This window comes from Primulina tabacum, chromosome 9 (genome assembly GCF_025594145.1).
Source record: "Primulina tabacum isolate GXHZ01 chromosome 9, ASM2559414v2, whole genome shotgun sequence".
Classification (NCBI taxonomy): domain Eukaryota; kingdom Viridiplantae; phylum Streptophyta; class Magnoliopsida; order Lamiales; family Gesneriaceae; genus Primulina; species Primulina tabacum.
Window position 1 is genome coordinate 27,023,697 of NC_134558.1, and position 72,089 is coordinate 27,095,785.

A 72,089-nucleotide genomic window follows, 5' to 3' on the forward strand; every position below is an offset into this window, starting at 1 on the left:
TAGATGTTGAGACGATTGGTCGATAGAATAACAAAACTATATATATATATATATATATATATATATATATATAAACACGCGTGATGAAACCAGCCATTCAATTATAGCTATCATGGAGGAAGTGACCCTATCGAGGGTGGCCGTATGCCTCATTTCTTTGATTTCGTGTCTATTCTCTTTCGAAGAATAGTATTCATATTGGCCCACGTTGCCTTAGTAACATTACAAAAATTACACTAAAAACTTCCCTATGAAATTATGAACATGATATTATATATGCATGTACGTACGCCTCCCTTCATAATTGAACATACTATTGTCAACATTACTTTATTTTCATAATTTAATGTTTTATATTATTTTTTAATCCACAAAAACAAGTGTCGTGTTAAAATACATAAAAATTACTGTGAGACAGATCAATGACATGACTTTATGAAAAATATTAATTTTTATTCCAAATTAATATTTTCATTACATGTATATATCGGGTCGACTCGTCTCACATATTTATATCCGTGAGACCGTCCTAAAAGAGACCTATTCGTGCAACACAAATACTCCTATAAAACTGTCATATTAATCTTGTGAGATGAGTCTCCTACCCGACTCGATCAATGACAAATATTACTTTTTATGGAAAAATATTATTTTTCACTCAAAATATAGACTCTATCGATCCGTGTAACGGATAAAAACACTAACCAACGCTAACTCTACCTACAAATGAGAACAATTAGGCTACAAGGCATCTCAATAAGATTTCATTTCAATAATATGTAAATGATAACGTTTCATTTAAAGTATAAATAGAAATGTGTAGCTCCGTTTTACATGTGACTGAAAACACGACCGACGAAATTTCAATAAGTGGAATATTTGACAAGTGAATGATATTCGGGCCCACCAATCAATCCTCGTCTTTTATTATACACCAATCAATCCTCGTCGTTTATGCGCATAAATTAATTTCTTTTATATATTTTAAATAATAATATTTGTAATTTTTTATAAAATTTTAGAGATTATATTAAATTTAATTTAACAATTTAAAGATGATTTTATAGGATGTTTTGATAAAATAATCAAATGAATTACTTTTTGTTATCTATAAAATTATAGTTTTATAAAATATTTTTTATTATATATATATATAATTGTTATATGCAATCCATTATTTATTACTTTTTACATTTCATCAACACAAAGTGGAGTGTAAATTAAAATTCTCATATACATATATATTATGAGTGTCGTTTTTGCATTTTATATATATATTATGAGTGTCGTTTTTGCTTATTTTTATTGTGTCATTTTAAGTCAAATTCATACATATTTTGTGAGCTATGTGAGCCGGTGAATCAGTAGGAGGGACAATCAAGGCAGTAGAAGAGACAATTTCGGTTGGAGCAGTAGTATCAGCAGGGGACCGTTCAGCAGAATTTCATTCAAAGGCAGTAGATTGGTCAGGAGCTGCACTTTCTTCTGGTTGATTAGCTTCAGTGGTTACCATTTGCGCATCAGCTGGAAATGATTCAGATGGAATGTTCAACAGTACTTCCATTTCTGCTTGATGTTTTGCAGAAAATATCTCCAAATTTGGCAGTAGTGAAGCAGCATCTGATCCTTCCGTCTGTTGTTCTGCTGGATGAGCTTCTGTATGAACCACATCATTAGCTTGAGTAGGTTCTGGAGCAGTAGAGACAGTAACACAAGATGGATTGAATTACTTCATCAACTGAAGCCAATTCCCGAACAGAAATAAGAGAATATGATTGAGTAGGTGATGCAGGAGTACTAGAGACTTTAGCTTCTGGAGAAGCCCTAGTCCTTTCCTCAACTGTCTTAGTCTGAGTAAAGTCTGGAATGAAGCCAACTGAGTACTATACAGGTTCTTCAAATGTTTGTTCTTGAGCAAGAAGTTGCTCATTCATCATTCTCAATCGGTCAGTCAAAATATGGATCACATTCTGATCCTGAGAAGCAGTGGGAATCATAGCATCAAAATTAGACTGAAGAGTCTTTAAAAATGATTCCAGCTTCTGTCGTTTCAGCTGCTCAAGAATGAAACTTCGTCCTCTCATTGTTTCAATCAGATTTTCAGTTTTGGCAAGATCAAACACCTTCTCTTCATTCTTTACAATTTTAGGAAATGCACCTGGTGTTCTGAAGAATGTGATTGGATGAAAAACTCGAACCTTATGCCAATCATCAAAGAAGGTCATTCCTTCATTGGCAGATTTCTCAATCTCCACTAAATGAAGATCAATGCTAGTTAAAACGGATGATTTAGCACCGTGAAATTGTGATTCTGCAACGAGTTTCCCTTTGCCTTTAACTGAAGATGAGGCAGACATCACGAGTCTAAAAGCATAAGATCCTGCAGTAGATTCACGAATAACGACTTCATAAGAGGGTCTGAAAGTCGGAGCAGTAGACGAGGTGGTGGCAAAAGAAGTGGCTGCTGGCTTAGTGACAGGAACAGATTCTTGCAAAGAAGAGGCGGCTTCTGGAAACACTTGTCTCAAGGGGACAGTGTCTAAATCAGCAATGGCTGTTGTTTTCTTGATGCGGAGCACCGTGCAAGCCTTCTTCTTGCTAGGGGTGGCAGGGATAGATGCTTGGGTAGGAGCAGCAGACTCCTCAGATACTGTTTTATCAGAATCAGTGGAGATAATCACTCTTCTTCTCTAGATCTTCTTCTGAGGTCCTTGAGCCTTAGATTGAGCATCTCCCACCTCCTTGTTCAAAGCAATGAACTCAGCCACAGATGACTTTGGCCTTAGAGCAAGTACATTTTCAGCATCGGCCATTGTTACGTAAAAAACGTCATGTTCAGTAGTGAAAGGAAAACCAGCATCCTTAAGCATTTTGCTGATCTGAATAGAAAAACCAGAACTCTTCCTCAGAACCATATCCTTCAAGATTCTAAACAAGAATCCACTCCAATCCACCTGAAATCTAGAAGTGATGGCCAATATCACTTGTACCTTCTCCTTAGTCAATCTGTCAAAAGTACCAGCTTTGACCAATAGTGCTTTTGCCACAATATCAGCAAGCACTTGATATTCCATCTTCAGAAGCTTTTTTGAAGCAAGAGGGAGAGAGTTCCTCTCCAGAAGCTGAGAAAGTGACGAGGGCAGCCGACATCTCCTCCTTAGAAATATCAGAAAAGTCAGAGATACCTGAGCATAGGAGAAAGAAGGTCGATCCCAATAGGGCAGAATCAATGAAAATAGATAGACCTCCCTGGGAATAGATGATTTTCCCTTCGTCAACTGTTTCTTTGGCATAGAATTCCAAGAGAGCAGTCTTGTAGATAACAGTTAGTGCTTCCAAAAACCTTCTGAGACCAGATTTCTCGATGGCTTTAAACATGCTGACAAGATTTTCGTCCTTGATTGTTAGGACTGAAGCAAAATTAACTTGATAAGCTTTTAGAGTGTAAGCTCCTGCCAATTCTGCAAACAAAAAAAATTTGGAGTAGATTCTGCAGTAGAGTGTGAATGCGAGAGAAAGCAGTAGCTAGTACGCAAAAGATCTGAAAGCATAAAGGTGAAATGACTGAGAAAAGACGGTTAAATTCAAGAATGTACAGCCGTCAGTGAAACATAAAGACACGTGTCAATATGTTTATGGCTGAATTTGAAAATTTGAGCAGAGAGTGTTAGATACGCCAAAATTTTAAAATGTACTAAAATAGGCGGGCTGCCCAAAGCGGTTACTAAAAATATCAGAAGAGAGTTTGTCGTCCTATGATAATATCTACTGGAAGTTATGAATTACTGAAATTTTTTCAGCATCTTGATAAAAACCAGTAGACACATTGTTTTATCGAAAAGACAAACCTTCTTCTGCTTCTGATAAAGCACGGAAAAGGAAAAGACAGAATAAAATAATATTCACCCTCGATTAATGCAACTAATAAATGCAATCGATACGATATCTGAGGGAAAGATAGATGACTCTTGATATTCGTGCATGATGTGACCAGTTGGATGTCTCTTTAGCTTCCCAATACTCTATATAAGTACATGCAAGCTCACAAACTAAGTTATGTATACGAATAACAAATCATAACAAATCGATGATGCAAAAATTCTCTCGGAGTCTTCTCCGGAGTCTGATTTAGCAGAAGAGTTGCAAGGACAATTTCCAGCTTCTCGTAAGATGATGTCTGAAGACATCCTTTTTCAAGATATGAAGACTTGGAAGAAATTCCTTGACCTGTAATATGAACAATCAGTTAGATTGTTCTAAATTAGAAGGACTAAGCTGCTGAATAATCCCTTTCACAAACCATGACCATGAAAAGGGAGGGGATTCCAGCAGAGCTTAGTTAGGTTCCTGCTGAAGTACTCAGTACTTCTGAAGTACTTCAAACTGCTGATATCAACAAATGTAATAGATAGGGCAATGTAATGCATCTGGTTTTATGAATGAAATATTCTATTTTGTCATCTCTTTTTATCTACTGCTTGTTACTTAATGCAAAAAAATAAATAAAAAGAAAGGATGAGAAAAACTTAGTCTGAATAAGTTAAGGCCAGATGACTCTTTGTCTTCCTCATATCCCTTCAAGTATTGTCTATAAATAAAGATCACTTCTGCTCGTAATGACATTTGTACTCCAATGGATTATGAAAGCAGCACACATGTTCCTCATCCTTCATGGACGCCTCAACGTTTGCAGGAATTAAAACGAGGTGCAGAAGACTTCATCTTTGCGGAGGTTATGTCCATTTGGACTACTGCTCATGACCTCCAATTAATCAACACCGGAGAATTTCCTGCTTCTGCTAGGCAGAGGTCACTTGCAAGGAGGTTCAAGAGGCTTGCTCGGGTTGATCACATATCCGAGCTAGTTAAGGAAGATGTGTTGTTACACATGATGGTGTCGAGGGAGTGGGAGTTGCTTGATATAGTTGCTAATTCCGAAAACTTTCGGAATATTAGGAGTCAGACTTGAATAACTAGTTGATGTTGGGGCAAGATGCTGTAGAAAGTAGTTTGAATCAAGTTGTATGGCGTCGATTTTATTTTCAATAAAATATCAGTAGTTGCCCCAAATTGTCTCTTTTCCTTATAAATACACTGATATTAGATAAGTAACAAGTAACTGATAATAATTAACAAACTGATAATAATTAACAAACTGATATCAACAATAGACTCAAGTTAAATCAATTAAACCAAGAACATTTCGAAAATAAAAAAACTTATTCTCAGGTAGAGGCTTTGTAAAGATGTCTGGTGCTTGTTGATCAGTAGAAACGTATTCCAGACGAATGTCCTTCTTCTGTACATGATCTCTAATGAAATGATGTCTGATATCTATGTGCTTTGTTCTGGAATGAAGTACTAGATTTTGCGTGATTGCTATAGCACTGGTATTGTCACAGAAGATAGATGATTCAGAAGCTTGAACTTTATAGTCTTTAAGTTGTTGTTGTATCCACAGTATTTGAGAGCGACAGCTTCCAGCAGCAAATTATTCTGCTTCTATCATAGACGTAGCTATGGAAGTCTGCTTTTTACTAAACCAGGAGATTATCCTATCACCAAGAAATTGATAAAAACCACTTGTGCTTTTTCTGTCCAATTTGCAACCTGCATAATCAGCATCTGAATATCCAATAAGATTGAAAGATGAATCATTAGGATACCATAAGCCGACATTTTGAGTGCCCTTCAAATATTTCAGTATGCGCTTAGCAGCAATGTAATGTGACTGCTTAGGGTTAGATTGAAATCTTGCACAAATACAGACAACAAACATAATATCAGGTCTACTAGCAGTAAGATATAACAGTGAACCAATAAGACCATGATACTGAGTTACCTCGACTGAAATTCCATTTTCATCCTTGTCAAGTTTAGTAGATGAGCTCATAGGAGTAGAAGCAGTAGAGCATGTTTCCATGCCAAACGTTTTCAGTAATTCCTTAGTATACTTAATCCGATTTAAGAAGATTCCAGTATCAAGTTACTTGATCTGCAGTCTTAGGAAGAATGTTAATTCTCCCATCATGCTCATTTCAAATTGTTCCTGCATTAATTTGGAAAACTTTGCACACAATTTGGGGTTAGTTGACCCGAAGATAATGTCATCAACATAAATCTGTACTAACAGAATGTGCTTATTCTTAACTAAAGTGAACAAAGTTTTGTCTACTGTGCCGATTGTAAAATCATGATTGACAAGAAATTGTGAGAACGTGTCATACCAAGCTCGAGGTGCCTGTTTTAAACCATACAGGGCTTTGTGTAATTTAAATACATGATTCGGTAAGAAATGATCGATAAAACCTGGAGGTTGTTCAACGTAGACCTCTTCTTGCAGTAGACCATTTAGGAAGGCGCTTTTCACGTCCATCTGATAAACTTTGATATTTTTGAAAGCAGCAAAGGCTAAAAATATTCTGATCGCTTCAAGCCTTGCTACTGGTGCATAGGTTTCATCATAGTCTATTCCTTCTTCTTGTCTAAGACTTTGAGCTACCAGTCTTGCTTTATTTCTGACCACAGTTTCTTCTTCATTTAGTTTGTTTCTAAACACCCACCGTGTTCCAATAACAGCTTGATGAGATGGTCTAGGTACAAGAAACCAAACTTCATTTCTTTTAAATTGATTCAGCTCTTCTTGCATAGCTTCGATCCAACTGGGATCCAGAAAAGCTTCTTCAATTTTCATTGGTTCATCTTGAGAGATAAAAGCAGCATGCATATATCATTAATCATTTGCCTTCTGGTTCTTAATGGAGCTGCTGGATTACCAATAACCAAAGATGGAGGATGGGATTTTCTCCAGACAAAGGAGTTTAAAGAAATTTCTTCTTGGTTTGATGGATTCGAATCAGGCTCAGCTAAAGCAGTAGAAGGTTCTGGAATGTTCACTTCTGGTTCTGGTAAATACTGTGTCTGAACAATTGGTTCTACCAGAGGAATGTCTGGTTTTGGATTTTGAGCATCTTTAACACTAGGTTCTGCATCATCTTCACTATCCAGTTCCAGATGAATCCTGTCTAACTTGTTACTTAGATTTGACACGTTATAAATTCCAAGAGCACTGCTATCTTCATCGAAAACAACATGAATAGATTCTTCAACATTTAGATTTCTATTATTGAAAATTCTGAAAGCTTTGATTACTGCTGAATATCCAAGAAAGAGTCCAGCATCTGATTTTGAATCAAATGCAGACAAATAATTTTTACCGTTATTGTGAACAAAAAATCTGCAACCAAATACATGCAAATAAGATAGATTAGGCTTACTCCCTTTTCATATCTCATACGGAGTCTGATTATGCCTTTTGTTGATCGTTGTTTTGTTCTGTGTGTAGCATGTTGTGTTGATTGCTTCTGCCCAAAAGCACTGAGAGATGTCTGCATCTGCTAGCATTGTTCTAACAGCTTCTTTAAGAGTTCTGTTTCTCCTCTCAGCTACTCCATTTTGTTGAGGCGTTCTGGCAGCTAAATATTCATGATGAATGCCCTGTTCATCCAAATATAATTCAAGAATCTTGTTAGTAAACTCAGTTCCCCAATCACTTCTGATTTTAATGACAAAATTTATTTTTCATTTTGAATCCTTTTCAGAAGCTTGTTCAGTAGACTACTGGTTTGATCTTTTCCAGCAAGAAATATTACCCAAGTAAATCTAGAATAATCATCAACAATAACAAGTGTATACTTCATTCCCCCTAAGCTCATGATAGGGATTGGACCAAATAAGTCCATATGTAATAATTCCAAATAACTTGAAGTTGATTTACTACCTTTATTCTTGAAGCTAAATCTGACTTGCTTACCGAGTTGACATACAGAACAGACATGATTCTTAACGAAGTTTATATCAGGCAAACCATCAACTATGTTCTGCTTCTTGAGATTATTGATTGACTTGAAATTCAGATGATTCAATCTCTTGTGCCATAGCCAATGTTTATCACTAAGAGAGGTAACTAAACATATAGGAACATTAATATGATCTTTATTCCATGAAACTTTGTATGTGTTGCCTTCTCTTTTTCCAGTTAATACAGTAGACTCATCAGCATTTTTAACTGTGCATGTGTGCTTCTGAAAAGCCACAGAGTAACCATTATCACACAGTTGTCTAATGCTAATGAAGTTGTAACAAAGATTTTCAACTAATAGTACATCATTGATAGTAATGTTACCATGAATAATCTTACCCTTACCCACGGTTTTACTTTTTGAGTTGTCCCCAAATGTTATCTTTGGTCTAGTACGACTCAGTACTTCTGATAGTAGATTCTTCTGTCCAGTCATGTGTCTGGAACATCCACTGTCCAGACACCATGTGGAGCTGCTGATTTTGGCTTTCCTCTTCTGTTCCTGCAAACATAAATTTTAGTATCTGGTACGCAATCTATTTGGGTCCAATCCTTATCAGTCCTTTAGGAACCCACATTTGTACAATTCTAGGTGACCTTTTACTTCGGGTATCCAAAGAGGTGTGTGCAACAGAAGGTCTACCATTTCTAACAGAGTGCATCTTATAATGTTGTTCTTCCCATCTGTTTTTGTTGTCTGGTCTGTATCTCTTCTGAACAAGTCTAGAATTATAGTACTGGTAGTTTTTAACCTTCATAGAGGGTTGTCCTCTTGAGTTGAATCCTCTGTTGGATCCAGAACTCTGGTGAACTCTTCCCTTAGGTTCAACATAACCCAGACCATAATGTTTCCTTCTGTTTGTCTGATTTACAGTCCTTTCAACTCGAACAGTTGGTACTACAGGTTTGTATACCAGATTGGATTTGACAAAGTGAATGAATTTCCCTTTGCCTTTATCCAGTTCTGGCTTAGCACTCGTTTCAGAAGTGCTTTCATTATTGCTGAATCCGAGACCACTCCTGTCACCGGATTGCTTCTGCAATTCTTGCATCTTCTCTAAACAAACAGAAGACTTGTTCCATGCATTTACCAAAATAGATAGCTTATGGTTTTCAGACCTCATTGTTTGGTAGTCTGCATTCACTCTTTCAATCTCAGTTCTTAACTTACTCATCTCAACTTTTAAATCATTGCAGCTGTTCTCTTGCAAGCAAGTTAACTTACTGACTTGATCCTTTAATTCTTGATTTTCAATCTTAACTTCTTCGAATGATTGAGAAAGTCTCGAGTACTCTTCCACCATGTCATGCAGTGCTTTAATCAAACCAGTTCGTGTAAATTCGTCAGAGTCAAAGTCTAATACCTCTCCAGATGTTGAGGTTGGTTCAATATCTGCCATGAGACATTTGATCTCTTCTGCATCACTTTCGCTAGAATGACTTTCTGAGTCAGAAGACTCAGAACTAGAATCTGCCCATTTAGATTTGCTTTCCTCAGCAATCATCGCTTTGCGGTCTCTTCTGAATTTCTTGTCATTCCTCTTGTATTCTTTTTTCTTCTGATCATCCTTCTTTGGCTTTGGACAATCAGCAATAAAGTGACCGATCTTTGCACAGTTAAAACACGCCATGTCACCAAGTGGTGAATCCTTCTTGAAGTTCCGGTTAGGGCTTTGGTAAGCTCGGTGATTCTTCTTCATGCATCTGGAGAATTTCTTCACAAATAGAGACATAGCATCATTGCTGATCTTTTCAGCAGTTTTTTCAGAAGTGCTCTCAATGGTGGTAGCAGTTAATGCTTGTGGAACAACTACAGCAGCAGTAGTAGTAGCAGCAAGAACCTTGGTAGGTAGATTTGATGAGGGCTCTTCTCCGCTTCTCACTTCTAGTTCGAACTCATAAGCTTTTAAGTCAGCAAACAAGTCATGTATCTCCAGCTTGTTTAGATCTTTAGAGACTCTCATAGCCATTGTTTTAACGTTCCATTCCCTGGGTAAAGCTCTCATCACTTTGAGTGTTATTTCTCTGTTGTCATATTCTTTCCCAAGAGCTGCTAGTTCATTAACCAAGCTGCTGAAACGTTCATCAAATTCATTCAGAGTTTCTCCAGCTTTCATTTTGAGATTCTCAAATTTCTGCATTGCTACAGACAGTTTATTCTCCTTTGTCTGCTCATTTCCTTCGCAGATTTAGATAAGTTTTTCCCAAATCTCTTTGGCAGTAGAACACATTTTGATCTTGCTGAAGGTATTTTTGTCGAGGGTTTTGTAAAGAATGTCCTTCGCAACATTATCAAGATTGGCTTTCTTTTTATCTTCATCAGTCCATTCACTTCTGTGCTTCTCAACCATCTGGGGTGCTCCCTCAGTAACAGCAATAGCAGTGTTAGATTTTAAGATCTTCAAAGGACCATCTGTTATGACAAACCACATGTCATCGTCTTGAGCTGCAAGATGAGCTTTCATCCGGATCTTCCAGTCATCAAAGTATTCTTTTGAGAACATGGGAACCTTGCTGAAGTTTGCCATATCTATTGTAAATATAGAACAAGAAAAATCTGCTCTGATACCACTTGTTGGGGATCGATATAGAGTTTAGAGGGGGGTGAATAAACTCTTTCCTTTGTTGATTGATTTTGCAAAGGGGGCTATTATCCTGTAAGAGATTATAGCTTATCTTGTTCAAGAGTAAGTCCAGCAGATCACAATAATAAGTGCGGAAACAATCCGATAGAGTACGGTGAAACACAATAAAACTGTAGGCAGTTGAACAGTGGTTGTTTATGGAAGTTCGAAAATGAAATCTTCTACGTCTCCCCTTCTTCTATTTCTAGAAGGTATCACTAAAAGACTTTGGATTTTACAGTACAACACTTGTACACACCCACTTCAGCAGAACTTATCATTTGCCTACTGAAACTCTTAGTTTCTTAACATAATGAAACAAATATAACAAAGTTCTGGAAAAGACTCTTTTCCAGATTACAAACTCTTCTCAAATATATAGTAACGTGAATAGCTTGTAGAGAGAATAAGAAATAGTCAGCACAATATTATCTCAAAGGATCAGATAACTACTATGAAGCGTGTGCTGCTTTTCTGTATATTGAGCTTGAAGATGATAAGTAGTTCTGAGTGCTCAAATCGACGTTCGTATAATAGAGAATGTGATCGTTGTTGGGTAACCTATAAATGTCGTTGATCTTGTGTATTTATAGAGGTCTTGAATCCAACGTCTATAAACAAAACGGCTTCTTTGACTTCTGATAGAATCAGCTTTATTACCGAAAAAGGTTCCTGCAAAAAGTTTCAGAACAATCAGTCTTGTTTCATACCACAATTGGTAAAACGTATTAAATGACTTTGTTCAGTATTAATGATGCATTTAATACTCATACTTGGTAAAGTAACGGTAACATTTAATATATGTTCGATAGGTTGTGATTTAGTAAAAGTCAAGTTCTTCTTCTGTTTATCTAAGCTGATAAGTACTCGAAGAGTACTGCTTTGTTAAGGCGATATGAGAACTTCTGCTTTTGTACTATCTTTTGGTTTTACTAACGCGATCTACTGGTTTTGACTATCATCACCACAATTAAATTAAGTATATCATAATTATTGAAAATAATGATAGGGCTAGCTGGACCTAAATTCCCTTCAAATTCACTTCCTATTTGATTTTAAATTTTCATTTTATTTAACTTTTGACTCATTTAGTTAATTGAATTCAATGAGGTCACAAATCAATTCGAAGTATCGTTTGCTAAAGAATATATAAGTGAAAATAATATTTGTATAATACATTCTCGATGGAACGATATCCGTATTTTTATACACTATACAATAACTTTCATCGTGCACTTGCGATCATATTGATCTTGAAATTTTAATTATTTTTATTGGAGATTATTAGTGCAAGAAAACATCGAAAAAATTTTTGACACTGTTCGTGAGGACTGTTAATTCAAGATTTTATTTTCTGTTATTTTATTTAGAATTATTTTATTTTCTTGATATGATACCCCTTCGTTTATTACATATATCTCTTCCAGTGCATGACAAGATCACTTGACTTGGAACTTCAGTAGTTTGACCTTGAGATCTAAAGAACTTTTCACAAAAGAAGACACTAACAATCAAAGACATAATGGACAGGAACGAGCGCCAGGAGGAACATAATGAAGAGTGATGAGTCGAGGAACTAAGGATGTGAGGCCCGGGGCCGAAGAGGGCGGGGGTGATCGCCGGTGCCATGAGGTTGCACGGACAATGAGCGGCTCCTGGCAAGCTTCTAAGTGGAGGTAACATGAATGAACCGATCCCACACCGGAATGAGAGGGATTCCGAGACTGTTCAATGTAATGGACTGTACAGTTGAAGAGGGCTTAAAAGATTTGATTGTTACTACTCATATCACGAAGGTGCATCTTCATTTCGGTAGCTCGTCACATAAGAACTCTACAGTTAAGCGTACTTGACTTGGGGCAATTTTGGGATGGGTGATCCCCTGGGAATTTTCCTAGGGTGCGTGTAAGTGAGAACATAAGTACGTTGGAAAGACTCGTCTTGGTATAGTGAGGGACAGTCTTCGAATCTGGGACGTTACAAGTGGTATCAGAGCCGACCTCTCTTAGTACGGTGTGGTTCGGGGACGAACCAAGCGGAAGCTGGTGGGCATGTGAGGCCCGGGGCCGAAGAGGACGGGGGTTGATCGTCGGTGCCATGAGATTGCACGGACAATGAGCGGCTCCTGGCAGGTTTCTAGGTGGAGCGAACATGAATGAACCGATCCCACACCAAAATGAGAGGGATTCCGAGACTGTTCAATGTAATGGACTATACAGTTGAAGAGGGCTTAAAAGATTTGATTGTTACTACTCATATCACGAATGTGCATCTTCTTTTCGGTAGCTCGTCACATAATAACTCTACAGTTAAGCGTGCTTGACTTGGGGCAATTTTGAGATGGGTGACCCCCTGGGAATTTTCCTAGGGTGCGTGTGAGTGAGAACATAAGCACGCTGGAAAGACTCGTCTTGGTACAGTGAGGACAGTCTTCGAATCTGGGGCGTTACAAAGAAAAATACCCATGCTTGGAGTATGCATAACTTTCTATGGACGGAACACAGCCAAGCATAGTGAGACAGACTTTGCAGGCAAATCAATTCGAAATTAATCCATCTATCATCCAAAAGATTCATAAATATTCCAGTTTGGGGGAAACACACTAGATGACCCCAACACTAATATAGCAGATTTTCTTGAAATTTGCGATACTTTCAAGTACAATGGAGTTTCTGATGATATAGGTTTACAATTTTTCCCTTTTCACTAAGAGATAAAGCTAAAGCTTGGTTGAATTGTTTGCCTGTAGGTTCAATCACGACATGGGAAGACCATAGCTAAGGCATTTTTCGTTAAATACTTTCCTCCATCGAAGACCGTGAAGTTGCAAGATGACATAACTACCTTCGTCCAATTTGAGTAGGAGTCCCTCTATGAAGCATGAGAGCACTACAAGGATTTATTGCGGAGATGCCCACATCTTGAGCTACCTCCTTGGTTAGTAGTACAAAATTTTTATTATAAATTGATTACTTTTAATCGTACTATGATAGATTACGTTGCCTATGGAAAGCTGTTGAGAAGGCTACATAAAAGGTGTATAATTTGCTGGAGGAAATGGTTGCTAGCAGTTGTCATCCTCAATTTGAGAGAAACAATAAGAGGAGAAGTGCAAGAGTTCACCAGTTAATCGATTATTCTGCTGTTACTACAAAACTAGAGGCGCTGAATAGAAAGATAGACAATCTTAATGTGAGTAGTACGGCGATGCGCTTTCAAGAGATATTCTGTAACAAATGCAGAGGCGAGCATTTTACAAAGGATTTTCAAGGCGGAAATCCTTTCTACGTGCAAGATGAAGCACCAGTAAATCATGTGGTGACTGAAAACCGTCCTAGGAATGAACTGTACTTGAACATAAACAAACCTGGGTTGAGGAAACATCCGAATTTCTCATGGAGTGGTCAAAACAGTAAGAGTTGCCCACAACGATGACAACAATACGGAAAGCATCTGATGTATAGATCTGAGCCTTGAGAGGAAAAATCTAGTTTGGAGCAGATGATGTCGAAATTTATCTCATCTACTGAAACTAGACTACAAAACCAAGATGCATCGATAAAAGGGATGAAGTATCAAACAAGGTAGTTGGCCAAGATGATTGTAAGTAGAGAACCGGGCACCTTGCCAAGCAACACTGTAGAAAATCCAAAATAGCAATTGAAGGCCGTTGAATTTAGTAATTAAAAGTGTAAGAAAAAGATGATAACGAAAAGAGAAAGAAAAAGGAGGAAGAAGCTAAAACGCAAATAGGTAATCTTGCTAACTCTTCACCGGTACCCACTAAATAGTCGAAAATTATTATTCCTCCATCTTTTCCCACGACACTAAAAAAGGCAAATCTTGATGCACAATTAGGTAAGTTTGTTGAAGTTTTTAATAAATTCCATATTAATATTCCTTTTGTTGATGTTTTTATGCAAATTTCTGGCGACGCAAAAATTTTAAAGGACATCTTAGAAAATAATAGGAAATTAGAAGAACATATGACTGGGAACTTAACTGAGAATTGCTCTATATTGATACAGTAAAAAATTCCACCTAAGTTAAAAGATCTAGGGACCTTTTCTATTTCTTGAATGATAGATGATATTGTATTCCATAAAGCTCTATGTGACCTTGGCGCAAGTATTAATTTGATGCCCTTTTCTAAGTTTAGGTAACTTGGTTTGGGAGAGCCAAAGACTACAAAAATGTCATTGCAGCTGGTAGACAGATCCGTCAAGTACCCATATGGAGTGATCGAGGACGTCCTAGTCAAATAAAGAAATTTAATTTCCATGCATACTTTTTGGTGCTTGACATGGAAGAAAACTTGGAGATGCCCTTGATTTTATGAAGGACATTTCATGCAACGGGCAAGGCCCTCATTGACATCCAAGAGGGGAAGTTGACATTGAGAGTGAGAGAAATAGAGATTATTTTTATGTCTTTAATGCTCTTAAACACAATCTGCACACTGATTATTGCTTTAGAATTGATGTTTTTATTCACTTGTTTGCACCATTGTGCAAGACGCTGTGAATGGTCCACTTGAGGCCACACTCATGAGTAAGTTGCAGGAGGAAGAGCTAGACGAGGCACAATCTGAAACTGTGGCACACTTGAATGCAAACCCTCCATGGAAGAAACAAGTCTGGCTGATACTAAAATATCTAGCTTTATTACTTGTATGATTTGCTTCAAAAATCCAAGTTCTCACATCTCACCCTCATTATTGGAAGTTTCATCATCGAAACTTGATTTTGATTGATCTTCAAAAAGATAGGGATATTGGGTGATCATCTTCTCTTCAAATTCCCATTTGATGCTCACTCAATACGGTTAGACCATTGTATTTTGACGTATGGAAAGGTCTGGCATCTTAGTACTTGGTCTATGTTGTCCACTATACGGAAAGATACTTCTTAATATTTTTGTTCCTTATTCAGGTTTCTGTCTATTAGCGATGGTCCGACTTAAAGAATATGATTTGGCTCGAGAATGTATCTTCTTAGCTATGAAATGTGGAATACGTTGTGGACCCTTGACTTGTTTGGTGGCAAGGCTAGTTCCGACTTTTCCGAGAATTTCGAAGGGTCGGAAATATATTGGGTTTAATTTTCCGAATTTTTTGAAGCGGACTACTCCCTTCATAGGTGAAACTTTGACATAAGCCTTCTCGCCGGCTTCGAACTCTAACGGCCTTCTTTTTAAGTCATTTCAGTTTTTCGTCGATCTTTTGATGCTTTGAGTTTCTCCTTGATGATAGCTACTTTATCAATAGTTATTTGAACCAGTTCAGGTCCTGTGACGGCTTTCTCTCCGATTTCATCCCAGTATAGTGGTGACCAACACTTTCATCCATAAAGTGCATAAGAAGCCATTTCGATACTACTATGGCAGCTGTTATTATAAATGAACTCTATTAGAGGAAGATGTTCACTCCAATTCCCACTGAAATCTAGAGCACACACCCTTAAAATGTCCTCAATGGTTTGAATTGTCCTTTCAGTTTGACCATCTTTTTTAGGGTGATAGTTCGTGCTGAGAGTGACCTTGGTTCCCATAGCTTCTTGAAAAAATTTCCAGAACCGGGACACAAATCTTGGGTCTCGTTTGGATGATATTCTTTCCGGAACACTGTGTAATCTTACTATGTTGATCATGTATAGGTGGCTAGTTTATCCGGATTGTAGTTCATTCGAACAAGTAGAAATGTGCAGATTTGGTTAATCTATCAACGATTACCTAGATACAATCATGATTTTGCCTTGATTTTGGTATTCCTACTACGAATTCTGTGGAGAGGTGTTCCCATATCCACTTCGGTATTTCTAATGGTTGCAGAAGTTCTCCAGGTCGTTGATTTTCTATTTTGACTTGTCGATATATTTGTCATCTAGAAACATATTCAGCCACATATTTCTGCATCCCATTCCATCATTAATTCTTGTTCAAATCTCGGTACAGCTTGGTACTTTCAGGGTGAACTGAAAATTTGGAGTTGTGTGCCTCAGACATTATTTCTTGATGCATTCCATCGACAGCAGTTACACATAATATGTTTTCATCCATAAAATTCTTTCTCATCAGTTTGGAATTGTTAGGCTTTTCCTACTTGGAGTTGTTCCTTAATTTTTGTTATGCAGAGATCTTGGTTTTGTTTCAACTTGATGGATTTTTGAAGGCATGTTTGAGCTGAAAGAGAGGCTTAGTTTACTTTTCCCATGTCTCTTCGGACTAAGTCATCAATTGCCTTATTTGCCTTACCCGGATGATAGTTGCTTGTTATATCATATCTTTCAAGAGCTTGATCCACCGCCTCTGCCTCATGTTCAGTTATTTTTTTATGAATAAATATTTGAGGCTTTGATGATCGTTGAATATCTCGCATTTAGCTCCGTATAGATAATGTCTACTTGGTTGAGGCCAGTCCATAATTGCTTCTACTTTCTTGGGATCCACTAAAATGCCTAAATCAAATATTATGTGACCCAAGAAGTGACGCTCATTAGCAAAAATTCACATTTTTTGAATTCGACATATATTTCTATTTATCTAAGTGTTAATAGAGTGAGACGAAGATGTTCCTTGTGATATTCCTCACTTGTGATTACACAAGGATATCATCTATAAATACCACCACCTTGTCGAGATATGTCTTGCAAATTCTATTCATGATATCCATGAATACTATTGGAGTATTGGTCAAACCAAACGACATTATTGTGAAATCATAATTTCCAAATCTTTTCATGTAGGCTCTTTTAGGAATATCCTCTACCTTGATCTTTATTTGGTGTTAACGCGACCTTAATTAGAGCTTTGAAAAGACCTTGGCTTTTTTTAACTGATCGAGGAGGTCAATAATTCTCAGGAGGGGTATTTATTTTTAATTGTGATATTATTCAACTCTATATAGTCGATACATAGTCTCATACTCCTGTCTTTCTCTTTCACAAATAATAATGGGGCTCCCAACAGAGATGTACAAGGTTTGATTTGTTTTTTTTCCAACAAATCCTGGAGTTGATCATTTAATTCCTTTAACTCTGCTAGAGTCATTTGGTATGGTGCTTTTGGGATCGGTGCAACAACAAGGATCAAATTAATTTCAAACTCAACTTCGCGGTCAGGTTGTGCCAGGAAATGCCCGGGAAAGATGTCTGGAAAATCTTGAATGACTGGAACATCTTGAATAACCTTGGGGTAGCTTTTTCACTTACCTTTATGATCATTACTAGGTAAATTTATTCACCATTTTCATGTCCTTCCATGTTTGTGTTGCAGATAAAAAGGATTTTTGTTCTTTTGATTTTCCAAGATATGCGATTTCTTCTTGGTTTGGAGCTTGAATTTTGACACTTTTCTTCTAACAATCTACCAAGGCAAGGTTCTTAGCCAACAAATCCATTCCTAAGACGGCATCGAACTCAACCATATTGAGTTGAATCAATTCTACCGTGAAGATTTGTTTACTGATGCAAATTTTGTAGTTTTGGTGTACTTTTTGAGTTTCAATTGTTTTGCTAGCAGGTGTTACCACTTTTAATGTGTCCACTAAGAGTTTCACGCTCAAGTTTTAGTTTCTTTGGGATCTTATCAACACAAATGAATAGGTAGCACCACAATCAAACAATATATGTGTATGTAGTTTATTGATTAGGATCGTACTTACCACAAAGTTATTTGTATTGTCCGCTTCATTTTGGGTTATGGAGAACACTCGAAAATTGAGATTGTTTTCTTTTGGCTTGTTAGTATCCATGTTTGGCATGGTTTCTTATCATTGTTTTCAGGGCAATCAGCGATCTGATGCCCTAATTTCCCACATTTGAAACGAGCACCAGACTTTCTATAGCATTCCCCCAACCATCGCATGTTGCAATTAGGATTTTGAAAAATACCCACAATTGGTAATAGCTCGATATAGGAAATCTAAAAGATGGAAGATGAGTTTGATTTTTTGGAATGATTTGGATAAGAATGCATGGGTCTTTTTCTTTTCTCTATCAAAATCTGAGCCAGATTATGAACTTTGCGTCTCTGATACCACTTAAATATCAAGCCTCGAGACCAACATGTAGATGACATCTGGCATTTTTTAGTTATTTCATTAAAAACAATAAGCATCGTAGCAAATAATGAAAATCATTTTAATTCATAAAACAACATTGTCTTTACATATGCGAAATGCGAAAAATGCTTAAGTTGTTCTTACGAAGAAAAAGTCCGAAATATGGAAGCTAATATGAATAAAATATAAACTGTAAATCAAGGACTTGGTCTTCATAACTCTGGATTTTTTCAACAACCCCAAAATTGATTTCTTTCCACCTCGTCCACCTGTTCTTCATTATTATCTGGGGAGGGACATAAGGGGCAAGAGTTTTGGGAAACATCAGCATGTGGGTGCCGATATAATACTAGAATAACAAGTTATACATATACATATATTTAAAGTGATCATTTTTCTGAGCAGAAATAAAAAATTGAACAGAGAAATTCAGAACTTATATCTTATTAGAGGTTCAGATCATATCAAATAGAATATAATCTTAACAGAACAAAATCTTATTGAATCAGAATTACATACTGAACACAGATCATATAATAATGACCACGAGCTATTCTTGATCTTGGGCTCTCTCTTGGGCATTCTCCTGTAAGTGGGCTCCCTATGGCCTTTTCCCACATCCAGGCTTCATCTGGAGATTTTTCCCATAAAAAGGCTCCCTATGGGGTTTTTTTTTCCTCAAATGCTTTCCTGATGCGCCAATATTCGAATCATAACAAATAAACTTATCACTATGATTGAAGTCGGCTGATTGAATGGATCATATTGGAACAAAATGGACAAAATTGATATAAACTTAGAAAAAGATGCATAACAAAACTTATAGTAATGCATGCTCAAGCAAAACTTGCAGTAGTCATTCGAATTTTAAATCATATATCAAACTTTAAAACAATACATAAGCCCAATTATTGTTATTCAATATGTGGTACGAAACTTTCTTGAACTTGGACGAATCTTGGCCCAATACAGGTAGCACTTTGAAAAGATTTGGACATCACCTAAAGCAACAAAAAAATTTCAAGCCTTTGAATAGCACCTCGAACAGATTGGGAGTCACTTGGATGTGCCTAGCTTCTACATGAAATGGGCAATACCAGCCTTTCTTTCTTACTTGAGGTGGCCGAGAATTATGAGTGATTTGGAAGGATTTTTTGTGCAAGGATTTCTGAAAGGGTTTGCATGTATTTATTGGCTGAATTGTGACACTCGAAGAGGTGGTCTTTTGTAGACAACTTGGTGCCCAAGTAGCCATCAATTTGTCAAAAGTTTATCCACAACCAAGGGTCACATTGGTGCACTCAATGGCCACTTCTTGCATCATTATTATGTCAATTTTCCAGCTCCTGTTCCTGCTGCATTTTTTCCACTTAGGACGGCATGGACGAGCTCCATTGAGCTAGATAAAATAGTTCATCAGCTAGGGTTTGTGTCTACAAGCGGCAACATTTCAGTCCTTCTGATTTTGCATCTCATTGATTTCTTTTGTTTTAAATCCTAGAGATTTTTGTGCTGAAAGTTTAAATCTGTAGGGAAGGAGGCTAAGGGTGGGGACCAAGTCCAATGTAGCTGTGGTCTGAGTTGGCTTGGGGAAGCTTGGGCCGCGATCATGGGTGATAGGAGGGAACTCGCGCGGCTGGCTGCAGAGATTAGGGGCTAGGTGTGCAGGTCAGGGGTGGTCCAGGAGGTCTAGGGTCAGGCCTGGTTTGAGGTGGCGCGGCCATGGGCTCGATGGAATCGGGAGGTGGCTCGAAGCAACCAAGCTAGGGTTCGAATTGTCAAGTTTAATGGTTAAGGGCTCGAACCATGGTCCATGGTGGATCGGTTCATGGTTCACGAGAGTATTTTAGGTATAAAAATTCTATGTTTAAAATTTGGTAATAAAATATAAAAGTTTGAATTAATTCGGGAATTAAACGCTTCTCGAATTATTAATTAAATTGAAATCCTCGAATTTATGTCAAATGAAAATATCTAAAATTTAATTTAGGCTTAAATAATTATTTGGGATGGTCAAGAGTCAAGAAAAATAAGCAAAAGTCAAAATCGAGAAATTTTACGTACATGGGCAAAATTGTCATTTTACATCTAGGTAGTACGATAAAGGTTGGCAGCGTCCCGAAGGGTCATAACGCATGATAAATGATATAAAGTGATGATTTTGATGATTGGAATTTTATGATTTATGGTAAAACAATGCAATTTTTACTTTTAAAATGCTATTTTTGGAAAGTCATGATATCTTTATGAAATAAAAACAAAAGGAAATATTTTGAAGGATGTGAATTGACTGTGACAAAGGGGATAGAGGATATCGTCAGGGAAAAGGCCCCAGAGAGACCCGTTTATGGGACAAGGCCCTAGAGAGATCTCGACGATCGTATTTCCATATTTTACGTCGGTGCTATGGCCCATCCCCATGCGCAATGGTAAGCTAAGACTGATCAGTTGACCAGAGGATAAAAGGCTAGTCACTTTCAAAGATCAAACTTCACCCAAAATGATAAATGATGCAAAGCTTTAAGATTTTATGATTTGATTTATGATGCTTAAAATTATTTTAAATAAAATTATAATTTTAATGCATGTGCTTGTATATGTATTATTTGCTACTCATGTTTAGGACGTGCCGAGCCATTAGATTCACTAGGTTTGAATGCTACAGGTGATGATATTGAGGGAGGCGCTGATGCTTGAGTGGATCGAGTATAACAGTACACTCTCGAAGGACATTTATTTCCGCACTAGATTGATAGAAAAAGTTTAAAGATTTTTGTTAATGATTTTATTAGAGATTTTATGCTTTATTTTGAAGTTAACTTTGATCATGTTAAAGGAGAAGTCGAATTTTGGTAATTGACAATTTTATGGATTTTATGCACTTGAGATTTAAATTGTTAAATTATTTTAATTTATGGAAATGTTAAGTAATTTTAATTGTGGGTTTTCGAATTAATGGATAAAAAAATTGAAACGTCTACTAATTAAAATAATACTAGAAGTTTTTTTAAAGCTACTACTCAAAATTTATATTTAAATGCATGCATGCCACACTGCTGAAAATTCAAATTTTGTTAAAATATCAGTAATCAACTAACAAGTAAAATACTGCAGTTAAAATCTATGACAAATCGGCATCCTTAAGCTTACGTTTTAAAAATAAATAAAAGATTCAACATGTGAAACTCCTGATAACCAACATCATAATAAAATGAACGAGTATGAAAATATCCAAATCTCTCCTATCTCATAAACATGATGTCCGGAAAAAATAAAGTCATCGGGTTCGCGTGCGCACATCCACCTCTGCCTACTCAGTCTTCGGCACCCCCAATCTCCTGATCAAACCTCTCAATCCGGACGATTCCCTCGTATGCTGGACAACTCGAGACTCCACACCTAACATATCTTGATCCTTGACATGAGCAGCCCCTTAAGGTCCTAATACTTGCAGCCCCTTGTATCATCAAACGTGAGTTGAATACATAAACATGTGGATTTCATGAACAAATCAAAAGCATAAACGTAAAACTGTGCAAGGGTCGAGCATTATACATATAAAGCACACATATCAGCCTAAATACAGTATGAATTATGTAAAAATGAAGATACATGGCGTGACTTGATGATTATACGCTTGAAACCTCTAAGAACTACGCGCGGGACGTGAACCGGAGAGGCAGGGAGGAAGCTTTCTTTGAAAACTGAAGGGGCCGAGGGTTTGCTGTGGTTTTTCTGCTGAAAACTCAAGGGGAGGCTTCTGATGGAGGGGGAGGGTTGACTGCTAGGGTATTATTAGGTTTAGGGTTAGTTTAGGGTAATGTTTAAATAAAATGTCAAGCACTAATGAGCCTTAAATTGAATTTTAAAAGTATTAAAAGGATTTTGAGCCCATTAAGCATTAAAAAAAACTCAACAAGCACAATAACACTCTCAAAAAATATTTAGTTTTGGTACGTTATTTAAAAAATTACCCGAACCCTCAAAAAGTTTCATGCATCGCTAAAATTTGCGTACAGGTTAAAAATATAGCCCAGTGAGTACAAATAACCAACCAAGGCCTATTTTCAAACCTCATACTTAAAACTCCCAATATTAAATAAATAAAATTAATTATTCAATAAAAATATTTTTCCTGCCGGTCTCCATTACCCGTTCGAGCGTGAAATTGCAACTTAAAACTCTTATACATGAAAATTTAAATAACCATGCAACAACACCTAACCATGCAATATTCATGCATTAGATTCATTGAAATCATTAAACACATATTTTATAAACCCCTAGATTGCATGCAGTCGGGTTACGTAGCTCGAATTTCCTAGACCTTACAATTTTCACCCCTTAAATTGAATTTCGTCCTCGAAATTTAAAACGCACCGAATAACTCTGGGTAGCGACTCCTCGTCTCGGCTTCAATCTCCCATGTAGCCTCCTCATCGAATGATTCAGCCACTTGACTTTGACCATGTGGATCACCTTGTTCTAGAGTCTCCTCTCCTGCCTATCCAATATCTGAGTAGGTCTCTCCTCGTAAGACAGGTTCGGTGTCAACTGAAGTGGCTCATAGTTCAACATATGTGAAGGATTCGACATGTCCTTCTGCAGCATAGAGACATGGAAACATTATGAACTCCCACCAGATTCGGCAGTAACGAAACTCCGTATGCGAGTGTCCCAACTCTCTCTAGGATATCGAACGGCCCTATGAATCTAGGACTGAGCTTGCCCTTCTTCCTAAATCTCATCACACCCTTCATCGATGCGACCTTCACAAACACCTGATCCCCTACGACAAACTCAAGATCTTTGCGCCATTGATCTGCGTAACTCTTCTGCCGGCTCTATGTGGTCTTCATTCTATCTCGGATCTTGTCCACTAACTCAGCAGTCTGACTAACAATATCCGGCTCTATCTCTGCCCTTTATCCTACCTCATCCCAATACACTGGGGACCTGCATTTTCTCCCATATAATTCCTCATATGGATCCATAACGATCAATGCCTGATAACTGTTGTTGTACGTGAACTCCACGAGAGGTAACTTTGGCTCCCAGCTGCCCTGGAAGTTGATTACGTAAGCTTTGAGTAGGTCCTCCAGAATCTGAATCACCCTCTCTGACTGTCCGTCGGTCTGAGGATGGAAGGCAGTATGGAATAGCAGCTTAGTACCCAATGCATGATGTAGAATCTTCCAGAATGCAGACGTAAATTTCGGATCCCTGTCGGACACAATATACACTGAAATCCCATGCAGCCTAACTATCTCTGTAATGTACAGCTCTGCATACTGAGTCACGGTGAAAGTCTTCCTGATCAGTAGAAATAGAAAGTGTGCTGATTTAGTGAGCCGATCGACTATCACCCAAATAGCATTATACCCACAAGTTGTCCTCGGAAGCCCTGTCACAAAGTCCATGGTAATATTCTCCCATTTCCACTCGGTAATAGGGAATGGTCTCAGCTTCCCTGCAGGTCTCTTATGCTCAGCCTTAACCTGCTAACACGTCAAACACTCGGAGACGAAACACAGAATATCTCTCTTCATGTCCGGCCACCAATAAAGAGACTAAAAATCCTTATACATCTTCGTACTCCCTGGATGGATGGAGTACGAGGTGTTGTGGGCCTCGCTCAAGATTTCTGCTTTCAGGGAATCAATGCTAGGAACCCACAGTCGGTCATGATACCTGACTATGCCGTCAACAACGATATATAACATCCAGCCCTTATCTTTATCACTTTGTCTCCACTTCAGTAACTTCTCGTCAGAAGTCTAACCTGCTCGGATCCTGCCCCTCAATGTTGACTGCACTGTCAGCATAGAAAGATTAGAGGCGCTGCCCCTTGCATAATCTGCAAGTTCAAACTATTGAATCTCTGCCTGCAACGGTCTCTATACTGACAACTAAGTGATCACTGCAGTCTTCCTGCTCAGGGCATCAGCAACTACATTAGCCTTACCCGGATGATAGCTAATGTCATAGTCATAATCCTTCACTAGCTATAGCCACCTCCGTTGTCGCATGTTTAGCTCTTTCTTTTTAAAAATTACTTCAGGCTTTTGTGATAAGTGAAAATCCTACACCTCTCCCCATACACATAATGCCTCCAAATCTTTAGGGCGAAAACCACTGATGTTAGCCCGAGGTCATGAGTCGGATAATTCTTCTCATGAACCTTCAGCTGTCTGGACGCGTAGGCAATAACTCTGTCATGCTGCATCAGAATCGCGCCCAAACCGAGTTTTGAAGCATCATTACAAAATCTTCTTGCCCTGATGGCATATCTAGAACTGGTGTTGTAGTCAACTCATGCTTCAGCCTGTCAAAACTCTCCTGGAATTCGAGTCCCCAAAAAAACTTCACAATCTTCTTCGTCAAGGCGGTCAATGGCACCGCGATGGAAGAAAAACTTAGTATGAACCTCCGATAATACACTGCTAAACCCAAGAAACTATGGATTTCTATCACACTCTTAGGCACTGGCCAATCCCGACTGCCTCTACCTTGCGGGGATCGACCTCTACTTAGTTTCGGGGTACAATGTAGTCCAAGAATATCACTCTGTCTAACCCGAACTCGCACTTACTGAACTTGGCATACAGCCATCTGTCCTATAAAGTCTGCAGTATGGTCATCAGAAAGAAGGTAATAGACCGTATTCTATTACCTACCTGATTTCATATGCTTTATCTAATACACATCATTCAGAGTTGTTTATTAGAAATGAGTTCATTGAAATACCTGAGATATTTGAAAAAGTTGCTCAGGCAATTTATCCAGAAAGAGTTGAGTTTCCGCTAATACAGGAAACAGATATCCAAATACAAGACAAACCGATTCTACAAAGGAATCAAAGTCTTAGAATTACAAGTTACAGGTGGGAAAAAACACATGTCCCAGAAACCCAACAGGAGCTAAAAAGTTTTTCTAAAATAGGAAAGCTTAAATGCCCAGAAGGGTGGAAGGAAGTAGAAATAGTATTTGATATTACGAAACAAAGGAATCAATTTCTTTGTAATACCATATACTATTTGGAACAACCTATGATAGAAACTTACCAAAGAATTATCAATATCGGAGAATCGAAAGTTCATATCAAAGAAATTCCAGGGAAAAAATCAGATCGACTGATTCTTGGACTAGAGTTTCCCGAGGAACACAAACCTTGGAAACGTCTAGATTATGGAATGGAGTTTATGGCAGATGATAGAATGTGGAAAATCCAATTATCACAAGCCCATTCTCCATATACATTCCAGTAGAGATGTTATATGAACAATATAATGCAGAATATTTTGCTGCTTATATTGATTCAGGAGCTGGAATCTGTACAGAAAAAAGAGGAATTTTTCCAAGTAATTTGGAAGAAGAATTACCAAAGATTGCTGGAAGAGATTTTTCCAGGAGAATCTTAATCTTATGTAAAGGGATTAAGATGACTGAAATCATGATCGGAGATGCGGGACAAACATCTTGGTATAAGGTAAAAACACCACCAATTTAATTTCATCATACAGGAGCTGACATCTTATTAGGAAATAATTTTCTACAAATGTTCAAATCCTATACTCAAGAAAATGATACTAGAAGATTAGTTTTCACAACACCCTGCGATCATAAAATCATAGTCCAGCGATTAAGAAAGGCATTTTACAGAAAACTGCCTATTCAATTTCGCAGCAAGCGTGGTGATGAAGGAAAACTTCTGAACCCAAAAAGGAAGGATTCCAGACGGTTTGGAGAAACAATGCACCAATTAAGAGCAGATAAAGAACTCCAACCAGACTATATAGAATGCCTTAAGATAACTTTACACAAAAATGAAGTGGAGTTTAAATCTAAGGTATCCTTGGAAGATGTCAAGAAAAGGATCAAAGAAAATTATAATGAAGATCCTTTGGCATGGTGGAACAGAAATCAAATCAAAGCTCGCCTTAAAATTAAGGAAGGTAAAGAGTATGAATTTGTCTGTTGCAAGCCTATCCAAATGAACATAATTGATCAAAGGGATATGCAGATTATAATCAAGGAACATTTGGACCTTGGTTTGATCAAAGTAAGAATTTCACCATATAGCAGTCAAGGTTTTCTGGTAAGAAATCATGGTGAAATGAAAAAGAACAAACCCAGACTAGTTATTAATTATCAAGAGATTAATAAGATTCTGGAGTTTGATTGGTATTTTATGCCTAGTAGAGAACATCTAATTAGTTGCATACGCAATGCCAATATATTATCTAAGTTTGATTGTAAGTCTGGTTTTATTCATATTCGAATGGAAGAAGAAAGCAAGAAATTCACAGCTTTCTCCACACCCCAAGGACATTATATTTGGGAGGTATTACCAATGGGATTGGCTAATTCACCTCAAATATTTCAAAGAAAAATGGATAATCTTTTTAAAGATTATTTTCAATTTATGTTCGTTTATATTGACGATGTTTTAATAGCATCTAAGAATATGGATGAACATGTTAAACACTTGCAGATTTTCTCCAATGTTTGTAAAAAAGAAGGACTGGTTTTATCTGAAAAGAAAACCGTCATTACAACAAGAAAGATTGAATTACTCGGAATTGAAATCAATGAGTCAGGAATAGTTATGCAAGAACACATAGTCGAAATGGTGCATAATTTTCCAGAAAGTCTCAAAGACAATAAACAACTTCAAAGTTTCTTAGGAGTTGTTAATTTTGTTGGGATGTTTATTAAAAACCTAGCAAAACATAGAAAAGTGTTTAGTTCATTATTGAAAAAAGATGCTAGATTTATATGGACAGAAGAACACACAAAGAGACTAAGCCAATTAAAAGAGATTTGTAAGAATCTTCCGAAAATGGCTATTCCTCAAGATGAAGATGATCTGGTATTATATACTGATGACAGTGATCATTGGTGGGCAGCAGTTCTTACTAAGCTCACATCCGATGGAGAACAACCATGCAGATATTGTAGTGGTTTATTCTCAGTTACAGAAGTCATAAGATGACATATCAACGAAAAAGAATTTTATACAGTAAAAAGAACTTTTGAAAAATTACCATTATTTTTACTTGCAAACAAATTCACTTTGAAAGTCAATAATACACAGGTGAAAGCTTTCTTAAGGAATAGAATTGAGTCTAAACATGAAAAAGCCAGATTATTAAGATGGCAATCATTATGTCAGAATTACATTTTTGATATTGTGATAATTAAATCTCATGAAAACATTCTTGCAGATTTTTTAACAAGAGATAGACAGCGTTGATATCAATGCCATCATCAAGATGCAGAGGCATTTGAGAGAATACCTTGAAATGCTTCAAAACGAGTTTAACAAGTTAGCACTGAACGCAGAAATTGCGGGAAGGCTCCAACAAGCCGATAAGAGGATCGTCTCTGATCGAATCACAAGGTGTTTACAGGCATATACTCAGTTATGGTCTTTAATACAAAGGCCTATCCTCCAAGACATTGAGAAGCCACTGGTTTCCCAAATGGAGAGTTTTCGAGTATATGACTCTTTACTTGGAGCAAGGGATTCAAGTACCCCTAGCACAACTGTTAAGCCGAGATCATCTCTTGATGAGTCGGACAAAACAAAAATTGAAACTTCATATTCCGATTTCGAGTCTTCAAGTCAACCCTTCACCTCGGGGATTGAAGAGGGATAGATCAATCTTAGACCTAATACTGATAAGGGCAAATCTAAGGTTGGTACTAATGAAACGACAATTTCTCCATTTCAAATTTACCAACAGACTTGGGAGAAATTAATCACAAGAATTGGCATCAACCCATCCATTGTTTGAGTTGATTTTGCTGGAAAATATCCCAGGATATGAATAAAACCGAATTCATATCCTAAGGAGGTCAAAGCTTGGTACGAATTAGGGGCTCTTGCCTCAGTTTGTACTACTTCACCTAGCTTCCCGGAGATTTCAGCATTACCAAAATGGATTTAGGAAGCAGTGCATGAAACTTAGAGAAACAATGATTATTTGTCCAGAGGAGATATTCTGGAGTTGTATTTTTTCAGTGCAGCACCAGAACCAACAGGGAAAGGCTCACACGAAGCTTTTCATTTCATCAAGCTAAGGAGTCCAGATATGAATGCTCAGAAATTTATTAAAGATCATCCTACAAACGAAACACCCCTGGTTTCTTCATTTAACGAAGATGACATTTCTACCAGGAGAGCATGGGGAGTTTTGGTCTGTCTAACAGAAATAGACAAAGTCAAGTATCCATTTAAATTTTATCAAAATTCTTTAAATGGATCTTTCTTGTTAAACACAATGATATGAAAAACAACAAGTTTTGCAGAAGATATATTTGAAAAGAAAAGAAATCTTCTGTGGAACAGCAAGCTGCCGACAAGCAAAGAGACTCGTCGAAAATTCTGAAATATGGCACATGTGGGAAGATGGTCGGAGAACATCTGCACAGAATGTCAGAACCAGAAAGAACCAGAGTTTTGTAAAGGATTCAAGCCGAGATCTGATCGGAAACATTTTACCGACACCAGTACAAGTGGGGAAGGACCACAAACACGTTTTCCTCGGGGATACAAAAAGCCGAAGATTACCCGACAAAGCTAAAGTGGACATGTGACTATCCCACTAACAAAAAGAAGAACCACCATGTGAGTGGAATGAAAAGACAAAGGACTATTGGATTCCTTATCTTTAAAGATAAAGGAAATACAATAAAAGGACAAGAAAATTTAACCCAAAATCACCTATAAAAGAAGATGAAACGGGCTAAAATAAAACCACAATAAATCAACCAAAATTTGGAAACAAAGAAATGTATGCAACATATCTTAAAGTTTCCAAACGAAGGATTAAAACAATAAGAAAGAAGCTGGAACATCTTAGATATATACATAAATATCTAAAAGAATCAGGAAAAGAGATTTCAGTCGATATAATCCAGACGCATATCTACTGGTTATGCGTAGAGATAAAAACAGAAGAAAAATTGATTTCTAGATTAATGATCTAGAAGAAGACAAATCAATAAAAGTGAAAGGACCACCCAACCACTACACCAGATAGGGACAACCACAGCTGGAAAGCATCAAGTTGCAGCAAAAGTTTGAAGTCCGAAATACAAATTCGAGAGGGACTTCTATAAATAAGGAGGCAGAAGGAAGCTGAAGGCATCACTCAACCTCTTCGTTTTTCTTCAAAATAAGTTGTAATATTTTCTTTCAAGTTTATGTGTTCTATAAGTAGCTAAACAAGTTTCTCCTCCTCTACAAGAGGTTACTATGTAATAATAAATGTTTGTGTTTGAATAAAGGGTCCTTTGCTCTAGCCTCTCTCATGTATTATTTTCAAAATTTTATCTTTTATTGTACACCCTAAGGTAAGAAACGAATTAGGGTTGTGTCAAGTGCTGCTGAAGGAATCTGTTGGTAACCATCTGTTGCGACAGCGTGGTTAGACTATGAGGAGCAGTCTGTAAAATACGGTGGATACAATCCGGTGGCACTCCGGTCAAAGAGATAAAAGATTTAATTTATTATACGGAAGCATGAGGCCTTTAAAAAAATCGATTATTTGAGCATGGTATATAGGCTGGAAACCTTGCGTAGCCGTATGTCTTGAGGCTATATGTCTTTAAGAACAGGCTCGATAGGTATAACAATGTCACATACCAAAAATTAAAGAATTAAGGATGTTTTTGAAAGATTTTAGAAAATTGGGGAGTTTAAACAAAGAAATAAGGAGATGGGGAGTGAGGAGAAAGTTGAGAACGGGAATGAGGAGTAAACGCAAGTTTGCCCTTAATTAAACAAAAGTAGTGTATTCTCCACTACCCTCCCCTCAATGGCCATTAAAAATAAAATAAAAGAACTCATATGAAACGTTTTCACGAGTCAATTTGTGAAATAAATATTCTTTTGGGTTACCCATGAAAAAGTAATACTTTTTGTGCCAAAGTTATTACTTTTTATTGTAAATATGGTCATAGTTGATCCGTCTCACGATTAAATATATGTGAGACCGTCTCACAAAGAGACCTACTTAAAATAAAATTAATTTAAAAAATTTAAACAAAATTAGGAAGGTATATATTGATAATTTATTATTCAATTATACGGATTGTAAAATATGGTATTTCTAACCAATTACCATTTATCATCCTATATTATAATTCAATATTATTACAATGTCACACTCGGTGTTCCAGTAAAACATGACTAACAACAAAACTATGAGAAGCATATGTGGAACATTTTGGTTTGTGGTCCTGTAAATCGTTAAAAATTTCAATAATTCGATTTTATTTACTTTTATTATTATTCATCGTTCTGATACAACTAGATATTATCGATATGACATCGTACACTATTGAAGTAGTGTTAGATATTATGAATATGTATGTCGCGCTGCCAGTAATTAATTAGGAAAAAAAATTCTTACAAAAAAATTGTAAACTTATTAAATTAACACTGAATTTTGACGACAGATTGGGTCACAGTTTGTGAAACTTTCCCTTTAACAAGAAAATCAATTTAGTGGAATTAATAATTTGGAATTTTGATTATTTTAAGGACCAAAATTAAAATAAACGAATTTAAAGGATAATTTTGATACTTCTTTTTAGGACAAAATGATATAAGATGTATTTGGCTGGCTATAAAGTAAGATATGCAAACATATATTTATTTGGGCATACGGGTGTGTACCGACGCCAGCCAGCCAGCCATTTGTCCTTAGTCAGGAGTCCCACGCCTGCTTCCATGCAAAACACGTCCATACCTTGAGAAATCATGTCAACAGCGGCATTCCTTAAAACTTTTATGCATTTCCGAATGGAGTTGAAATGCTCATCCTCGGAAACTGCGAAGATTAGCTCAATCACTTCCTCTCGTCATCGTGGCCATGAAAATGGTGGTGGTTTCGACTATAGAAAAGGGGTGAAGAGTCTTCTTGAATCAGCGCCTCACTTGCAGAAGCTGCCATCGGAATTCGTTCTGAAGTTGGATCAGAATCCGATGGACGCTGCTGCAGGTTCCGACATTCCGACGATCGATCTGAGCGGGCTAGATGGATCCGCGGAACAGAAGGCGGCAACCATCAAAGCGATTGGCGATGCCTGTGTTGAGTGGGGGTTCTTTAGGGTCAGCACTATGTCTGCATTTATATTCTTTGCTCTTTACGTATGCACTGAGCGCAGCCAAAAAAAATTGATTAAGCGGTGACTACAATTTTTGAAAAATCAATACAGAAAAAAAAAAATCATATTTTGCATGTTTGATCATTGGGTTTGGGACCATGCCTAGACTAAATATTTGACAATTTTATTTAGGTCAAAGATCATGGGATTGATGAGAAAGTGATTTTGGAGATGTTTGAAGTTATCGAAGAATTCTTTGGGCTGAATTTGGAGGAAAAAATGAAATATTATTCAGAGGATGTATTGAGTCCGGTTAGATATGGGACCAGCCTGAACACACCATTGGCGCATAAGCTTCACTGGAGGGATTATTTGAGGCATTATGGTCATCCATTTCCAGATAGTATTTTCAAGCTCTGGCCAGAAAACCCACCTCACTACAGGTTAATTTTTGGGTTTTTGTTCTTCAATCACTGATATTTATTGTCAAATCATTAATTTTCGACGTCGCATCAGTATTCTAGCACGGTATAATAGGAATTAAAAACCAAGTCCGCGTTGGTAACTTGAGTTTTATCAATATTACGGTAGAAATCCAATTTTTTTAAAAAAAAAAAATAAGGCGATCGAATTGTGAGGATTTCGGTATAATTAGTTCTAATTTCTCATGATGTTAACATGACATCGGACATGTCAGGCGGTCATATTTATTGTTCATTAATTTTCGACATCACATCAGTATTCTGGTCTAATAGGAACTAAGAACCAAGATCGCGTTGGTAACTCCAGTTTTTTCACTTTTACGGTGCAAATTAATCCAATTATTTTTTTCAAAAAATAAGACGAATTGTGAGGGTTTCTGTTTATACCGTAACACGCTGTCATCAGACATGAATAAATTTCAAGTCACTCATACGCATAAGACGTGACTTGAAAATATAATTTTTTACAATGAAAGTCACCCCACTTGTGTGATATTTTTGTTTCCTACATAAAGAAGAGGCAAATAAGAAATAATTTTTATAAAAATCTATTATACAGTAACATATACACGGACCACTCAAACTTTGGACGTTTTCTTTTAAAAAAACTTTGTCCTGGGTCACTGTGACCGAGGCTGACAGGCGTACGGTTCAGAAAATTTAGTCAAAAACTCGTGTGAGAATTATTTGTCGAATTAACTACTACAATAATTGTATTTAAAAGTTTTGACTTATTTAATAATAATTGTAATTTGATATGACCTATAAATCTGATTTAATTTCAATAGTTGGTTGAATCAATATAAGTTCATATTCTGGCTTGTTTAATTTAATCTAAATCACTTAATATGTTAAACACTTTTGTTCAATTATTTTTATTCTTTAATTTTTTAAAAATTTAAATATTCCAAATATATCTATGTTTTAAAATAAATATATGTGTTGTACATGTTTTAAATCTTTAATTGTACTATTTTGATTATTGGAATTAATTTTTTGTACAATAAACATTTTTTATCATAATAAACAATTAATTTTACTATTTTATTTAGTTTCCAAGAAACGGACTTTATATATTTATAAAAATAAATAAAAGCTAACTAAAATTCTATGTAACTCTACTAAGCCTTGAGATAATTAAATTATGTTGTATGGGATCAAATAAATTAAAAAAAAAAGTTCCAAGGAATAAAATTATGTTATCAAAATACTTATAAATTAAATTAAATCATAAGATTTGCATTAGTAATCTTCTTTCATATGTGATTTTAGAGATGTTGCAAAGGCATATTTAGTGGAAATATGGAAGTTGACAATGAAGCTAGGTGGTGCCATATCACAAAGTTTAGGACTAGAGGAAGACTACTTTGAGAGATCACTCGGGGAAGGAGTCCAAATCCTTGCTTGCAACTACTATCCGCCGTGCCCCGAGCCAGACAAGACCTTAGGGCTTGCAGCTCATTCTGATCATGGTGGGATAACAATCTTGATGGAAAATGGAGTGGAGGGATTGCAAATCAAACATGACGGTGCATGGGTTTCTGTCCATGATGTCCCATACACATTTGTCGTCAACGTCGGAGATTATTTGGAGGTTAGCATGTAACTACGAGCAGTGATGGGATCAGTACCAGCGATAGTCATCATATTTTTTTTTTGAATTTTTCTAAAGTTTTATATGTGGCTTGTATATCATGTCTACAGATACTGAGCAATGGAAGGTATAAGAGTATCGAGCATCGAGCGACGGTGAACCAGCTCAAAACCAGGATTTCGGTGGCCGTAGGCCACGGTCCCGAAATGTCTACGATTGTTAAGCCCGCAGCCCCGTTGGTTAACGAGACCGACGGCCAATTCCGGTCTGTCACATATAAAGATTATGTCAAACTCCAACAAAGTATCACTAGTCGAGGGAAGAATGCATTGGAGAAATTAAAGATCTGAAGCTTTTGAGGCGATTTGAGCACATAAGGTGTTGGCATTTAGTAGTGTGTAGCCAAGCAATTGGCCTTGTAATGTTGTATCTATTTTTATTCAAATAAATTGCCGTGTGTTGTAGACTGATTATGTAAAACTTGACTGTTTTATTTTATAAATAGTATTTTATATATTTATTTTATTATTATCGATGTCACGTCCCAGCCCCATGACCGGAGTGCATGACACCAACATTCACTACAAAAAAAATGCCCAACAACAACGGTCAAAAACCGTTGTCGTAGCCTTTTTAAAACTATTGTTAAATCCCCTGTTATTAAAGGGTTCGCTCAAAAACAACGGTTTTTCACCGTTGTTGTAACTACAATTAGCTACGGTTTTTTAAAAACCGTCGCAAATAAAATTAGCGACGGATTTGTGCAAAACCGTCGCTAATTAACCGTCGTAAACTTAGCGACGATTTTTGAAAAATCGTCGCTAATTTTATCACATAAAGTCCGTCACTAATTTTAGTGACGGTTTTTTCATGATTTCCGTTGCTAATATTTTTAAGTAAAATAAAAAAAATTACTTTTATTAAACCTAAAAAAACTTACAATATTACTATGCTAACAATATTCCTGATCTTAACTGACACTTAAAAATTTACCAAAAATTAAAGCGAAAAAATTTACCCTAAATCGAAACTAAAATCATATAAGAGATAAAAATTTCAAGTGTTGTGAAGTGCTAAAAATGTGTAAGAGAAAAAAATTTTAAGTGTTGTGAAGTGGGTGGAAGAAAATTGATCGGAAATATGGGTATTTATAGAAAATTTGTGACGGTACGTTATTGGTAATATAGCGACGGTTGTTGGTAAAACTGTCGCTAATTATGGCTGTATGTTCAAAATTTTAATTTTGCGACGGTTTAGCTTATGACCGTCGCTATATTTAACGACGATTTAATTAAAACCGTCGCTAAGTTAAAACATGTGACGGTTTTTCTTTAACCGTAGCTAAATTTAGTGACGTTTTTAGCACAACCGTCGCTAAATGTAGCGACGGTTATAAACCAAACCATCGCAATTTTGAAATAGCGACGGTTTTGCTAAAATCGTCGCTAAATATGGCAACATCTTACATAAACCGTTGTTATTTGTCCAAAAAACACGCTAATCGATAACGGTTTTCCAAAACCGTTGTCGATTGTCCAAAAAAACACGCTAATTGATAACGTTTCATAGAACCGTTGTCATAAACGCTCAAAGACAACGGTTTTATAGAACCGTTGTCATAGACCCTAAAAATCGTTGTCTTTTACCATCATGCTTAAAAAAAAAGGCTCTACGACAACGGTTTTAACTAAAACTGTTGTTAAAAAGTTTTATTATAAAACTTTTTAACAACAGTTGTAGTTAAAATCGTTGTCGTATGTGTGTTGTTGATTAATAAATTTCTTGTAGTGATTATATAACAATTTTCTTTGTAAACAATAAGATTCGTAGCAAATCAAATAACCAAACTAGTCTATTTCATAAAAGATTGTTGTCTTTACAATGAATAATCAAAAGACTGAGGAAGTTGACTTCACAAAAACATACTGAAATGCGGAAGCGAATTACAACTTAATTAAAATTGGAACCCGATCGCTTCCTCGCCATCCCTAGAATTGATGTTTTTCCTCGTCCACATTTTCTTCATGCTTATATGGGGAGGGAAGTAAGGGATGGGTGTTTTGATAAACATTCATCAAGTGGGGAGCGATCGAATATCACAATAACATATATATATATATATATATATATATATATATATAAATATATATCTGTGCGCGTGTGTGTGTGTAACATAATTTCAGAAGTGTCGTATTTCATAACATCTTGTATATGTGGTCATAAAGTAATTCGATTTTAGAGTAAATGAGTTCAACATGCATAAAAATCCTTAAAACTTAAGCGGTCCTCGGGTTGGTCCTCCGCCCAGTCCGAGCCATCTCACTGGTCTCCGCCTCTCGTTTTCTCAAACTCGTCCTCACCTGCGTCGTTCAAGTCTAGTGAGTCTAAAGACTCAACATATATAAGCTGAGAATAGCAAGTAGTACATAATAAAGCCACATGCATTTTAAAGTAGCATGTACATATTTAAACTTTGAATATACTTACATAAATATAGACGTGCCATCAATTCATAAACATTTTCATAAAATCTTATATACTTAAACATGCATAATCATCATCATTTTGCGTAGAGATATGTTTCCAAGCAAGTTGAAACGTCTGCTTAATCGTTTTCTTAAAAAGTACTAGAAATTTTTTTCCCTTTTTAAAACCTCACATAGCATTCGGTCGAATCATAAAATATTTTGGAACCATTTTAAAAGTAAAACAACCAACTATTTTATCAACCCAAAAATATTATTTGAAAAGTATAGCACATACTATAACCTCTCAAAAATCACTCATAAATAAATTGTCGTAAAAATATTTAACTTAAAATCAAAACTTAAATACGGAAAATAGAAGCGCTGGTCCTCGGGTTATGTGCACCGACAGTCCAGCAAGTCACCCATCAAGACCTCCAATATCATAGTTATTTATATCACCTGCATCATACACACCTAGTGAGTCTAAAGACTCAACACATCATATCCTTGATATCAAGTAATACGTAATACAGTTAACATATAACAGTGAAAAATACTTATACTTAAAATATCATTTTCATAATAATGCATAAACTGTAAACTTAAACATTTTCGTAAACATTTTCATATGCATAAACTTTAAAAATATTTTCATGATCCATTTTCATAAACATTTTCATAAACATATTCATATCAACATATTCATATTTATATTTATATTCGTATTCATATTCATATTCGTATCAACATATTCATATTCATGTTTGTGTTTGTTGAATTCAGATCGTGATTGTGACTCGTATTCTTAATCGTATTGGACGATGGATCTATCTAGAGAAAACCACAGTACTGGGTGGCGGGGGACACCAGCGACACTCTCACCGGTCAACTGGACCCTGGTCAACGTATTAACATATTCGTAATCTGTATCCAAGGAAACACGATCGTCGGGCTCCCATTGGGACCATAACCCTCACGATGTCTCCAACATGTAGTAGTGACAATCCCTTCACATCCTTCAACATGTTATATTTCCATCACTTAATAAAAACATGCATATAATATCATTTTATTTTGAAACCAAGCATGCAACATATCTTTTAAATGTCCAATTTAAAACTTAATAATTTATGAACATTTAAAAATCATGATTTAACATATAAAACCCATAAACATTCAAAATCATTGAACATAATCATATTAGCATAAAAACTAGCATTTAGGACACTGCCATGACGTTTATTAATTTTTAGGTGTAAAAATATCGTTTTACCCCTGGACGTAAAATTTCACGTTTTTGACATTTTCTTGATTTCCTTGACTCTAACATATCCCAAATAATTATTTAAGCCTAAGTTAAAATTCTCATAATTTTATTTAGCTTAAAAACTAGGTTTTTTAATTAATTCGTAACTAGTCGTTTTAACAATGTTTTAATCCCGAAAAATCCCAAACTTTAATATAAAATTCCTAAATTCTAAACTTAGTCTTTTTGTATTATTTCAGCCCTTATGAACCACGACTCGACCCCCGTGAGCCGTTTTTCAATTATTTAAGTTTAGAAAACCCTCACTTGACCCTATTTGGTTAGCACCGAGTCATCTTTCGATTTTCTCAAGCCGCCCTCGAACCATGATGAACCAAACCCTGACCAACACATTAGAGCACCATATTGGACCCTTGGATCCCATAGAAACCTCCCCCAACTCAAAAACCAAAGCCCCCAACCCTTAACATAAGCTGGCCGAGACTCCTAGGATGGATGGACTCCTTGTTCTAGTTTGCAGGACCCTACCAGCGAGCCCAACCCCTGAACCCACCTATCGTGCACTTACTTAGGACCCTAAGGACTCACTCAAACCCAGCCTTCGAACTCCAGGCCAAGCTCCATGCCACCGAGCAAGCGCTGAAACCTGCGCGCCCCTCAACAGCTCTCGGGTAGAAGTCCTTGCTGTCAAGGACTCCTCCCAAGCCCCTTAGCTCGAGTCCTAGCATGGCTAGGACTCTTTCCTTGACTCTCACAAGGCCCTGGCTAGCCCTTGGACCCAGCACAAGCCTAGCCGGACCATGAAAAAACAAAAATGAACCTAGACTCCATATGACAGCAACCTAGCTTCCAGCTTTGAGTGTTCTGTTCGTGCAGTGGCTTGTGGCTGATTCTAGGACTCTAAACTCATGTAAAACAATGTCTAAACATGTCCTGATCATGGCAGCCCCTTTTACACATATAAAACATGATTTTGGAAATTAAAAACACATCAATTTAGAACACAAGCATGTGGTTACGAAAAATTAACTTGTGTGCTATGTTTTTTCTTAAAAATCATGCATAAACAAATACTATGGTGTGATGATATTTTTGAAGGAAAGAATAGGCGTGCCTTTGCGTTTTTAACGCACGATTAATCGTTGACGATGACGAAGAACGGGGTAAGACCTTGGCTTGAATTTCCTTGAGCTTTCTCGATTTTTCCTCTTCATATTGATGATGGTGTGTGCCGTGTGATAAGGTGAGTTTTTCAGAAAAGAGGCGTGTAAAAAGTGATGGTGTGGGGAGGGTTTTACGTATAATATATACTAATTAATCACTAACAAGGCTTTAGGCCTATTAAGCCAACAATTTAGGCTCATTAGTCTTAATTAGGATTTAATTAAAACATTAAAATAGTTTTAGTAAAATAAGTTTGTGAATTTAATAGACGGGTTGCCAAAAAGTTCTTATTTTTGTTGAAAAACCAACACCGATAAAATTTACGTCCCGGCGTATAAAATCACCTCAAAACCCCTTATTTTCATAAATAAGAAAAACCCACATTCATATTTTAAATAATTAAAAACAATTATTTAATAAAAACATTTTACGTTTTTTCAGCCCTCGGTCTCCGTTCTTCGATCGCAACTAGAATAACCTTTAAAAATACATTTTAATGCAACTATGTAGAAAAATATATTTTAAACATGTAAATATGCACCATATAATTAATTAATGCAATTAAATCATTTAATTGAAATATACAAGGAATTTAATAATTGCATGCATGTGGTTCGCGTGGACTCTAAATTTTCGGGGCGTTACACAAGTGACCCATACATATTGCACCTGATCAGACTAAACCACAGTACTGGGCTGGTAGGGACGTCCACTGCCACATACATAAGATCCCCGGTCATGCTTTGTCGGGTGAATTGGTCCCTGGTCATGCATTACCGCTTCTCAATCCTGATCATAACCCGGTCATGCTTTACCGGAGTGGAGAGGTCTCCGGATACGTTCTCCGGCTTTCAAACTCGTTCATAATTGGTCCCAAAACAATTCGCTTACGTCAAAAACATAAAACATTTTCTTTGAACGTCGAACATACTAATACATTATGTATACCTGCTCAAGACAAAAATTTAAATTTTTTTTCAGAAAGCTTGGCGCTCGGGTGGTAACTTCTTACCACTCGAGCGTGCCTGTCCAGAAGGCCTGGCGCTTGAGCGGTAAAATCTCGCGCTCGAGCGCCGTTCTGCGCGAAAAATTTTGAAAACCAACACAGTTGAGCAGTCACACGAGAATGATCATAACTCACTCGTTTCTTGTCCGAAAATTACGAATTTACTGTCAAATCGAAGCTAACAAAAGTACTACGTTTTGTATTTTTAAACTTTTTCCAGAAAACTGACCGAAAATTCACAAGACTCGAAAGTACAACAGATTCGGTTTTTAAGATCTAAAAATCGTTCCAAAAATAGTTTCAACATCATAGCTCAAACTTTTACATAACATACATGGATTTGTGCACACAATAAGCATCAAAATACTTACTACGACAAGATCGATGCAGAAAGTAAAAGAATATACATGCCTTTGCGTCTAAACGCTCGAAGATAACAAATACGGACGCGTTGGATTGCGGGAGATAACGGAGGAACACTTGCTACATAATTCTTGCTCGAAAAAGGGACGTGAAACTCCAAAAATTTGCAAGGGAAAGGGGTTGAGAGGGTGGCTGCCGAAGGAGTTTCAGTAACCCTAGTTTTTTTTATCAAAAGAGAGAGAGCACAAAAATGTGTGTGTGAGTGTGTGCTGAGTGTGTGTGTGGCATGCAAGAGTGTGTGTAGAGATTAGGGAGATAACTAGGGGATAATTAGTTAATTAAAAATATTAATAACCAATTAACACCCCTAATTTAAATAACTACACAAGTGTTAAACTTCTAAGATTTAAAAATCACAACTAAACAAATTAGTATTTTAGAAAAACTTAAAATCTTAAACTCACCTAATGAATTAAATTAGGTTTTTTTTAAAAGGCTTAAATTTCATAAATCATTTAAAAATATCAATTTTTTTGACTTGAAATAAAATACCACATTTTCAGACATCGCCTAAATCGTCTCCGGTCGATTTTCCCGATCATGTATCGAATATTCGTCTGAAACATAAAACTCAAAAAAACGCTTCAACGTGCACCAAAGAAACATGTAATAATTTAAAATAATGCAAATCGTAAATCATGTATCGTTAAAAGCATTTTAAAATTAAATAAGTAATTTAACAATTTAATAAATGCATGAGTTTACGTGTACTGATTTTTGGGCTCTATACCCGGAGCCACAAATAACTCTTCAACCAACAGTTTACACCAGTGTTGTCTTTGAATGTCTCCAACACTTCACGATAACATAATAATACGCCTCGACTTGAGCTCTTTATTAATTCTCCGATTTAATTCATTTCTCTTCCTACAGCGTTTCCCTGCTATCCTTCAACTCCAGAAAATCACACGCACGTAGCAGCAATGATATCTTATTGATAGACTTCTTTACCCTATATTTTCTTCCTTGTGTAGACTCCTACACAAATATGGAAACAATAATTTAATTAAGAAATAAACGCATTTGAAAAATAGTATAATATCCAAAGATCTTATCATAAATATCAAAATTCTAACAAATCTCATTAGTCCAAAAAAAAAAAAACAAAAATATTCCAATATTATCAATAAGAAAAAATAATTTTAAAAAATAAAATATTCTTTTCAAAATAAAGAAAACAAAAATGACCCAGTAACCCATTATCATTGTTATCTTTATTGCATAATTTTGTAAAAAGCCATGCTTCCCGTACGAATCCTTTATTTTACAACATTCCGAGCGGAAACAAACAAAACAAAAAGGCTCTTCCATTACTTACTTATAATATATTTCCCTGAAATTCGAATTAAATTACAAGTTTAATTCATAGTTCACACCTGAGAATCTTTAATCATTCAACAAAGAATGACTAATCTTGAGTGCTTTGTATCATACAATGAGTGTGACCAAGTATATTTTAATAACCAACAACTGGTCTGTGTTTTGTCAAAATTGTTTATTTATAGTATTTTAAATCGATTGATATATATAAAAAAATTAAATTATATTGCCTCTATTCTATAATAGCGCGTTAAAAAAAATTTAAAATAAATCACGTTCTCACTTAAATTATTAGAGTAATTATTTTATATGACACAAAATATTTAATTCTATAATTATTATTTTTTGTTTTAAAAATCTTATCAAATCAATCAATATTTTACATATAAAAATTTAAATAATTTTTATTTTAAATCGAAATATTTTTTTAAATCCAAAATAAATTCGTATTAATTATTTAGCAATGGATGCTTCCTCCTTTCCAACTTGGAAGACTTCCACTTGAAGTCATCCGTTTCACGGTCTACGCCTGCGGAAGATCGAAAATCTGTGCTTCAAAAAAAAAGAAAAAAAAAATTGAAACTTGCATCTACCCGGAAATCTTCCTCCAGAGCAGGGAAGCGATCTGTTATAATACATACGGCTGAAGACTCTTTCTTCTTTCTGGGTTCTGACTAATTTTTGCAATTTTTCCTTTTTGCCTGATGTTTGAATCTTGTGCTCTGCATTGCTTGATTTATCGATTGTTAAGTTTTTACGATGAAAAAATTTATAGGAGATGGCTGATCAGTAAAGGGGTTGAATTTTATCAGTTATTCAAGTAGAGCAGATATGTTGTTAGTTTGTAACAGGGGAGTTGAATTTTGGTGTGTGTGCGTGTTGTTGTTTCATGTTTCTTCTGTGTATTGAGAATAATGCTGCTGATCTTCTACATATGTCGTGAACTCGTTTTCTTTTGTTTCAATCCTGGGAGTGGTGGTTTATTTTCTCTCTTTTTTTTACCTGCAGATTTTTAGTAACAAAGTATCTGACCGCCTCAATAAAAGCCATGGAATCTGGGAATTTGGATAAAGAGATGATTGTTACTCAAATTAGTGTTGGTGGGCTGGAAAACTATGTCACTGCTAAAATGCTTCTGGATTACTTCGAAGATAACATTGGATTAGTGTGGAGGTGCCGGTTGAAGACTTCCTCCACTCCACCAGAGTCATATCCCAATTATGAGATTGATGCCAAGAATGTACAGAATAAGAATGGCTATGTAAAGGTTGAACCCCATGCATTTGTGCACTTTGCTGTTTCACATTCAGCAAAAGCCGCCCTTGATGCTGCAGCTAATGGGAAGCTTGTACTGGGAAGTAAACTTTTGAAGGTTAGTTTGGGGGCGGAAAATCCTCATAGGTTGAATGAGAGGAGAAGAACTACTACTCCATTAAAGTTATCGGATGTGAATCTTGAGATTGGATTGTTGAGGAGCAGAGATGAGTTCATTGTGGGTTGGAGGGGGCCTAGTACTGGGGTTGATTTTTTGGTGGATCCTTTCAGTGGGACGTGCAAAGTATTATTCACTAGGGATACTGCTTTCACCGTCAAAGGTGAAGCCAGACATTCTGTGGTGAAGTGTAATTTCAAAATTGAATTCTTGCCCAGAGAAGTCAAAGAGATAAGGCAGTTCAGAGATTTCTCTTCTTTGATAATTTTGTTGCAGCTAGCTTCAGCACCCGTAATTTTCTATAGAACTGCAGATGATGATATTGAAGAATCAGTCCCTTTTGATCTATTGGATGATGACGATCCATGGATCCGAACCACAGACTTCACACCTAGTGGGGCAATCGGTAGGTGCAACACTTATCGGATTTCAGTTCGCCCCAGAAACGGCCCAAGCCTATCGAAGGCCTTGGATTATCTGCAAAAACGCAGGATACCAGTTCTAGAGGAGAGTCCGAGGAAGCAACTTCGAATTCAGGATGAACCTGATTTTGGGGTTCCCATGGCAGATCCATTTTTCTCTTTACATTTCAAGGAAGGTCTATCCTTCAAGGTTCTTTTTTTGGTGAATGCTGTTATGCACAAATTCATCATCAACCAACACCAAATGACCCAAAATTTTTTTGATCTTTTGAGAAGGCAACCAGAGGACTTCAATATAATTTCTCTGAAGCACATGTGTTCGTATAAGCGCCCCCTTGATGATGCTTCCAAGGGCCTGGAATTGGTTCATATATGGCTGTTGAAGAACCCCAAGCTCCTTGAAAGGCCACATGAAATGGACGATATTGTTGAAGTTCGAAGACTGATCATAACTCCAAGCACAGCTTACTGTCTTCCCCCAGAAGTAGAACTGTCGAACAGAGTATTGAGGAAGTACAGAAATATAGCAGACCGATTCTTACGAGTCTCTTTTATGGATGAAGCAATGCAGACCCTTAATAAAAATGTTCTCAGTTACTATGCCGCTTCTATAGTTAGGGACATTACCTCAAATTCCAGCCAACAAAGAACCACAATGTTCAAAAGGGTGAAGGATATTTTAGTCCAAGGGTTCTATTTGTGTGGTCGGAAATACTGTTTTCTGGCATTTTCGGCGAATCAGTTGCGAGACCGGTCAGCCTGGTTTTTTGCAGAAGACGAAGATACCGGGGTTCGGGTTACCGACATTAAGAAATGGATGGGAAGGTTTACTAACCGGAATGTTGCAAAATGTGCCGCCAGAATGGGGCAATGCTTCTCTTCAACTTATGCTACAGTGGAAGTTCCATCAAGCAAAGTTGAGTCATCTATTGTTGATATTAAAAGAAATGGTTATGTTTTCTCTGATGGTATTGGAATGATATCAGATGATCTTGCAATGGATGTCGCGGAGAAACTTCAGTTGACTGTGAACCCTCCGTGCGCATATCAAATCAGGTATGCAGGTTACAAAGGTGTTGTTGCATGTTGGCCTGCAAAACCTGATGGGAAATCCTTATATCTCAGACCTAGCATGAAGAAATTTGAGTCGAATCACACCATGCTTGAAATCTGTTCTTGGACTAGGTTCCAGCCTGGTTTTCTGAACCGACAGATAGTCACACTACTTTCTGCTCTGAATGTTGAAGATAATGTATTCTGGAACATGCAAGAAACTATGGTTTCAAGACTTGATCAGATGCTTGAAGACATAGACATGGCTTTTGACGTAGTTACTTCTTCGTGTACTGATCAAGGAAACACATCTGCAATTATGTTAGCTGCTGGTTTCAAGCCTAAAACTGAACCTCATTTGCAAGGGATGCTAACTAGCATCAGAGCTGCCCAGTTGGGGGACCTCAGGGAAAAAGCAAGAATTTTTGTTTCTTCCGGAAGGTGGTTGATGGGCTGTCTTGATGAACTTGGTTTAGTTGAACAGGGACAATGCTTCATCCAAGTCTCCAACCCATCATTAGAAGATTGTTTCGTGAAGCACGGAGTCCAGTTTTCTAATTCTAAAAAGAAGTTACAAGTGATCACGGGCATCGTTGCAATTGCAAAGAACCCTTGTCTCCATCCCGGAGATGTAAGGATTCTGGAGGCAATTGATGTTCCAGAATTGCGTCATTTGTATGATTGTCTTGTCTTCCCTCAACTGGGAGATAGACCTCATACCGATGAAGCATCGGGGAGTGATCTTGATGGGGATTTGTATTTTGTTGGTTGGGACAAGAATCTCATTCCTCCAAGTAAGAGAAGCTCACCTGCAATGGAGTATGCACCCGGAGAAGTGAAAGAATTGCCACGTGACGTGAAACATTCGGTATACATGCCTTCTTTTCTTTTATTTTTGACGTGACTAGTTTTGAATTTTTTTTTCTTACACAGTACCATCTGCGTATATCTATAAATTTTGTCAATCATTTTTTTCTTAGACAGTACCATCTGCGTATCTGAATATGCTGTGGGGGATATAATTATTAATGTCAGCTATTCCATACTCATGTTGATGATTTTAGCTTCATTTGCCTTTTATCCAGGACATAATCGATTTCTTCACGAAGAACATGGTGAACGAAAGTCTAGGTGCGATCTGCAATGCTCATGTCGTTCATGCAGATATTTGCGAACTTGGTGCCTTGGATGAGAAGTGCATCAAATTGGCTGAGCTTGCCGCTACTGCTGTGGATTTCCCGAAAACGGGAAAAATAGTGACTATGCCAGCTGAACTTAAGCCAAAAATGTATCCTGATTTTATGGGGAAAGAGCCATTCCATTCTTATGATTCCAAAAAGATTTTAGGTAAACTGTACCGCAGGATTAAAGATTTTTACGATAAAGATAGCATAGGCCCTTCTGAACCGTCATCTGCATCGGAAAACAACATTCCCTATGACCAGGACCTTGAGATCCAAGGTTTTGAAAGTTTTATCGCTGACGCATGGAACTGTAAGTGTTTGTACGACAGTCAGTTGGCTGGTCTTTTAGGTCAGTACAAAGTAAACCGAGAAGAAGAGGTTGTTACCGGTCACATATGGTCCATGCCAAAGTACAGTGGTAAGAAACAAGGGGAATTGAAGGAAAGACTTAAGCATGCGTACAGCACTTTGAGGAAGGAATTCAGGAAAGTTTTCGAGACGACGGTTGACCCGAATTTTGATCATCTTTCTGATGATGAAAAAAATGCTATGTATGAAAAGAAGGCATCTGCTTGGTATCAGGTTACATATCACAAAAGATGGGTTAAAAAGAGTAAGGAGTTACAAGTGGTGGATGATACTGGAAAGACCGTGATGTTGAGTTTTGCTTGGATTGCTGCTGATTATCTTGCCCGCATTAAAATCAAGCGCAGGAGGACAGAAAATGACATCTCCTCTAAGCCCATCGATTATTTGGGGAGGTACCTCGTTGATAAAATATGATTTAGGTTCAATCTGGACTATGGAGTGTGAATGAATCTACTTTCTTCCTCCATACACACCTTTTTGGCTGCAAGGCCGCTCTGCCAATCTTAATAATGGTTCCAAGGTCCCAATCCAACATGATGATATGCTCTATGCCACTTCGTGGTTGGAAATTGCCATGTTTGCTAGTCGGTTTTGGTAGTTTCTCATGGTGTCATAAAGAAACAGATTGTCTAGTGAGTAATAATTGTGCTTGAAAAAAATTGTACTATATTGATGACTGAACTCTAATCATGTATGTACCTACTCTGCTACACTGGTTTGATTAGTCATGTATGTTGCCATGAAAATCAATGGTTTTAGTTGTTGAAGTGATCATGGTTTTATCTCAATTAGTTGAGCGATTTTATGAATCTTAATTAATGTTATAACATAGTTTCTGATCACCTGATGTGACACATGGCTCTTCAGAATTGGGGCTTACTTGCAGTATCACAACTTTACAAAAAGAGACATGAGGTGATCTTAGCTAACACAATGTGTGGTCTGATACAAATCAAAGTCATCCTGTGCACATTAACATAACTTTTTTTTTTCAGGAGATAGTATTCTTTAGCTCTAATAGTTTATACCATCTTTTGTCAATGGAGGCCGCGTTCTGTGCGCCTAAATCTGCATCCGTTCAAATTTCATTAGTTTATATGCTATACATACTAGGAGCATGTTTCGAGATCATGAACTAGCTGCTGCATAGTTAATGATACTCACGGTGCAATTTAGGTTCCGAATTCTCACAAACTTCTGAGCAAGTCTCCTGCATAACATACACACATGATCATGTCCTCAGTCCTCATTTGTTTGACGCAATATAGTACTTGGTTTCATGTGATGAAAAATTACTCTGATAGATGTCGCGAGGCAGATGGTATCCTGTATGAGGGAATCAAGGTCAGCTTCACATCCAGGTTTCACGTAAATGACCTGCAAATGAAATGAAATGACAATAAGATAGAGTGTGCTAGTTTACTGAAATTATCAAGAGTTAACTAGATGGAGTTTAGGGGACTTAATGAAGTATCATCGCCACCAATATCGGGGAGCAGTTGATGATCATCATCGGACTGCTTGCTGCTGCTTCTTGATGGAAGAATCCATACTTTAAATGCTGTATCAATCTGTTTAAAAATACCTTAATTATATATATATCCATCCATGTATTGATCAAAATTAGTTAGTGCTAGATCTATATAAGCCGCAATTACTTCGCCATCAATCATCATATGCTACTGCCCATATAGCATCTCCATCGAGATATGACATGTTGTATGTTTAAAAGATTTGACGTTTTCCTTTCTTAGAAGTCATAACTTTTGCTCGAGTGCGAGAAACTCGATCAGATAGTCAGTCTATCAAAAGTGGATACCTGCCTGTCTAAGGTAAGGGGTGCAGCAATTGCAGCATTTTCTAGTGAAGCATGTCTTCATTCTTCCTTCCACTGACATCCCAAGTCCAGCATGCTGCCGACACATATATATACATATATACGTATATACATGCATGAGTACATACACACTTGCACATTATCATGCATGCTACTTACCTTTTCTATGCAGAGAGTGATGGAAACATCAGCATCTTTATCAACATCATCGGGTACATCTTGTTGATGAAGAAGCTGTCTTAAAGAAAATATATAATCGCAATTCCATTTTCCATGCCATCCCCCATCAGACAGGGATATAGTGACTAACCTCGATTTCAACTTCTTTTTGGGCAACTGCAAAATGAGAGAATTTAATTAACTCGGAAGCCAGAAATGTCTCATTTACTATACAAAAAATAATAATAATAGTGGTTGGGCAACTATAATACAAAATAATAATATATTATATTTTATTAAAGTTGAGGACATGATACTAACCATCTAAGAAAGATACCAAATTTTTCTTTCAACTTTACCCTTATATGATAATAATATTATACTTTTATTTTCATTTTTTTATTTCAACAATTCAAATATCAATTTAGTTCCTTCATAATTTATCAAATTTCAGTTTAGTCCATCGATAATGATAAAAAAGACTGTACACACACGCATCGCGTGTGCAGAGTAACTAGTTAGAATTAAAAAAACCGTGGGTATTGTTATCCATATCATTCGATTTATTATTTTATTATTATATATCATTTATCATATCATTTCACGGAGCAAACGGTATCAAAAATAGGGTAAATACATATGGTCATGATTGAAAATATTGTAATAAAACATATAATAAAAAAAAAAGTTTGAGCAACGGTTTGTAACTGATTCATGTGTATTTTATATATCACCATAAATTTTATGTATGCAATCGATTTAATAAACTAAATTAAACCCCAAAAGAAATTATTAAAAAAATCAGATTATTTTAGCAAAATTCATTTATAAAAATAAATCATTAAAAAATTTAACCAAATATAGTCTAGATAATTAAAACAGCAAAGAGTGAGTCCATTTCAGCAAACAGATTGATAAAATCTCGAAAGAATTTAATTACCTGCTGCATCGAAATTAGTTGGGAATGTTGCTGGGTATATTTGTTTGAAGCTTTGGGCATATACGGGCATACTTGCTGCGGATTACGCTTGATCAAGAAGTGATAATTATACGGTGGAATTGAGATTGATCTGTTAATTCTTTCAGCCACTGTTATATGATTATTAGGTGATAATCTCGCAGCCATTACTTATCTCTTTCTTTGTAAAAAATATGGTACATGTATGATCTTTTAATCATGTGGAGATAATGTTACCCCGCGTGGCACTCTACTCGACAAGCAAATTTCTACACACATGCATGCATAAATAGTAGGTTTATTGTGATCTTACGGATCTATATTCGTGATATGGGTCGACTTAATTATTAGTTTTAATCAAAAATAATATTTTTATCATAAAAAATTAGTTTGATCTGATTGAAAATATATCTCATAAATGTGACATGTGAAACTGTGACATGAGAGAATGTCTCATAAGAATTTTGTAACAATAATAATAACAATAATAATAACAACTCATTATTAAAGTAAAGAGTTGGATTTTTTTTTTTTTCAAGAAACAAAATTTGTTATTTCATCAGTCAAAAGTTTTGATAAGTGATTTTTTTATTTTTGAAAAAAAAAAAACAAATTTGGTTAAGATCATTTCCATCATGTTTTAGGAGTCATTTGCAAATATAAATCTATTTAAAATTCAATTAGGTTGCATTTGATTGGGATGATTAAATAATGAAATGATTAAGAGAGAAATGATAAAAAGAATGATGGAAGTAAATAAGGATAAAATAATATTATGTTTGGTATGATTTTTAAGAATAAGATAAATAATAATTTTTTGATGAATTGACAAAATTGTCTTTCAAGTTTTGTGGCGGTAGTCGGCGACGGCGGCGGTCCGGCAATCGGCCGACGGTCGGCGGGGGTGGGCGGCGGCGGCCGCTGCGATCGACGGCGGTGGTCGGCGTCGTGGTCGGCGGTCGGTCGGGCAGCGGGCGGCGGTCGGTGTAGGGAAGTGATGGTGAGTTTGGATTTAGGAGAAGGGTAAAATTGAAAAAATAGGATGGATTAAGAGTGGGATAAATAATCTTAGGGGGTGAGGAGTGATTATTTTATCTCACATAATATAACATAATCATTCATAGGAGGGATATACTTGGTTAAATAATCACTCCTACCAAACATGTGATTAGGTGGGTTCACAGGTACCAAACGCGGCGTTAGAGTAAAAAAAAACCTCACAAAAATTCTTTTTAGTCCATAGTAACTTCTTTTAAATAGTGCAGTTTGTTAATCTAATTATTGGTTAATCTAGTGTTTGCGGGTCAATTGAGAAAAATCCACCACAGAAAACGAGAGAAACGATTGTCTTCTTCCTCGTACCACCCATGACCAGCATCTTTCTCCCATTTTCTCCTCATTATGTTAGAGTATGTGTCAAGTGAACTAATTTGTGGCTTAAACTTTATTGACTCTTATGTAAACACAATCTTTATTTTAATAATATTTTATAATTTTATCTAATTATGTCATTTACTTTATATGTATACTCATGCAAGATGTATAAATAAAATTCTTAAATATATTATAGATACCATGATATATGTGTGAAATCCCAAATATTTTTGGGAGATGTAATTATTAATTGATCACAGACATGTATAAGATTTTTTCGAATTATGTCAAATAATAATAAACTCGTAAATATTAAATAATACATGGTATGCAAAAAATTTCCCAAGCCAATAAATACATGAAATTCGAATTCCAATGCAAGATACACATTAAATTCGAAATTAAGACTATATATCAACCTAATTGGAAGGAAATATTGCATACAAGACAATTTTCTCAACAAGGAAACTATCAAGTTTTCAGTATAGACTAGATACATTATGAACAAGAAAACAATCTATGTTCAGCCATCCAGTCCAGGAGGAAATTTCAAATTTTAACACATGGTATACACGTTTTTTAAATTACGGCATGATATTATATATGGAAGAAGTATCCCGAATTATGGAATAATTATCTCGAAATTATGGAAGAAGTATCTCGAAATTTTGGAAGTGTTGGAACTTTTCAAGTTCTCAATCTTGATTTGATGTTAACAAAACTTGTTAATTTGGGTTACGAATAATATACCTTAGTGTGCAGAAGTTAGGATCAGTCACGAGCTGTTTACATCGCAAATTGAGGACTCAACCGATCGCACAAATTGAATCAGTCTAACTGTTAAGTCAATTGAGCAGTCCAGCTGATTGTCCAGTTGATAGGTGGTTCAGCATGAGAATCTCAGAAGCAGGGCTAGCCGAAAGAGTGTTCAATAGATGAAGAAACCCAGCTGATCAGTTCAACTGAACGAGAGTGAAATCAGTTCAACTGACGAGTCAACTGATTTCACCAGCCCAATGGAAGATCAGTTCAGCTGACTAGTTCGAAGCATCAGTCAGAATTTTTCAAAGACAAACTCTTTATGAGGATTCCGGCTATACACAAAGGTACAAAGTAATTGTCCAGTCAAAGGACAATAATGGACGTTGTATCAGAGCGTTAAAGACAAAATGTTTCAGAAGAACAGTCGGAAAGTCGAGACACAAAGTCCAAGAAACGAATTCAAGATGCAACGGATATAATAATTGAGTCTCACTGTACGATCAAATTTCTCGCCTATATAAAGAGAAGATCAGTGAAAACTCAATATATAGAAAGAAGAAGCTTCAACGCAAATACGAGAAAAAAGAAAGGGCACGCACATTGCACATCAGCTTTCAGAAGCAATCAGCCCAGAGGAAACTTTTCACAGTCATATCAGCTTATATTAGAAGCTTATTTCTCTCAGTGTGTGAGAACATATTTGTTCAGTTATCACACACACAAACACTCTCACAACTACTCAAATACAGTTTTGCACAAAGACGTTAAACTTGTGTATGTAGTCTTTCTCACATAGACGTAAAAGAAGTATTGGCTGGAAGGTGCTGCCTTCAGTCTAGACTAGGAGTTCAGTTAGGCAGTGGGTAAGTCCTAAGCTGAGTGAGTTTGTACAAATAGTTGTATAAATCAAATTCTTCTAGTGGATCCTACCCGAGGTGGTAGAAGGGGTGACGTAGGAGCAGTTGAAGTCTCCGAACATCCATAAACATATCTTGTGTATTTAACTAATTAACTGATGTTTTCAAACTGTTTGGATCAGTTAGAGTATCCGTCAGTTCAGTTGTCATCATAACTGAACTGATGAATGAAAAAACTAATCTACCATTTATCAGTTATTCAGTTTACATAAGTTAAAATGTTTTCTAATATAACAGTCTTCTTCACGAAGGATTACTTCGAATTTCTTCCGCTTGGTTTTAAAACCAAACTCGATTTAATTCATCGGTGTTAACATTCTTAGAACACGAGCTATTGCAGCTCATTGGAGAATGTAGTGTTTGAAATGCGTTCGAAGGCACTAGCACACTCGATCCTTCAATTGATATCAAAACTAGATGTTCTAAGAAGAACATTTGAAAAAAACCGTGTTTTAAAATTTATTACTTTAAAATAGTGTTAAAAGCTATTTAAAAATATTTCATACAATTTTCAAAACTATTTGAAAATATTTATATGTCACTCTTTAGCAAAGAGTTGAGAGGATTGGTTCTGCAACTAACATTGTAGCCATTTCTCTAAATTCTTAGCTTTGGGGTTTTAATCAGCCTGCAGGGAACTGAGAATCATCTGCAAAGATGCACAGCTAAATTGCTCGATGAACAAGATTTCAGTTGCAAGCCTACCAGGTCAATTGTTTTTCAGACAAAACTCATCCATGTTGGGATGTTGGTCGATTTAATCACCAGCTGAATTCCACGTGAGCCTAGTCAGAGTCTGCTCGACCAGTTGGGTAAGAACAGGGGTCAAGTTCAAAGCAGTTTAACTCGTTTCTCTAGCAAATTGAACTCATGACCGATGCAGCATTTCAAGCAGTCAAGCAACTAGTTGATGGTATATCCAGTTCTGTCACATAAACCGACTGATATTTGATGTTGTTTAAAATATGCTATTGTTGTAGCAATTTTTCTTTTTCAACTGCTGTATGTACTTAGATGTAAATACAAGGAAATCTATTTAAATAAACATCATGTTTATTCAGCTGAGTTCCGTTGTAACTGAATGGATATTTTCAGATTTCTTGTCTACGATGCTTGAATGATTATAACCTCTGAATGAATGATTAGATAAGTATTTTTCAAATACGGGCTTTTACTCGGTCTCTGTGGGGGAGTTTTCCTTTTACCCTCAAACTAAAAAATTGTTTTTCAATCAGTTTTTAAAATTCAATTGTTAAGACGAATTCTTCCTTTTTCATCAACTGAAAAGTGTTTTCTTAATTCTGTTTACTTTTCAAAGAGGTTTTCAATTCGGTTTTGGAGGGGAAGTTTTTCTTTTATCCTCTATCTCTAAATGGTTTTCAAAACTTCTTTAATTCAGTTCTTGAGGGGGAGATTTTAACGATGTTTGAATGTATTAACCCTTAAATTGAATATATTGCGCTTAACTGCTCAAGTTTTGTAATCATCAAAAAGGGGGAGATTGTTGGACCTTTTCAAGTTCTCAATCTTGATTTTGATGTTAACAAAACTTGTTAATTTGGGTTACTAATAATCTACCTTAGTGTGCAGAAGCTAGGATCAGTCACGAGCTGTTTATATCGCAAACTGAGGACTAAATTGATCGCTACAAACTGAATCATTCTAACTGTTACGTCAATTGAGCAGTCCAGCTGATTGTCCAGTTGATAAGTGGTTCAACAGGAGAACCTCAGAAGCCTGGCCAGCCGAAGGAGTGTTCAACTGATGAAAAAACCCAGCTGATCAGTTCAACTGACGAGTCAACTTATTTCACCAGCATAACTGAAGATCAGTTCAGCTGACTAGTTTGAAGCATCGGTCAGAATATTTCAGTTGTAAATAAAGACAAACTCTTTAGGGGGATTCCAGCTATACACAAAGGTACAAAGTAATTGTCCAGTCAAAGTACAATTAATAGACGTTGCATCAGAGCATTAAATACAAAACATTTCAGAAGGGCAGTCGGAAAGTCGAGACACAAAGTCCAAGAAACGAATTCAAGATGCAACGGATACAATAATTGAGTCTCACTGTACGATCAGTTTTTCTGCCTATATAAAGAGTAGATCAGTGAAGAATCAATATACAGAAAGAAGAAGCTTCAATGCAAATACGAGAGAAAAGAAAGGACACACACATTGCACATCAGCTTTCAGAAGCAATCAGCCCAGAGGGAACTCTTCACAGTCATATCAGCATAGATTAGAAGCTTATTTCCCTCAGTGTGTGAGAATATATTTGTTCAGTTCTCACACACACAAACACTCTTACCACTACTCAAATACAGTCTTGCACAAAGACATTAAACTTGTGTATGTAGTCTTCCTCACATAGACGTAAAATAAGTGTTGGCTGGAAGGTGGTGCCTTCAGTCTAGACTAAGAGTTCAGTTAGGCAGTGGGTATGTCATAAGCTGAGTGCGTTTGTACAAGTAGTTGTATAAATCAAAGTCTTCTAGTGGATCCTACCCGAGGTGGTAGAAGGGGTGACGTAGGAGATGTTGAAGTCTCCGAACATCCATAAACTTATCTTGTGTATTTAACTGATTAACTGTTGTTTTCAAATTGTTTGGATCAGTTAGAGTATCTATCAGTTCAGCTGTCACCATAACTGAACTTATGAATGCAAAAACTAATCTACTCTTTATCAGTTATTCAGTTTACATAAATTAAAATGTTTTCTAATATAACAGTCTTTTTCACGAAGGATTACTTCGAGTTTCTTCCTCTTGATTTTAAAATCAAACTCGATTTAATTCATCGGTATTAACATTCTTAGAACACGAGCTATTGCAGCTCATTGGAGAATGTAGTATTTGAAATGCCTTCGAAGGTACTAGCGCACTCGATCCTTCGGGAAGGAATATCAATTGAATTATGGTAAGATTTTCACCTCACCCCTATAAATACCCACCCTATACCATTCGAGATTTCACACCATTCAATCACTCCACATTTTTAAATTGTGCTCTCCAAATTCTTTTGAGTAGCGAAGCTTTACTGATGTCCAGATCCAATGAGAATTATAAAATCCCAGTACACGGAACCCGTCCACGTTTTTTTCATCCAAATATAAGGTAAGTGAACTTGTTTTAAAAGTATAATTTTTGTTTATGCATATTTGCTTTTTCGAAAATTCATTCGAGTGCGATTCTTCTTTTACCCCCTTCTTTATACGATTATCGTATGTTTTATATGTTTGCACTGTGATGCTACAACTGGATATGTGTGGAATCCCAATATGAAATATGTTATGGCCCTTACATGGTGGAATTGTAATCGTAATACGCCATCTCCCCATTAGAAGAATAAAAATTAGGAATTGATATTGTAAACCATGGAAAGTAGAGGACTCTCAGTGCCTATGTTGATTATATGAATCATGTTATGCATGGTATGTGTTTTCGAAATTCAGGTATATTTGTTATGTATGTGCTCGAACGGCCCACCCTTACTGAGTGACGATCATATCACTCACCCCTTACTCTACTCTCCCTAGATAAGACTGAAGAACATATCGAGGAAGAAAAGTCAGACCAGTTTTGGAGCTGGTGAGGGACACAAGATGACATTTAATTTAAGTTTATGTTTTATTAAAGTTGTAAAACGTTTCCGCATTAGTTCTATCGTTTCAAGTTATTATATTGTAAAGACAATGTTATTTCTATGGAATTTATGATATAAACTGGTTTTGGTAAATACTGTACTACGAGGCTTGTTATTTCAATTGTGTGGTTGTAAAACAATGTCGGTGTTGACTAACCCTGGTCTCGGGGCATGACAATCTGCCTTTCAATGTAAGATCATGAAACTCATTAAGAAGCGTACCACATATTCTAAACAGGTTCCTAGTCGATTCAGCCGCCTAAAATAAAGATATAGATCGCTTGAACTTGAAATTGGCTTCTGTTATGTAAACAATATGTTTCATTCGTAATGACATGAAAATGTTCATTCATAGAGATGAGTCATCATTTGATGATGTACTGAACAACCATTCCTCGGAATTTTCAAGTGGTTCACTTATCGAGTGGAATAGTATGCGATTATGGTCGTACACTATTAATCCTTTGATCCGAGACAACGTGGAGGCTATACGTACTAGCATGCACTTTGACCTATTTATCGACTCCATTGAGGGTCATCAGGTGGTGAGGTTGGATGTAGTTTCGAAATACGTAGGATCCAATGTATTGTATTCGGTGATTCATTGCTCGCCTACGAGAGAAGATATCCTATGTGATCTGATGAGTTAATAGTGCAAGGAGTCTCTGGTCAGAGCAAGATATATGCTTTAGAGAAGGGTTTTTTCCTAGTTGCACATATGATGTCACTATTATTATTCAAAGATATATCAAATGATTGTTGAATTCATTTGCAACTCTCGATATACTAGTAGTTGCAGATTCAATCGTGATATATGAGTTGAAAGGGCCATATCGTATGCTAACCTTAACTTAAAGTTGATGGAGGTAAATATTCATGGTGACGTGGATGAAATTCAGGATGACATGTATCTTTATTGATGATTGTGATGTAAATATTGAAGATTTTAAAAATAGAATTTTTTACACACTTAGATTTGGATAGAGTGAATACGGACTAAGACCAATTTATTTGCCAAAACTGGAAGTATTCAATCTTAGACCTATCTATGTAAGCAGCTCACGACCATTGACAACATATTTGTTTTTGGTGATTCAAGTTCTTGACCTTTTCTTCATGTTGAGATCATAAAAAAGTTGAATCAGACCTAATAATGTGAGAATGATAATATTCGATATGTTGAAAGTAAACGGTGGTCAAGAAGGAACGAACATATGATACATATTTTGATGGAGAGTTTTTTGAGAATGATTTTGACGATGATATAGCAGACCATGAAAATGTTGTCGATGAAATAACATAAAGTGAAAATGTGGTGGATGTAATAGCAGATCATGAAATTATTGTAGATCAGGATAATCATACTGATGAGCTTATATTGTCTACAACACCAGATACACAAGCTGAATTTTTTCATCAAGAACTAAATATGCAAGATTTTACATTGTTAGGGTGGTGTTGATAAATGCAAAACTTAAGACTGAAAGAGATATATTTATTGTAGTATTATTGGATGCAATTCAGAAATTAACTTCAAATTTGTTCAACAAGCATCGAACTGTTGGAGATTCAGCTACGACGACAATTACTCCATCAATAAAGGTTGTTTTGAGTGCTAATTTTACATTGTCACGGTTTTTAAAAGAATTTTAATTTAATGCATTTGAGTATAAAGTATATGGTGATGAGAATGATAAAAATTTTAATTTATCTTTTAAATCTTGAAGTTGTCAAGTTTTTCAAATTGATAAAGTGTTTATGTAATTGAAGCGATTTATATGGCAATATATCTAGGAGATATTTTTTGACATTTGTTTCAAATTGATTGGCACGTGCATGGAAAAGATGTATTGTCTCGTCCTTTTTTTTTTTTGCAAAACATTCTTCAATTCCACGAAGACATTCGTATGCAAGAATCTAAAATTCAAAAATTATAAAATCATATTATAGTCAACCATATTCAAAACATATGGAAAATGTAAATAAATATTACTTACCTATGACAGATAGATGAATCCAACCATATCATAGCTTCCACTCTTCGAAGATGTACTATTTTCTACTTTTCCACTCAATACAACTTTTGTTTTTGAAATCACACCTCAAATCACAAAGAGCTCATTTGAAGTCATTATAACCCAAGAGTACTTATTAAAAGCATCAAAATTATCGATCAAGCTTAAAGTCTTTTTATCAACTTGAGGATTCTTGATCGTCGTTTAGGCCAAAGTACATCAAAGACAAAGTATAACGAAGCCATCTTTTACTCTCTCCATACTCAATAACTCATCGTCACTTTTAAATCCTTCAACTTGATTTCAAGTTCCTTAATAGATACTTTATTAATACCTTAAAAATGTCATGAACGAAAGTAAGAAACCTCAAATAATTCTTCAGATAAATTATTAGAACAGTCCAAACTTGTTTTCAAGGCACTCCATTCTAGAAAACCTAATTGGCTGATGATTAACAACAAACCATATTTAATCATAATCTGTTATATACAATTTTCTCTTCGCCATAAACCATAAAATTTAACTAAATAATTATAATCTGTAGTGCACTTAATCAGATTTCAAATTGTGTTTTTCAACCATAAAATCCATGTCATGTTCATCAGGCAATCTAATATAATTTTACTTATTTTTTAGTATTTAGAATGTACACTAAACTTAAAACTAAAACATTTTTCCTCTGACAGTTGAGCTTGAAGATTAACCTAAACGAAAATTAATAAAGTGAATGGTTTATCATTAATCAATTCAGTCTATTAACATGGTCTTAAATAATTTCAACACAAAATATAAATGATTTCAAAACAATTTATATTTTGGTTTTTTGCTCCTATAAATAGAAGAAAAATAAATCATTGACACATTTTAGTTAGGTATAAGATTTTATACTTTTATATTAGTGTGTCACAAAAAATAACTATAATTTCGGTCGGTTCATCCATTTCAATTGGGTACAATGGTTTAGGATTTTAGAACAGATAGTCAAGAGACTTAAATACGAATAGAATTCTAATGCGGCAGTTGGCTAATCTATTAATAAAGTAAAATATACTTACTCCTTCTGGAATATGTCACTTACTGAAACAGTTGGTCAATCAATTAAATACTCAATTATGTTGAAATTCATGAAAGAAAAGTATATATTTGTTTGTAACAAAAATGAACAAACTCCAATCTTGTGTACAGTCATCGTTAATATTTTTCCTATTGGGACATCGAATTCTCGCACCCAAGAAGAAACGCAAGTTTAAAATTTTTACGTCTCGACAATTGAGATGGTGCTTGGGCGTCTTATGTTTAACAAACCATTCATAGGGTGTTAAGTGATTATACTTGCATGTATTAAATGATGGACTCCAAACTATTCTGGATTTTAAGTGGAGATAGTCCTTCTTGTAACTCCCTACAAACGGTTCACCAGCTTGGCCGTCTTATCAGGACCACGATCGAAAACCAAGTTCATCGCTTGGATTGCACTAGAAATCGCAAACGATTTGTGCATTGAGACTGTAGCATTCGAATTTCGAAAATGCAGATAAGGTGCAGTGACGGCAGTGCGGCGGCGATGGAAGCTTAGATGGCCGAAAATTTTTGCTCCAATATTCTATGGTTGGGCGTGAGTTATTGAAACGTCGACTGCTTTTTGACTTTAAAATCCAACTAATTTTTTTTCATACCCATTAATTCGAAAACCAACAATTTAAAATAACTTTAACATTTCCATAAATCAAATAGTTTAACAATTTAAATCTCAAGTGCATAATATCTCTAAAATCGTCAATTACCAAAATTCAACTTTTACCTTTAACATGATCAAAATTAACTTCAAAATAAAGCATAAAATCTCTAATAAAGTCCTTAACAAAATCCTTTAAACTTTGCCTAACAATCTAGTGCGGAAATAAATATCCCTCGGGAGTGTGCTTTCGTACTCGATCCACTCAAGTGTCAGCGCCTCCCTCAATATCATCATCACCTGCAGAATTCAAACGTAGTGAGTCTAATGACTCGGCACGTTCTAAACATAAGTAGCAAATAATACATATACGAGCACATGCATTAAAATCATACTTTTATTTAAACTAATTTTAAGCATAAATAAATCATGAATCGTAAAACCATAAAATCGTAAAGCTTTGCATCCTTTATCATTTTGGGTGAAATTTTGACCCTCGAAAGTGATTAGCATTTTATCCTCTGGTCAACTGATCAGTCTTTAGCTCCACATACGCATGGGGACGGACACTAGGCATTGCCATAGAAATACGATCATCGAGCTCTCTCTGGGCCTTTTCCCATAAACAGGCTCCCTCAGAGGCCTTCTCCCTCACGACATTCCCAGAAAATTGTACGTTCACTTTTCTTTCTTATAGGGATCCCCCACATATCCTCTGTCATTTGTCACAGTCAATTCACATCCCTCAAAATATTTTTCCTTTTCTTTTTAAAGCATAAAATATCATGACTTTCCAAAAATAGCATTTTAACACTAAAAATTGCACATCTTAACCATATATCATAAAATATAATATTTTCATCAGATTCATCATATTATATCATTTAACATCCATTATGATCCTTCGGGATGCTTCCAACTCTTTTCGTATTACCCAAGTGTAAAATGACGGTTTTGCCCCTAGACGTAAAATTTCTCGATTTTGACATTTTCTTACTTTTATTGACTGTGGACCACCCCAAATAATTATTTAAGCTTAACCTAAATTTTAAATAATTTTATTTAGCTTAAATTCGGGGTTTTCGATTTAATTTCCTATTTAATTATTCATGAAGCGTTTTAATCCCGATTTAATTCAAACTCGAATATTTTGATTCCGAACTTTAAAAATAGACTTTTTATTACTTAAACTACCCTTGTGAGCCACGAGCCACCCCCATGGACCCAAGATTCAAGCCTTTTTCTATTAAACTCACGAAAACCACCGAGCCATCTCTCAATTTTATCGAACCACGCCCAAGCCACCTCGAACCAAACTCTGACCAACCCATTTAGTGACCCTGCTGACCAGCCCTGACCCTTGGAACCAGCCCTGACTCACGTGCGAGCCCTGAACGTCGGACCCTTTGCTGCGCGGTAGTCTCCTTCACTCCCTAGGACTCCTACACGGTTTAGGACTCATGTAATTACTTAACCCTCGACTCCACGACCCCATGACCTTACCTGGACCACGCTCGGACCCAACCGAACCCATCCCAAGCCCCAAAACCAATATCGCGAGCCCTGCCTCAGAAAACAAGCCGCGCGATCCCACCTTGTGCGCTTAAGAATCCCACTTCGCGTGGGACTATTTGCACAAGCCACCACCGTGCCCTAGCCTACCTGACCATCTCTGGCCACCCTGAGCCTTTACCTGAACAACCTAGCCAAGCCCCCAAGCCTCCCTGCTACAGCACCTCGACAATGACGTATCCATGCATGGGAAGAGTTCATGCAATCATGGAATCTTCCCTAACAACAAGCCACGGGTCCTAGAGACCCTAGTAAAATACCCTGGCCGAGCCCCATGCGACCACGCTCATAGCCGCACCTTTTTTTTTTGAAGATGCATGCTTGTGGCTCCCTAAAGAACCCTGGGCGATTTTCCCCTTCCCATATTCAATTCTAGCATGTAATTTGGCCCTTAACGACTATTTTCCCATCCCTAAAACATCTCCTAATGGAAGGGTGTCCTTAAGAATCATATCGTTTAACAAACAAGCGTCAAATCATCATATATTAGAAAATAATTGTTCTACTGTAAAAATAATCGAACACAAGTATTTTTCATACAAAAATAATGAAAACATGCGTATTATGGTGTGAATGATGTGTCAAAGGGTTTAGAAAACGCTCCTTTGCGTTTTAAAACGCTCGAATATTCAATCGTTGGCGAGGGTACGTAGAAGGACAAACGGGCGATGAAGAACTTTAGTTTTCTTCCTCTACTTATTTTTGAATTTTAATGTTTGTTAGTGTGTGTGATTCGGCTTATATGTGTGTTATGAAGCCCTAGATTCTAATTTATATGATTTAATTTACGTGTTAATGGGCTTGGATTTTGGGCTTTCAAACTTAGGAGCTATTGGGCTTACTCAATTTAGTTAAGTCGGACCCGATAACACTTATTTAATTGAAAAATAAAAGTTCATAAAAATCAGTTTCCAAAAATAATATTTTTGATATTTTAAAAACTCCTTGTTTGCCCAAAATTGGCTTCCGAGTAAAATCGAGCTCGTCTCATAAAATAATTCGAACTCTACCATTTTTTAAAAAAATTGATCATTTTTAATCATCTTAAGAAGCCTTGAAAATATTTAATGAAAAATATTTATTTTATTTTCGTCGTTCCCGGTCTCTTTTCCCCACCCTATTATCGAATATTCGGATAAAAATCTACAATGTCATGAAATCTTGTCATATAATTATTTAATCATGCAATCATACTTTTAATCATATAATATGCATCAAGTAAACATTAAAACCAATTAAATAAAATAATTAAGCAATTCAAATAATTTGCTTGCATGCGGTTTACGTGGACTTATTTTTCGGGCGTTAAAAATCTCCCCCTCCCTCCCTTAAATAGAATTTCGTCCTCGAAATTTGTCTTGTCTTGCTAATTGAAAAGCTTTGCTCCCTTCTTCACTTCATGCTTAACCCTCTTAGCTTAAATTTTTCTCCTAATTTCGGCCCTTAAAATCTCGAAAATTTCATTTCTATCCCAATAATTTTCAATGTCGTCTCTAAAACCAGCTCAGGTAGAGCATGCAACCTATTCTCCTCTAAGTTCTTCATTATCCCAATCAATTCCAAATGGCCACTTTAACATTTCATGCAACAAAAGCATCGTAAAAACGTTAAACAACTAGGTTACCAGTAATCAGGGTTGTGTCGGCTCTGCTTCAGCCTCCTCAATGTGCATCACATAGACCCTTCCAGTCGTGGGTTGCTTGAGCTTAGGGCAATCCCCAGCCTTTTGTCCCATTTCTCCGCACTTGAAGCACTTGTAGGTGCCCCACGTGCACTTGCCACAATGTTGATGATCGCACTCCTTGCAAAGTGGTTTCTCAACAGTTTTCGGGACGTTTTCTCTAAGTGGTTGTCCTTGTGGTTTCGGCGGTTCCGGTTGCCCAGGTGGACCCTAAATGGCTTCTTATTATGCTGACTAGCTTGCTGGGCACTATTCCTCTTGCGCTGCATCTCCCAATCAATGTCCTTCAGTGACGGCTCGGCTCGAAAAGCTTTAGCAACAACAGTAGTATAATCAGCAGGATCAACGAGCATCACATCGCGATGGATCGTGGGCCTCAATCCATCAAGGAAGTATCGTGATTTCTCCGTCGCATAATTCGTGATCAAGGGCAAAAAATGACAGCCCCTATCAAACTTCTGCACAAACTCAGCAACAAACAACTCCCCCTGGTGGAAACTCATAAATTCTCTTTTCAGCCTTGAACAAACGTCAGAAGTGAAATATTTGTCGTAGAATACCCTCTTAAAGTCTTCCCAAGTCAGTGTCGCTAAGTTCACTCCTCGCTCCACTCCCTCCCACCATAAGGAAGCGTCACCCTTTAGCAGATAGATGGTTCAACGAACTTGGTCGGCGTCTGCCATATCCATATAATGAAAGATCACCTCTAAAGACCTAACCCATCCCTCAGCCACGAATGGATCAGTAGTGCCATGAAAATCCTCGGGGTCATCCTCCTAAAACGCTCATAGACTACCTCCGGTCGAACCCTCGTAGCATTTTCAACATGCTGCTCTAGTAAACGAGCCATACCGGCTAGTACACGGGCACTAGCATCCTTATTAGGTGGAGGCTATGGAATCTCCTCTTCATGTCTATCCTCATCAATACTACGTAAAATCCGTCTAAGTGGCATCTCTGTACACACCGTCCAAACCACGTAACCAACATGCATTTAACGTTTTAAAATAACAAGCATCAATCCTCTATATCATGCATCATGAAAGCATTAAATAATTTTAGGATATAAAATATAAAGCAGTAAAAACTCACATACTTGAGGCGTGATTTCTTGAGCTTCTCGGAGTGACAGTACACAACCCTTTAGGGATCCTTCGCTCTGATACCAACTGAAACGTCCACTACTTTTGACTTTAAAATCCTACTAAATTTTTTTTTCATACCCATTAATTCGAAAACCAACAATCTAAAATACCTTTAACATTTCCATAAATCAAATAGTTTAATAATTTAAATCTCAAGTGCATAATATCCCTAATATCGTCAATTACCAAAATTTAACTTTTACCTTTAACATGATCAAAATTAATTTCATGGGGCCTTCTCTTTCACGACATTCCCATAAAATTATAAGTTCACCGTTCCTTCTTAAAACGGATTCCCCACATATCCTCTATCCTTTGTCACAATCAATTCATATCCTTCAAAATATTTTTCCTTTTATTTTTAAAACATAAAATATCATGACTTTCCAAAAGTAGCATTTTAATAGTAAAAATTGCACATCTTTACCATATATCATAAAATATCATATTTTCATCAAATTCATTATATCATATCATTTAACATGTATTACGATCCTTCCGGACGCTGCCAACTCTTTTCGTTATATCTAAGTGTAAAATGATTGTTTTGCCCCTAGACGTAAAATTTCTCGATTTTGACATTTTCTTACTGTTATTGACTCTGGACTCCCGACACGTTTTCCAGTTTCCAAACACGTTCATATTTGACCACAAGACAATTAGTATACCTCAAAAATATAAAATATTTTCTTTTGCACGTTTAACATATTTACATAGCGTTGAGAGATTCGTTGGATCTCGCTTGGGCTACTGCTGCACATGCTAACACGTATTTCAAGCAACTCAAATTTCATAACTTAATCATACCAATCAACTCACCACCGAAGTAAATAAAAGCTTATAAATTTCTAGACCACTCGGGACTTGACCATGTTACACGTCCGACTAAACCATTACATCGAACCCCAAACTAAATCCTGATGTGAAGTATGAACATTTCCCAAGCAATTGAAAACCCTAACCCCGTTTAAACCGTGACTCAAATGATTCCCATTCAAGACTCGTAACACCTAGTCTAACCCTCATCAAGCTTGGACATAACGATGTATTAGTACCCAAAGGAAGCAATATCACCTAAACTCAAAGCTCCAAGATACCAGAACCAGCGCCTAGGCGCTGAGGAGCAGTGCTGCAGCGTCTGTCCAGTGCCTAGGCGCTACCCTGTAGCGCCGCGGCGCTGCACAATGTGAAGCTGCAGCGCTGCGGCTCTAACCCTGCGCGAACTCAACCCAAAAATATCACCTTCTACCCATTCACTTCCCTATGCCTTCTAATGCAACCAAACCCTGTACCGACTCGAAACGAAACATTGAAGGACGATTGATCACAACACATGACACACCTAAACGCAGCAATAACCACTCGAAAATTCCCAACGAAGCCTGCAACAAAATAACTCAAGAAACATGAAGAACATATTTTAAAAAACGTCACAGTTTAATCAGTCACACGAAGATGATCGTAACTCACTCGTTTCGTGTCCAAAAATTACGAATTTACTGTCAAATTGAAGATATCAAAAATTAATACGTTTTATATGTTGAAAGTTTTTCCAGAAAGTCGACCGAAAATTCACAGTACTCGAAGTGACAGCAGACTCGTTTTTGAGATCTAAAATATTGATCCAGAATCGTTTCAAAACATTTTTGCTCAAACTTTTGCAAAACATACATGGATTTTGCATACAATACGCATCAAAACACTTACTACGATAAGATCAATGAAAAAATAAAAGAATATACATGCCTTTGCGTCTAAACTCTTAGAGGTAACGAATATCGATGCGGTGGTTTACGGGAAATGACTGGGAGACGACGCTGCACGATTCCTTGCTAAAAAACCAACGAGAGTTTGCTGGAAATTTTCGAAGGGGAAGGGTGGCTGCTGGAGGAGTTCAAGAACCCTAGCTTTCTCAAAAAAATGAAACATAATGTGAGTGTGAAGTGTGTGCAACCGATGGTGTGTGTGGTGTGTGAGTAACGTGTGTGTGTGTGTAGGGAATTAATTAGGTGCTAAATATGCTTAGTTAAATAATTAGTATTAAAAATAATACTAATCTAATTATTTAACCCCATTAAAAGATTTAATAAACTAATTTACAAGGTTTAAAATCTCCACTACTCAACTTAGTAATTTTTTGGAAAAGCTTAAAAATCTCAAAATCATCTAATAAATTAAATTATGTTTTAAAATGGTTAAATTTTCATAAATCAATTGAAATACTAATTTTCTTGACTTGAAATAAAATACCACATTTTCATAAATCGCCTAAACAATTGCCGGTCTTTTTTTCCGATCACGTATCAAATATTCGCCCGAAACATAAAACTCAAGAGAATATTTTAACGTGCATCACAATTAACATGTAACAATTTAAAATAATGTGAATCGTAAATCATGCATGGTTAAAAAAATCATTTTAAAAATTAAATAAATAATTTTAACCATTTAATAAATGCAATGGTTTACGTGTACTGATTTTGAGCTCTACATATGATCCCCTAAATCCTAACTAAAATAAAAGATAAAAGGAAAAAAACACTTGTGAATTCTTGTTCTTCACTTGTGCGGCTAATTGCCTAATTCTCTTGATTGTGGCGGCCCCCCCTCTCCCTCCTTCTAGGTTTTTTTTACCGTTTATATTGCGCATTAGACTCCACAACTTTGTCCCTATTGGCCCAAACAAATATGTGTAGATTTGTTTTTATATGTGCTTCATGTTGGGGCGGTCAAAATGCGCTCCATTATGTACAATCTATTGTTTTCTTAAGTGTTGCACTGGGATGGTCAAAAGCACAACCTGTTATGTCCACGGATAAAATTTCTTCAAGTGGTGCTGATGCCACCATTTTTGCAAGCCCTAGCATGATATTTGCTGCCAAGTATTTTGCTCAACCACTTTGATTTCTTATTTTTGCCAATTTTGCCAATGAAACAACCAATTCAAGTGAATATTGATTAAAATACACACATATGACATGGATGAACATAATATGGATACGACACAACAAAACCATGCAATGACTGATTCAAAATGACATACTTAGACACATAAAATCGACATCTATCACTGGATTTTTTTAGCAAATATTTAAGCTACTATTTTTTTCTCACCTATCTGTTCACTAAAAAAATAAAAATAAAAAGTCGTTGGCTCAAAGGCCACGACTATTGAGGCCAACAGTTACTAAATACCACATTTATAATTTGTAATTTGACCGTTGGCCAAAGGCCATGATTGTTGTGCTGAAAATATGTATGTCATAATAGAAAAATTCAAAGTACGTGGGAAATTATTACGTGAAAGAAAACATTGACGTGATTGAAAAAAAACTAGTCGAATCGAACTGGATTAAATTTAAAAAAATTTCCTCTTCCCGTTGAAACTAGATATAATTCTTTATATCATTTGCTTCATACTTTATTATATTTTCAAGATTTAGTTACTCTATACTACAATAATATTGCGGTACTCTATATTACACTAATATTGCGGTAGAGTCTTTAATGTTGACCGATTATGATTATAATATTTTGAGTAAATGTATTTCTATTTTAAAAAATTTTAAAGAAGCAACTGAAAAAATTTTCTGGCATTAACTACTGTTAGACTTAACTTAATTGTGGCGATAAGAATCAAAACTAGCATGTTGTTAGTTAAAATCAGTAGTCTTCAAAACTTAGAAAACCAGAAGCAGAACTCAGTCTAAAATCAGAGTAACTTAACGTCTTCTGTGCTAACGGAACAAGCCTTAAATGTTACCGTTACTTTATCGAGTACTAGTATTAATTGCACCATTAATGCTGTACAAAGTTATTTATTACGTCTTACCAGTTTAGGTATGAAACAAGACTGATTGCTCTGAAACTTTTCTGCATGACCCTTTTTAGGTAATAAAGCTGATTGCATCAGAAGTCAAATAAGTCGTTTTGATTATAGACGCTGGATTCAAGTTATCTATATTTATGGATCAAATCCATTTGAAGAACAACGCTAATTAACTTTATTTTCTATCCAACGTTACATTGAGAAACCGCGAACAAATCGTTATCTTCCAAGCTCAACTTGCAGAAAAGCAGTACATGCTTAATATCTTATATCTGATCTTTGAAGATCATTTTGTACTGCTGTTTCTTAATCTCTTCTAGTAAAACCCCTTACGATATTATTTTGAAGAAGAGCTGGAAAAGAGTCTTTTCCAGAACTTGTTATATTGAATCATATTGTGTTGAGTTACTAAGAGTTTCAGTAGGCAAAAGATAAGCCCTGCTGAAGTGGGTGTGTACAAGTGTTGTACTGTAAAATTCAAAGTCTTTTAGTGATACTTTCTGGAAATAGAAGAAGGGGAGACGTAGAAGATTTTATCTTCGAACTTCCAGAAACAACTACTGTTCTACTGCCTACTGTTATTACTTTTTTCACCCTACTCCATCGGATTGTTTCCGCACTTATTATTGTGATCTGCTGGACGTTACCTTGAACAAGAAAAGCTACAATCTCTAACAGGATTTTAGCATCCTTTGCAAAATCTATCAGTAAAGGAAAGAGTTTATTCACCCCCCCTCTAAACTCTATCAATCCCCAACAAGTGGTATCAGAGAAGATTTCTCTTGTTCTGAAATATACACAAACAGTTATGGCACATTTCAGCAAGGTTCCTATGTTCTCAAAAGAAGACTTTGATGATTGGAAGATTCGTATGCAAGCTCATCTTGCAGCCCAAGATGATGACATGTGGTATGTCATCACAGATGGTCCATTAAAGATTTTAAAGCATAATACAGCTATTTCTGTTACTGATGGAGCGCCGCAAATGGTTGAAAAACCAAGAAGCGAATGGACTGGTGAAGATAAGAAGAAAGCCAATCTCGACAACGTCGCGAAGGACATTCTTCACAAAACTCTTGATAAGAACACCTTCAGTAAAATCAAGATGTGTTCTACCGCGAAAGAAATCTGGGAAAATCTCATTCAAATATGTGAAGAAAATGAGCAGACAAAGGAAAATAAACTATCTATAGCAATGCAGAAGTTTGAAAATCTGAAATTGAAAGCTGGAGAAACTATAAATGAGTTTGATGAACGGTTCAGCAACCTGGTTAATGAACTAGCAGCTCTTGGTAAAGAGCATGGCAACAGAGAAATAGCACTCAAGGTGATGAGAGCTTTACCTAGGGAATTGGACGTCAAAACAATGGCTATGAGAGTCTCTAAAGATCTAAACAAGTTGGAGCTACATGACTTGTTCGCTGACTTAAAATCCTATGAGTTCGAGCTAGAAGTGAGAAGCGGAGAAGAGCCCTCAACAAATCTGCCAACCAAGGCTCTTGCTGCTACTGCTGTTACTACTTCTACTGCTGCTGCTGCTGTAGTTATTCCACAAGCAGCTCCTGCTACCATTACTGAGAGCACTTCTGAAAAGACTGCTGAAAAAATCAGCAATGATGCTATGTCTCTCTTTGTGAAGAAATTCTCCAGATTTATGAAAAAGAATCACCGAGCTTACCAAAGTCCTAATCGGAACTTCAAGAAGGATTCACCACCTGGTGATATGGCGTGCTTCAACTGTGGAAAGATTGGTCACTTTATTGCTGATTTTCCAAAGCCCAAGAAAGATGACCAGAAGAAAAAGGAATACAAAAGGAATGACAAGAAGTTCATAAGAGATCGCAAAGCGATGATTGCTGAAGAAAGCAAGTCTAAATGGGCGGATTCCAGTTCTGAGTCATCTGACTTGGAAAGTCATTCTAATGAAAGTGATTCAGAAGAGATCAAATGTCTTATGTCGGATGTTGAACCAAACTCGACATCTGAAGAGGTACTTGACTTTGACTCTGACGAATTTACACGAACTGATTTGATTAAAGCACTGCATGACATGGTGGAAGAGTACTCGAGACTTTCTCAGCCATTCGAGGAAGTTAAGACTGAAAATCAAAACTTAAAAAATCAAGTCAGTAAGTTCACTTGTTTGCAAGAGAATAGCTGCAATGATTTAAAAGTTGAGATGAGTAAGTTGAGAACTGAGAATGAAAGAGTAAATGCAGACTACCAGAAAATGAGATCTGAAAATCAGAAGCTGTCTATTCTGGTAAATACATAGAATAAGTCGTCTGTTTCATTGGAAAAGATGCAAGAATTGCAGAAGCAATCCGGAGACAGAAGTGGTCTCGGATTCAGCAGTAATTAAAGCACTTCTGAAACCAGTACCAAGCCAGAACTGGATAAAGGCAAATAAAAGTTCATTCATTTTGTCAAATCCAGTGTGGTATATGAACCTGAAGTACCAACTGTTCGAGTTGAAAGGAATGTAAATCAGATGAATAGAAGAAAGCATTATGGTTTGGGCTATGTTGAACCTAAGGGGAAAGTTCACCATAGCGCTGGATCCAGTAGAGGATTCAACTCAGGAGGACAACCCCCTATGAAGGTTAAAAACTACCAGCACTATAATTCTAGACATGTTCAGAAGAGAAACAGGCCAGACAACACAAACAGAAGGGAAAAACAACATTCAAATATGCATACTGTTAGAAATAACATACTTTCTGTTGCACACACCGCTTTGGATACCTGAAGTACAAGGTCACCAAGAATTGTACAAATGTGGGTCCCTAAAGGACTGATAAGGCTTGGACCCAAATAGATTTGGGTACCAGATACTAAAACTTGTGTTTGCAGGAACAACAGAAGAAATTAAAATCAGCAGCTCCACATGGTATCTGGATACTGGATGTTCCAGACACATGACTAGACAGAAAAATCTGCTATCAGAAGTAATGAGTTGCACTGGACCAAAGATAACTTTTGGGGACAACTCAAAAGGTAAAACCGTGGGTAAGGGTAAGGGTAAGATTATCCATAGTAACATAACTATCAATGATGTACTACTGGTTGAGAATCTCTGTTATAATTTGATTATCATTAGTCAACTGTGTGATCATGGTTATTCTGTAGCTTTTCAGAAGCACATATGCACAGTTAAAGATTCTGCTGAGTCTACTGTATTAACTGGAAAGAGGGAATGCAACACGTACAAAGTTTCATAGAACTTAGATCATGCTACTGTTCCTACATGTTTAGTTGCCTCTCTTACTGATAAGCATTAGCTCTGGCACAAGAGATTGAATCACCTGAATTTCAAATCTATCAATAATCTCAAGAAGCGGAACATAGTTGATGGATTGCCCGACATTAACTTTGTTAAGAATCATGTGTGTTCTGCATGTCAACTTGGAAAGCAGGTAAGATCTAGCTTCAAGAATAAAAGTAGTAAATCAACTTCAAGGTGTTTGGAATTATTGCATATGAACTTATTTGGTCCAATTCCTATCATGAGCTTAGGGGGAATGAAGTATACACTTGTTGTTGTTGATGACTTTTCTAGATTTACATGGGTAATATTTCTTACTGGAAAAGATCAAACCAGTAGCCTCCTGATCAAGCTTCTGAAAAAGATTCAAAATGAAAAATCTATTTCCATCATTAAAATTCAGAAGTGATCGGGGTACTGAGTTTACTAACAAGATTCTTGAGTTGTACTTAGATGAACAGGGTATTCATCATGAATATTCAGCTTCCAGAACGCCTCAATAGAATGGAGTGGCTGAGAGGAGAAACAGAACTCTTAAGGAAGCTGCTAGAACAATGCTAGCAGATGCAGACATATCTCAGCGCTTCTGGGCAGAAGCAATCAACACAGCATGCTACACACAAAACAGAACCATGATCAATAAAAGGCACAATCAGACTCCATATCAAATATGGAAAGGGTGTAAGCCTAACGTATCTTATTTTCATATATTTGATTGCAGATGCTTTGTTCACAACAACGGTAAAAATTATTTATTTGCATTTGATTCAAAATCAGATGCTGGACTTTTTCTTGGATATTCAGCAGTAAGCAAAGCTTTTAGAATTTTCAACAATAGAACTCTTAATGTTGAAGAATCTATTCACGTTGTTTTTGATGAAGATAGCAGTGCTCCTGGAATTTCTAACGTATCAAATCTAAGTAACAGGTTAGATAGGATTCATCTGGAACTGGATAGTGAAGATGATGCAGAACCTAGAGTTAAAGATGCTCAAAATCCAGAACCAGACATTCCTCTGGTAGAACCGATTGTTCTACTTAGATATTCTATAAAAAAATTAAGTATTACAGTTGATTTATTTTACACAAATAATAAAAAATCTATTATTATAAATATTTTTTTGTTCTTACTTTATTAAATAAAAATGTGTAGTATGATTTATTATTAATTTTAATCCTATTTAATACGACAGTTTATTTGTTGTATAGAATTAATATAAATATTATTATTATTATTAAAAAAATGGTTATTGAAAAAGTGTACATTTAAATGATTTACTATTCAATTGTAATATAAAAAAATTTTTATCACTTTTTTGTTCTATGTGACCTATTGAATTTTATTTTATAGGAATAAACAGTGTGCCGGTGCTTTTATTCGTAAGTGGTAAAGTTATTATAGGACATCA

At 36.2% G+C, this 72,089-nt stretch overlaps 3 protein-coding genes across 4 annotated transcripts; 2 read left to right on the forward strand and 1 right to left on the reverse strand.

Annotated features, from left to right (window-relative positions):
* The first annotated feature begins 31,205 nt into the window (after positions 1-31,205).
* LOC142555060 (flavanone 3-dioxygenase 2-like) lies at positions 31,206-34,255 on the forward strand. The gene is made up of 4 exons (XM_075665709.1): positions 31,206-31,667; positions 31,856-32,106; positions 33,418-33,739; positions 33,850-34,255. Exons 1-4 carry the CDS (start codon positions 31,317-31,319, stop codon positions 34,087-34,089), a joined length of 1,164 nt encoding a protein of 387 aa, XP_075521824.1. The 5' UTR covers positions 31,206-31,316; the 3' UTR covers positions 34,090-34,255.
* Positions 34,256-41,857: 7,602 nt separating this feature from the next.
* On the forward strand, positions 41,858-46,635 carry LOC142555061 (RNA-dependent RNA polymerase 6). 2 transcript variants are annotated; one of them, XM_075665711.1, is made up of 3 exons: positions 41,858-42,054; positions 42,396-45,162; positions 45,380-46,635. In XM_075665711.1, exons 2-3 carry the CDS (start codon positions 42,436-42,438, stop codon positions 46,259-46,261), a joined length of 3,609 nt encoding a protein of 1,202 aa, XP_075521826.1. In that variant the 5' UTR covers positions 41,858-42,054; positions 42,396-42,435; the 3' UTR covers positions 46,262-46,635. The 2 variants fall into 2 exon arrangements, with proteins under 2 accessions (XP_075521826.1, XP_075521825.1); XM_075665710.1 differs by having other exon boundaries at positions 41,858-45,162.
* A 61-nt stretch (positions 46,636-46,696) lies between these two features.
* Positions 46,697-49,069, reverse strand: LOC142555062 (large ribosomal RNA subunit accumulation protein YCED homolog 2, chloroplastic). Its single transcript, XM_075665712.1, has 7 exons — positions 48,784-49,069; positions 47,844-48,020; positions 47,671-47,760; positions 47,315-47,418; positions 47,144-47,225; positions 47,012-47,057; positions 46,697-46,915 (listed from the first exon to the last, which is right to left on the reverse strand). Exons 1-7 carry the CDS (start codon positions 48,967-48,969, stop codon positions 46,839-46,841), a joined length of 762 nt encoding a protein of 253 aa, XP_075521827.1. The 5' UTR covers positions 48,970-49,069; the 3' UTR covers positions 46,697-46,838.
* Between the last annotated feature and the right edge of the window lie 23,020 nt (positions 49,070-72,089).

Excerpts from the sequence above, each read along its gene's own strand:
- LOC142555060 (XM_075665709.1), top strand. The coding sequence starts at position 31,317 with ATGTCAACAGCGGCATTCCTTAAAACTTTTATGCATTTCCGAATGGAG. Across the intron at positions 32,107-33,417 it reads GAAAACCCACCTCACTACAG|AGATGTTGCAAAGGCATATT; the intron begins GTTAATTTTTGG and ends ATGTGATTTTAG. Across the intron at positions 33,740-33,849 it reads ACGTCGGAGATTATTTGGAG|ATACTGAGCAATGGAAGGTA; the intron begins GTTAGCATGTAA and ends TCATGTCTACAG.
- LOC142555061 (XM_075665710.1), top strand. The coding sequence starts at position 42,436 with ATGGAATCTGGGAATTTGGATAAAGAGATGATTGTTACTCAAATTAGT. Across the intron at positions 45,163-45,379 it reads CACGTGACGTGAAACATTCG|GACATAATCGATTTCTTCAC; the intron begins GTATACATGCCT and ends CCTTTTATCCAG.
- LOC142555062 (XM_075665712.1), bottom strand. The coding sequence starts at position 48,969 with ATGGCTGCGAGATTATCACCTAATAATCATATAACAGTGGCTGAAAGA. Across the intron at positions 48,021-48,783 it reads AACTAATTTCGATGCAGCAG|TTGCCCAAAAAGAAGTTGAA; the intron begins GTAATTAAATTC and ends CTCATTTTGCAG. Across the intron at positions 47,761-47,843 it reads TCACTCTCTGCATAGAAAAG|CATGCTGGACTTGGGATGTC; the intron begins GTAAGTAGCATG and ends ATGTGTCGGCAG.